Below are 72,089 nucleotides of genomic sequence, written 5' to 3'. Positions count from 1 at the left end.
TCACAGCGAACAAGTATCCTTCAATCTTAAGCTAGCACTGTAACCTTGATGCCATAGGAGGATCGTTCTCGGATATAGAGTATTCGACTAAGATTGTGGTGATGACAACAGTTGTCTTGAGGATATAGCTAGACTAATTTTGGTGGATCGTGAGACCCTTATAAAGGTAAGTAAACTTGGTGGAACGAGTTGATACAGTAGTATAATCTTCATAATCTGGAGTAAGATTGGATTTAGTAGGATGATTATGATCGCGAACATTATTCTTGGTGGTATACATGACTTTAGCTAGTAGTTGGCATGATTGAGGCCTTTACCATAACAACTCGGAGTATCAAGTAGACTTCTTATTGGATTTGAGTCTTGGATTTAAATAGGTAATCTTAATAGAGTATTGAGGATGACAAAGACCACATGGTTCGGAGTAAATTGGATTTAGCTCGTTAATCTCGATCATGATACCATGTTTCTCGGTGGATATAGAGTACGTATACTTGGAGTTGTCAAATAGATTTACATCCTATGTAGTTGGCCTTGGAGATTAGATGGCCATGATTATTGAAGTTGGTGGATATACTATGACGTAATTCTTGCAGTAATATGTGAGTTATGAGGACTCTAAGAGATTATGTAGAACCCCATCCGTGTTGGATTTGTAAGAGTGATAGGTCTAGTAATGATTGATCAGATTGATGGATCACTTGATCGGATTCATAGGAAGGAATAAAAATATTGGATTGGTCTACTACGTGTTTCCTTAATATAGTAGTGTAGTACCCTATCCATTGGATGACTTAGGTGGACAATTGGATTTGTTGTGCCTCAGATTCAATCGTGGCAGCTGTATGTCTCCCCAAGGTCCTTGCATAGTAATGCAGGTACAGTTGGGGCTACGCCATACTTGTAAGTGTTTGGGTTTAGTTCTTCCCTCAACCCGGAGTTGACTAGCTTGAGCGGTGTGGAGTTGACCCACGTAGGATGATATCCTTGATGAGATGAGGTGATGTTGTCTCAAGTTAGCGGTCGAACTATTGGCATCTAAGGAATGTGCTTAGAGATAAGATGATAACTGTTCGCCACATCCTAAGTTCCTTGAGACCCTAAAGCTTCGCTTAGCCACAAGATGGATGGGCTATGACCATAGAAAACGACACTAAGTCGTTAAAATGTGGCCAGTACCCGCCCATAGCAAGTCCCGTCCTCCTCACCTGACTTTTGAGCACTGTGCTTATGTCGTGTTTGGGAAGGTAGGTTGTCATCCTCACTGATGACATACTTACTCACCCAGTAAGAGGAAGAACACCTTAGTCGTGTTTGGTCGAGCCCAGGAACGCTGATTGTTATGCCTCTCGAAGGTACAGTGATATCTCGAGAAGATGGACTTGTTGAAGCAGTCCCAAGACGATTGACGTCGATCCTCGCGAATCAAGATGAAGGACCGCCGTGACGAGGAAGCCCCGACAACGACAATGAAGCAACAAGAAGTCAACCACCGACCACGCACCGACCACATCAACAACGTCAAGAAGCCTCGACGATTCAAGATGACGAAGCCCTTGGACAAGCGAAAGAATCAGACGACCTCTCCTTGGTCCAAATCAAGGACGAGAGTACTAGTGAGTCGTGGTGGAAACCTGCTAAAGGTGATCCCCGCTTGCCGAGTCGCAGACCTTGGGAACGGATGACTGGTCTATACTCTTGGGTAGCCAGCTTATCCAGAAACCCTCGCAAACTCCCAAGATGGCAGGACCTGTTCGGGACCTGAGCCTCCGAGCTTAGACTCATAGGTGAGACCGAGCCCGGACCCTTTCTAGAGAAGCATTCAAATACTAATTGCGACCATAGCTTGATTGCCGAAAGGAAGTTAAGGACTTCCCCGTAAGAAGGAAGCCATGCGAAGACTTGGGCAGTGTGTTCTAACACGAGACATCTTGATGTCACTAACCGGCATGCGAAGCCCAAGACCAGATCCCAGATACACTATCTTGCCACGTATTCTGACTTTGGAATACACCCGCAAGCCAAAACCTTGCATGGACTTAGCTTACCAAGCCCTTGACCTCGGTCAAGCCTAACTTATTGCCAGATCCCGCTCACGATCAGTCATGGACGTGCGGACAATCGAAGTTGTATCATCAAGCACCTCAAGACCACCACAGCAACATGGGGACATGAAGACTACCTCCGACTCAAGATTTTGTATCTCACCAACCCCTAGCCTAGAAATCTCGGGGACGAGATTTTCTTAAGAGGGTAAGGTCTGTAACACCCCAGTTTTTGGCTTTCCTGACTAACTAACTAATTTCAAAATTTAGGACCAATTAAATTTTTTGTGAATGCTTGTGATGCTTGGAGTGACTATTGTCTGTCTCTTTGTTTTGCATGTGATTGATCCCCATTAATTCTTGCCATTCTCCTAATCACATCCTCATTCCATGATCTCCTGCCTAATGATCATGCCATGTGTTTAGAACAAATATCTATTTTTTACCAAATATTATTTTCACCAAAAAGCATTTTCTTTGGGTTAAACTTTCAAACCCCTGAGATGAGGTTTGTACTACAAGCCCTCAAATTAGGGAATTTCTTTTGCATCAATTATTTTATTTAAAACCCATTAGTAAAGTGTCTTCCAAAAACCACCATATTATTATTTTAAAAGTTATTTTATTATTTTATTTGAAAGCCCTTCTGTGAGGCCAGAAATGGTCTCCTATGAAGGAAAGTTATTTTTGTTGCCTTCAAAATATTTCAGAAAATTTAGGGAAACTCAGTGGATATATTTATTACATATGTATGAGTTTGAACACATGGTCATGTTCAAAATATTGGGCAAACCCCTCCAAAACCATTCCTGCCTATTTCAAGCTTTTGGAATATTTCTATAAGAAATATTCTCAATAAATTCCAGTAAAATTCTAGCATGTCATCTATGATATTATTGATGATCTTGCCAAGTTTCATTGCAATCCAAGTTGATTTGACTCCCCTAATCACTCTAAAACCCTATCTGTCCACAATCAAATTTGAGCAACTCTACATTGTGAAGTGTCTCCAAATGTGCTAAAATTTGGTGGACATATTCCAGTACTCCAATGAGGCATCCACACCAAGTGGTACACCAAGGAGAATATAGGAACTTGTCCTAAGACCATCAAAACCCTCTTTGTTGATTTCTGACTTTGGTAAACTTTACATTATAAAGTTTCTCCAATTATCCTCAAACTTTTTGTGCATGCCTTAATGCTCAAATAATGCCCCTACACCAAATATTGGATTTGTCGGAATTCATTTGCTTAGGGTTCTAAGCAGAAACCCATTTCTGCCCATTTCTAGGGTTTTTCAAGTCTACATTGGAAAACTTCTCCAGCAAATCCCAAATTTGGTGTGCAAGCCTATTTTCATATATTATTTGACCCTGTTAAGTTTCATAGCCATTGGAATTCATCTGGTTGCCCAACCACAGATCAAACACCTTGTGTGCACTCACTAATTTGGTTTCTTTTGCCCCTTCCACTTTTACCCTTGAGCTCAACTTTCTACCACAGCCTCACATAGTTACATTTCACCTCCAGTAACTTTCCCATGACCACTGGTCAATTATTTGGGAAGGACCCTTTGTAAGTTTCTCTCATTTTCACCCTTGGCAGCACTGTTTTACCCTTCTTTCCATTATTCTGCTTAAGCTATCACCCCAACTCTTTCCAGAGCATCCATTATATTCCAAGTCTTCATTTAGAACCAAGATATGGCGTGCTCATGTGGAGAAAATGAGCACCACCTTCTCAAGTTCATTTCTGGCTGAATCATGGCTTTGAACAACAAGTAGTATCTACCCTCATTTGTTTGAACTGAACCTTTGAAGTATTAAAGTCCTTCCATGCCTAGCACCGCCAGGCATAATTTCTCTCCAAGGATCCCCACCTAAGACCCCCTGTTGTCAGCTCTAAGTTTGCTGTTAGGAAATTTGCAGCAGTCAAGGCTAGTTCAAATCGACTCCACTAGTTGCCAAACTCCAGCGTTACCTTTCTGCATGTATGCCTTGCATGCTGGACAGGTTTTGCTGGCCATTGCAAACCTGTGGGCATGGGTGGCCGTGGTGACCACCACCTTGACCTGCAAACCGGGTGCTCTGCACCTAGTTTCTCCCCTCCCGACCGTTTCTTGGCGAGGCAGGTTGTCTCAGCGTGTCTCAGACCATTCTTTGACCGTTCCCAGCCACTCCCAATCACTAGCTACCCTCCAAACCCCTCACGCATGCGTGGCATCCATGCACCAGAGAGCTCCAACGGCTCCTGGGCTTTCTCTCCTTTCCCCCCTCCCCATATGGCTCCCTTCCGAGCTCCATAAGCCTCCAGAACCCCCCTGTCTTTGGAACCACCCTAGAGCCATGCTCTCTCTCCAAGCCTCCTCCTCCCTGTGCCTATCCATGGACGAAGCCACGAGAGACCGTCGCGCGAGCATGGCTAACCAGGGGGGTCACCCCTCGCCCCCTAGGCCCTCCGGAGAACCACCTCGTCGTCGGGCCTCCTCCCCAACTCCTCTTCCTCCCTTCCTTCGCCCCTGGTACTGGCACCAGAGGAGGCCGGCGGTCTCCCTGCAACCACGGTGTCGGCACCCTTGCGGCCCTCCCCTGTAGGCGCCGGGCAGGGGAACGGAGGCGGCTAACTCCCCCGAGCACGTCGATGGCCGGCACACTACCGGGGGGTGGCCACAGCCGCCCGGGGAAGCTCCTCCCGTGGCTGGTCTACCCCCTGCCTCCCCTGCGTGCGAGCAGGAGGAAGGAGAAGACCTGGCAGGCGGGGCCCCCTGTCAGCGAGCCAAGGCCAGGCCCACGCGGAATAAGTGGAGGCGCCCCTCTCAGATTCCGCTTCCACGTGGGGAAAGCGCCCCCGAGAAAGGCACCTTCGGCGTGGCCACCTTGTGCCTCCAGGCCAAGCCGCCGGGCCGGCCCACCTCTTTCTCTAGCGCCCAGTGCGCATGATAGCTAAGTCTGCAGGCCCATTTTTCCCTTTTTCATTTATCTGCAATCTTCTAAATTCCACCATAAAATCATTCTAACTCCAAATCACTTGGTTCAAATTTCTGCAGGATCCTAAAAATGAGGCCTATCCAAATAAGTGCTTTGCACATTTCCCCCTCCCAACTTTCTATGGTGTTTTATTTAAAATCCCAATCTAGATATAAAATATCCCACCTTTCAAAATTCCTAGCAGATTCAAATCAACTCCAAATGGAGTGATTCAAACTCCCAGAGCCTTCTAAAATCCTTCTCTATTTTTAGAACCATGGTCAACATTTTTGTGTGACTTACTTCTGTTGCAATAAATAAATAGCTCCTATTGCTATTTATTTCTCATTGTAAAATCTCTAGAATATTCATACCATCTCCAAATCCAGTGAAACCACTTCCTAAATATTTCTAAAATCATTCTCTATTAAATGGGTGCCTCCACTCATCTTTAACAGGATGATTTCTGTTGGCTTATTCAATGGACACCTATTGCTCCTTTCACCTATTCAAAAATCCTTGATGATTCAAATCTCCAGTGAGAAGCTTCAGGTATTTTTCTTATGACCAGAGAGGTCCAAGAAAAATAAAACTTCTATTTATAGAACACTTTTATTCTGCTGGATGTGTGGCTTACTATGGTTATTTCCGACGTTAGTTGATGGTAGACGGAGTATTCGGGGACGGAGCGGAAGACCTCGAAGACCCCGAGGACTTACGTGAGCAAGGCAAGCAGCCCTTTGACCATGACTTGAGCACATACATTGATGCATGCTAGAATAGCAAGTACTTTTCCGTTGCATGTGATCACAGTGTCGGTTGATCATTGGTGTGATGGTACCGAAGGCTTCTTCGAAGCACTTGCGTGATAGTGATGTTATACATATGGATCCTCGGAGCACAAGCATGATGAGCTTGACCCTACCATCTATGAGGATCATGCTACTGTCATGTTGACTAGTAGAGTAAGATCATTGCATTGAGCTTGACCCTACCCCTTGAGGGTCATGTTAATACTATGTTGACAAGTAAAGTAAAAGCATTTTACCGTGAGCATGATGATGAGTTAAATCAAAGAGTTTTTGAAAACCCCGTCGGGTGCCACTAATGCCCGAGGGTGATGATGAGTTGGTGATCACTTTTGGTGAAGTGATGCACTGGTGTTTTTGTGTGACTATGGTTTCGGAAATGGGATTAGATTTATGATGTGTCGACCGTCCCAACCTTACCTGTACGACCACGTTACCCCTTTATGGGACGGGGATTTGTTGATTACTCTGGTCGGTACTAGCAAAGAGCCATATTACTAGTGGCGGGAGTGATCGGTGTCACTCTCGTGATGGGGTTGTGCCAGGTAGGACGACTATGCCATTATTATGAGTTCTAGGCACACCGTTGGTCCCCGCGTGGTTGATACTGTCCAGAGTCGGTGCTCGTAAGATGTACAACATGTGGGCTGGGTACCAATCGAGTGGACCTCTTTGTCTAGTATCGTCAGGGGAAAGATGATGATCGGGTACTTACCTCGGGTATATGTGATATACCGCGAGTCGTGGATGACACGGAAGTTTCCCGTTTCTCGTGGGTCCAGCGTACTACCTCTGCAGAGTGTCAAACTATTCGAATAGCCGTGTCCACAGTCAAGGACAGTTGGGTGGTGCTGCTTAAACTACGTCCAGCGTTTCCGCATAAACCAAGTGTGTGTGTGTGGTGTTAAAAAGGTGTTGTTATGAGAGTAATAATATGACCAAGTTCGGTGACTTGGCATATAGGGTAAACCCGGATGGTTTAGCCCTCAGCTGAAGCATTGACGTTATGACGAGTCCGATGACTTGGCATATAGGGTAAACCCGGATGGTTTAGCCCTCAGCTGAAGCATTGACGTTATGACGAGTCCGATGACTTGGCATATAGGGTGAACCCGAATGGTTCAACCCTTAGCAGATATGTTGATATCTGTAACCTGTTCTTCAAAAGTAATTCTTTAGCTTGATGCATATACATGATCATTCCACCCAGATGTGTTACACTAAATATGCATGATACTGTTATCCTTCACTTTCATTGTTCGTATCATGGGCTGTTTGCGAGTACATTCAAAGTACTCATTGGCTTGCCACTGGTTATTTCATTGACCAGGTGTGAAAGACAGGATATGGTGAAGATTAACTCGGTGACGCTCTTGCGAGCTAGGACGCTTCCCAGTCAGAATGCCTGTAGGTTAAGGCTGATGGCATGGGTTCACGCTTTCAACCAATAATTCCGCTATTGGTCTAGTTTGGTGCTTTGGCCTTTAAGGCCCTATGTATGTAAGACTCGACCGAAGTGGTCATTTATTGTATCAAACGGTATGTATGGATGTAAGACTCTATTATTCAGTATCCGTGTTCAGTGAGCATTGATCCTTGGGAGCACTGGGCACGGCGATCTCGACTTACCAGTCGGGGTCCCCACACCAGTCCATACCAAGGATCAAATCAATGTCGGAATTGCCCAAGACATACAGAGAAGCCAGAAAAGCATAATCGCCCATCTTGACGGAGACATCAGGAACTATAGAATTTGACCTCATCTGCGCTCCCGGAGACACAACACCCAAAGGTCTATCCAAAATTGTCGAGGGGAAATCATGCTTGATGAAAAATTACTTTGACATAAAGCAATGCTGAGCATCAGAATCAAACAAGACTTTAGCAGGAAAATCATTGACTGAAAGGTTACCCATAATCACGTCTGAGGAGTTGTCTGCTTCAGCTGCGTTCACCATGTTGACTCTAGCAGATCTGGGGTTGAACTTCACGATAGCATTGCTTGGAGGTTTGCGTGGAGGAGGAGGCGGAAGACGGAGCTGAGAAGTGCACTTGTTGGCATAGCGACCCTTCTGCCCACACTTGTGACAAGTAACATCTGCCGGCTGACGGTACTATGTCTGAGGAGGCCCTTGCTTCTACTGCTGAAACCTCTGATGGAAAGCTGGGTTGGGTGGGTGGGAAGAACCACGACCACCTGATTGCTTGAACTGCTGCGTGTGCCAAGGAGGAGGAGGAGACACCCAATATTTCTGTTGCTTCTGAACCACCTGAGTTGAGGAAGACGAGCTGGAATCTCTGAAGCGCTTCTTTGAATTCTCCACCCTGAGCAAAGCTACCTCAGCCCTGAGAGCCAAGTTGTAAAACTTATCGAACTCCTCAGGATTGTGCAAAGCGAGGGCTAGCTGTGAATCCTCTTTCGAACCACCTGTGAACTGATAAATCTTGATCTTCTGATCAGGAATGTCCTACAAGGCATATCGTGTTAGCTCATGGAACTCGACGTTTTACTTGTACACGGAGTTACCACCTTGCTTCAAGCGCCTGAACTTCTCACGCATCTCCACAAAGCTAGACGGAATGTAGTGGGACCTGAAGTCTCTGTAGAACTCATCCCAAGAGATCACTCTGGCACCCCTGGAATCCTTCAACTGCTGCCACCAGATCGATGCTTGCCCCTTCAGCTGGAATGTTGCAAACTTGACGAAATCCTCTGGACGAACATTGCTACACTCAAAGTGCTTGTTCATGTCGCGAATCCAATCCTCAGCATCAAACGGCTGGTCACACGACGTGAAGGTCTTCGGCTGATTTGACAAGAACTGACTCAGATTAGCAAACTGATTGCCACCATGGCCGAAGTTGCCTTGCTGCTGATTAGTCCTCTCTTGCAACAACTGTATCAGCATATGCGTGTTTGCATTTGTAGCAGCCATCACCGCTTGCCAAGCCTCTGCAGGAGGAGGCGACGGCAGAGGAGGATTCTGTGGAGCAGGGGGTGGTGGCGGCATCTCAACACCCTCATGACCTGGATTCTAACGAGTTGGTGGAGCCATCCTGAAGACGGACAAGACATTAGCCCACAGAATAAAATTGAAGGTAAGGCTGAATCAAAAAGGCAGGAATATCTGAACAGGAATATAGCATTTGCACTCGAACAAAATAGTAAGAATGCTTCCTCAAAGTGACTGTCGACTAAATTCTGATTAAGACCACTTGCAAACAAGTATGAGCTAGAACTGCTCGGAACAAACGTATGATCAAGATTCCATCCGATATCTTCGAGGATAAGATCGCACGGGCTCGAATTTACAGTAGCCATCCTATGCAAGGTAGTGCACACGACTTACGAAGCATCCCCGAGTCGTAGCAAGCTACAAGGACTCTTTAAGACACAACGAGAACCGCTGTAAGACGACCGCGAACAAACATACCCACTGAATGCCGTATCCCAACCTCACATCATGCATCTGTAGGAAGATTGTCCTATAAGTCACTACTTGATATCCCACCTATGAATTCCCGAAATATCTGGTCATGCAATCTGGTACACGGATACAAGGAGTAATAATCACACAACTCCTATACTAACCCGTCCAATGTATCACATCCGTCAACACATAACCAGAATCTCGGACCTTCATCTACTACAGACCCTCGTGATCACAACAATACTAAGTATGGTAGTACTCCCGAACAATCTGCACCAGTACTGGGGACATCGGGGTTATCTCGCCACTACTAGTATTGAAGAAATTACGAACATCCTTCGTTCTGAGATACTCAGAAATCTGAATGATGGCGATGTGCACAAGAATTCCCTGGAGCTCAACTCCCCGGAAGAAATCAAGGCAGACAGGAGGCACCAAGACAGAACTCCGTCACATCAATATCATATAGATTTCAAAATACCCGCGTGATCCTAAATTTTTTTTAGCGAGAAGAGGAGTAGAATTAAGATTTCCTAAGACGAGAACCTCACGAGAGCATGGAAGAGGAGAAAAATGAAACCTACTCTCCGATATAACTAAGACTCAAAACATTTTACTAGACTCGACTCGGCCAAGTACGATCACACAAAGGCTCCTATGGTCGTAAGGCTCTGATTACCAACTTGTAACGACTAAGATGCGGTCCTTTCCTATTTAGGGAACGAGGCACCAAAATGGAGAGAAGCGCATCTTTGCATTTCGCAAGCAAAATAAACATAGCACATACATAATTTAAGAATGACAAATAGGGAATCATTTGCCATCTCACATAGATAATATCAGAGTTTGCATCCACACACTTATTAAGACAAGGTAGTTCCGCTACAGACTACATAACATAAGAAAAGGCTATGCTATCCTGCATGCTTGCCCACGATCACGACCACGCCTCAGTCTTCTGGATAGTTCACGTACATGCTGTCGTTCTCCTCATCATACTGCCACGCCAGCTGCGTGCCATCTGGATCACCTGTGTCGGGTGTACCTGTACCTGTTGGGCTGTTGAAGTAATCTGTGAGCCACGGGGACTCAGTAATCTATGACCTTGGTACCGAAACTAGTCAAGTTATTAGGTGAGGAAGGTTCAGTGTTTAGGTTGCAGCATCCTAAGCTTTATGGTGGCTAACTTACGTAGAACAGAGTTATAAATGTGGTGGTCTATGCGACCGGTCGAAGACTAGATGATCACTAAGTGATCCTAAACACCTACTTACGTCAAACATAACCCCACTGTGTTCCCGATCGAAGAGAGGTCTTCGAAGGGGACAGTCACGGTTAAGCACACGGTTGGCAGTTTTATTAGTATTAGTTCAAGTTATCTAGAACCGGATGTTAACAAATATTCCAAGTTGCCACATAACCGCGGGCACGGCTTTCTGAAAGATTAAACCCTGCAGGGGTGCTCCAACTAGTCCATCACAAACGGTCACGGGCCGCAAAGTAATCCTCTATCATGAATCTCATGATCTCGTCGGATTCCTTAGAGGAAAACCTCAACTCTGGGGAGAACCAAAGCTTCACCGCGATTCCTATACGCAAGATATATCGCTAAGGTAAGACAAGACAAGCAGGACCTCCCGACGTGTCGACGACCCCGATAAGAGCCGCGTATCTCAGTCTCAAGACACGCCGGATAAGCGAAGCGTACGATGGCGAGAGAAATCTCCCGAGTTGCCCCGGGATGGCCCCGCACGGTGCTCTAGTTTGGACCAATACTCATGAGGAGCACTGGCCCGGGTTGTTGATTAATTCCTCGGGGTAGCTATTTCCTATGCAAATTATTATTAAGTGATTAAAAAATTAAAACCAATGTTGGGTCCTGCCGGACAAGTCTTAACACTACACGATTTATCAAGGGGGTCCCCATAACAATCCCGAACGTGTTAGGAGCGATTAGTTATGGAATCAAACATCGGTAGCCGGAAACTAAGGCGGCAATAACAGAACAAAACACCCGGCAAAAGGCTAGGCCTCCCGTCATTTACCAAGTATATAGGTGCATTAATTAAATAACAGAATTTAAACATAATGATATCAAAACTCATGTTATCACATGAGACAATTGGCACCTGCAACTAGCAACGCTAAACATTAGAAGCTGAGCAAGCCTACTTAGCCATTCAATATTAGCTAGGAGGGGAAAGTGTTTGGGTTTCATGCCAATATCAGGAGGCAATTATTTCAGTGGTAGGAAGCGAGTATATGACGAAGGAAACGTGAATCTAAGCACAACAAAGCTAGAGACGGTATCAAGGTCATGGTCATCTTGCATGTGATGTCTTCAGCTTGGAACTGCTCTTGTTCATCCTGCACGTACTCTCCCGAATCCACGTACTCGCTCTCCAATATCGCTGCTACCCAATATAAAAACAACAGACAATGCAGAACAACCCAACGTGATGCAACAAACACACGATGCATGAGATGAGAATGTAGCATGCATCTCTATTCTAGTCACTTGCATGTGCATGAGAAGAAAAGACAAACTTCTGGACATAACTTCACTCTAAGCTATCTTGACATGCATGAAGATGACATGAACAGATGCATCATGAGAAAACGATGCAAAAACATATAAAGAACGTTGAGAACGGAGCTATGGATCAATCGGAAACTACGAAACAAGAAATGGAGTCCTACGGATAAAATTTACCACAAGCACTCTCCAATGGCATACTTCTGGTATTCCCAGGTTGCCACATGATCAAACAAACAAGTATAGGTGGGGTGGTGCAAAGAAACTCACTACACCACCAACTATGCACTCACAAGCTTCAAAACAACAAAACTATGCAATCTGTCATGAACAACATCATAGCAGTTTGAGAGCAACATGCAAAGCACCTACAGCCACCCAAATGTGCCAAACAAGATGTGTGCCAAAAGCTATTCAAATAAGTTACACACAAAAAGATCTACATGTGCTAACTTGGACAAAAATAACAGATTTCAGGGACTTAGTGAAAATCTCAGATTCTCACCAGCTGTTTATGCTGTGAAGCATTTTGACAGTCTCCAAAACAATATCTACAGGAAGTGAAAGTGCACGAAAATTTACAGAGATCTAGACAAACACAAAATCTCCAACTCTCTAGTTGATTGCAAGGGCTGATTCCCAACACATGAACTTTTGCAACCACAACTACAAGGGAAGAAAATAACAACAGTTTCTCAGACTTAGTGAAAATCACAGATTTTCACCAAGCTGACAATTTCAGCCACATGCCTACTTTGACAAGGCACAACTTGCACATACAAACTCCTAAGCATGAAACAAAGCCACCATGCTTTAGAGGGGTTCACCCACTACTGCCACATCAAGGAATCATCCTCTTAGGCTCTTCACATCACATGGCACCAAGCTCTAAACATAGATCAAAAAAGAAAAATGACATCTCCAGAAAGTGTTCCAAAAGGGAAAACTGATTTCACCAATGGATTCCTGGGATGATTCTACCCCAAAAACATATATAATACCTAGGTACTTGCATAGAACATGTAGGCACAAAGTTGAAAGGAAAAACAACATGGAATCACAAAGATGCAAATAGTGCCATATCATATGTGTTTCTCACTAGATCATCACCTACACATGCACTTGCACACACTCACAACTCCAATGGTGACATGAGGGTTTAGACATCATGTGTGTGTGCCATAGCACATCACCATACACCAAGCATACACACACTAGCACCTACACATGCTAGTTTCTAGCACACACACATACTTACACTCACATCCACTACCACTAACACCCACACATGCATACATGCTTGCACACAAGTGCTCACTAAGGCAAAACCATGCCTTGGGCATGTGTGTGTCATGCTCACACATGCACCACATGGATACATACACACTCACACAACACATGGGTGCTTGCACACTCACAACCACACACCTCATGCACATGCACTAGTGCACATATGCACAAGCACACACACACACACAAACACACACACACACACCCCTACACAAGCTCTTGGGTGCTTGCACCACACAAGAACACATACACATGGAAGCTTGCACACACATATATATCCTACACACATACACTAGCACCTCAAATCCCTACACATGCTCACTAACTAAAACAAGGGAAAAACTATTGGTTTGAGATCCTAGGCAACAAAATAGAGATGCCCAAGCAAGCTACAACAACCAATCTATAAATCAGCAAAAGGAAAAAAACAAACAAAAAGGGGGGTAGCTTGGGGATCGAACCCCAAACCTACTGTCACCACACACACATGCACAACCACTCGGCTATCACCTCTAGCTCGACAGACACAGGGAGTATACAGGATATGCCTTCCCCCTATTGCTACTATGCCAGACAATAAAATCAACAAAAAGGGGGTGCGCTGTGGGGGCTCAACCCACGACCTGCGCTAAGGTAAAACACACCACTGCCACTACGCTGCGGTATCGAATGTTAACACAGAGGGGGGCTTTGCCCTTTTGAGCAACCCCCTCTAGATCTACTACTGCCCGGCGGTGGCCGGAACAGGGGAGGCTCACCACCGGCGCTACACTACGAATTGGCCAACAGATCGTTGCTGGAAGGGAGAAGGACCTCCCACAGTTCCATTTCATACCTAATCGCGGCGCGAGACACTCTACAACTACACAACAACGTGCACGGCGACGCCGGCGATAGAGAGAACCTACGGCGGCGATGCTACGGCCCAACGCGAGATCTTGCTATTGGGGAAGGGGGATGAGTGCATCTGCTCACCCACTGGTCGAGGAGGACACGCCTGCGGAGAGGAAGAAGGGGACGTCGTGGAAGAAGCCGATGCGGAGGTGGTCGTCGGAGCAGAAGGGGTCGACGAGGAAGTAGTGGAAGCACGGGCGTTCGTCGATGGTTAGCTGCGGGAACTGGCTCCCTTGGGATCCTGTGTGCTCTCTGAAGGCTTGGAGAGGAAGCAGGGGTACGACAACGACGGCGACAAGCTCTTCAAGGTTCGGCCATGGCGGAGGAAGATCTCGGCCCGCCTACTGTCGATCTGGGGAGAGGGAGGAGGAAGAGGAAGGAGGTGGCGGCGGCTTGGAGGAATCCTAGCCAGGGCACGCACGCCAAGGGTTAAATAGAGGGCGAGGGAGGCCGCCTCGACGTCCGTGAGCGACGGCGTCGCTCTTTGTCTCACGCTCTCTCTGACGAACTGACGGAAAAGGAGGGAGGAGGGAGACGACGTCTACAAGAGAGGGCTGCCGCGCGAGGAGGTTAGTTGGGCCAGCGAGGAGGAGGAGGCCCACTCGAAGGCGCCATGTAAGAAAAGAAAAACCCATTGGGGTTTTTCTATTTAAAACAAAACAGAGACAAATAAAAATACACAGGCAACAATGTTGACCCTAAAATAAAACAAAAATGCCCCTGGTCATAAGGGAATTATGACCTAATAAAATAAAATGAAAGGAGGATTTTTGGAGCATTTAAATATTTACAAAACAGAAATAAATGGCCTGTTTTGTGAATATCTACCCCTCTCAAACATAGATTCAAATCACACTAAACCTAGCACCACATCCACCACAAATCACTCTAAATGATCTACATTTTTGAACCAGGGTTAGAGCAAATAAAACTTGAGCTTGAGAAATAGAGAAGGGGGGGGGGGTTGAAATCTATTTGAAAACTAGCATAGTTGCACCCCACTTTCAAACACCACTCCACATCACATAGCACATCAACATCACAACCACATTCATGGACCCACAATAACAACAAACACAATGAAGGCATGGATGAATGGATACATGAATGCAAAGGGGAGACAAGGTAATATCACAAGAAATAACACATGCATATCTCACAAGGCACTGACATCATGGACCCACATACATAAAGGTTCCAACTATGGCAAGTTACACTCTGGGGCATTACAATTAGACTACTTGACAAGATAAAAACTTAGCCTTTGCCCAATTTTTAATGTGGGTCAGTTGTAGCAATTATGACTAGTCAAGTACGCCCTACACATGTGCATCTAAGAGTATATAGCATCAAAAAGTAAAACATGCAAGTGTAAAGTAAGGAAGGGTAGGGAGATCAAACACATGAGGTTGACACGACGATTTTTGCCATGGTTCTGATAGGTGGCGCTATCGTACGTCCATGTTAGTGGAGACTTCAACCCACTGAGGGTAACGACTGCGAGAGTCCACGGAGGGCTCCACCCACAAGGGGTCCACGAAGAAGCGGCTTTGTGTATTCCACCCCGGCTTCCGCCCACACAAGACTAGCCTCACTCACGGTATATCTTCACGGAGTAGGAGATCTCCTTGCCCTTACAAACATCTTGGTTAAAATCCACAACACGAAGTAGGAGGCTCCCAAGCGACACCTAAACAATCTAGGAGGCACCACCCTCCAAAAGGTAATAGATGTGGTAGAACGATGAACTCCTTGCTCTTGTGCTTCTAAAGATAGTCTCCTCAACACTCAATCACTCTCTCTCAGATTTGGCATGGGTAGGAGAGATTGATTTGGTGGAAAGCAACTTGGGGAGCCTAGAAATCAAGGTTCAAATGGTTGGAATGGAATCTCTTGACCTCTACACATGAGTAGGTGGCTCTCTAAAAAAAAACCTGGCAATGAAGTGTGTGTTATGAGTGATTCCTTTATGAATGAGAGGTGTGTGGAGGGGTATATATAGGCAGCACCCTATATCCAACCATTACACCTAAAGTGCCAACTCGGTGACATCGAAGTTACAAACTCGGTGGTACCGACTTGCTCAAAAGGGGCAACTTTTGAATCTCAGTCGAATCGATATACACAATGCGGTAGAACCAAAAAGGTGGCTAACACTCAGTGACCCAACTCGGTGACACCGATACTCAAACAGAGAAATTCTGATTTTGTGTATCGAGGCAACAGAAGGTTGGTCACCTAAACTCGGTAGCACCAATGCAGAATCGATTGTGCCGAAATGGTAGGTTTGGCTAGGGTTTTCTCTCGGATGAAAATCGGTAGGGCCGAATATGGAAACTTTGTGGCACCAATTTTGGCTTGGGATAAAAGTATTATGTGGGAGAATGCCTGAGTATTTTTGGTGGATGTCTCTCAGCACTAGAGCAACCAATTCATTTTAATACCTCATCCCCTTTTAATAGTATTGGCTTTCGTGTGGACTCAAATGTGATTTCTCACAAAGTGTAAAATGTAGAGTCTTCTTGCTTGAAGCTTGAGCCAATCTTATTCCTTCCTTGCATCAAGGGGCATCTCCACATAAACCTTTAGCCAATGCATCTTTTGAACTTTTCTGAAATATACTTGGAAAAACTCATTAGTCCAATGATGCATATGTTGTGATCAATTATCAAAACCACCTTAGGGAGCAATTGTTCGTTCAAAAGTGTACTTCTGTATCTCCAAAAATTCTGAAAATTTAGGACGTGATAAATAATTTGTATGAAAGTACTATGTAATTTTTTAGAAACTTTCCATGTTTGAGTAACATATGATAATTCGAATACTACAACATAAGTTTCTGTTTTTGTACAAAACACATAACACATGCAATTAAAGCATTCTAAAGGCAATTCTTGGAAATTTTTATTGGAAAACAAGATTATACATAACATATAACAGAGAAAAAACAAAATAAAATGATTCTCCAAGCAAAACACGTATCATGTGATGAATAAAAATATCACTCCAAGTAAGATATATCGATAATGTTGGAGATGAAAGAGGGGATGCCTACCGGGGCATCCCCAAGCTTAGACGCTTTAATCTTCCTTGTATATTACCTTGGGTGTGCCTTGGGCATCCCCAAGATTAGGTTCTTGCTGCCCCTTATTCTCCTCATATTGGTATCTCACCCAAAACTTGAAAACTTTAATTACAGAAAACTTAATGGGACTTCGTGAGATGGGTTAGTATGATAAATATAGATCATTCACTTAGGTACTAGCAAGACAAGATACATAATTATTATCACATAATACCTACTGTATTACATCATTCCCATAATTTATATCACTCAATATAAGTTATGGAAACTCTAAAAAAAGGCAAACTATGCACGCAAAACAGAATCTGTCAAAAACAGAACAATCTGTGAAGATCTGCATTAAAACCATACTTCCATTACTCTAAAAAAATCTGAAAAATTAGGACAACACAGTGAATTTGCATAACAATTTTTAAAAAGTTCATAATCATTTGACTCTCCAGTAAAATCACATAATTCATTTTCTGGGCGCAAAACTTTGTGTTTTTGCACAAAATCAAACAAAATAGTATCCACACTGTCCCAAAGGCTTTACTTGGCACTTTATTGAAATAAAAGACAAAAACTTGATTACTACAGTAGCTTAATTATGTGAACACATAATACGAGAAAGTAAAAGTACTGAGTTGTCTCCAAACAAGCGCTTTTCTTTAATGCCTTTTAGCTAGGCATGATGATTCCATTGGTGCTCACATAAAGGTTGTAGATGAAACATACAAAAGAGCATCATGAACATTATTTTATGGTTCAGTGGTATTTACAAGGAGATAATTATTTTTATGAGAAACTTCCATGAATTTTTTACGTTGTTTCCATGAGCATGAACACAAGGGTTCAAGGTTCACCCTCACTTCTCCAATGCATGATTTTCCAATCGCTTCTCTTATAAAAGGCAAGGATTATTTTTGTGTTTTTATTTTTTTCAATTTTATTTGTTTGTTTCACCCACAATTAAAGAAATGAAACAAGAAAATACAAACAAAACAAAAACAAAATCTACTTAGTGATAGAAGCAAACAAGCATACACGAAAATATTAACTCCACGCTATTGCTCCCCGCCAACGACGCCAAAAAAGAGCTTGATATTCCCAAGTGCAAGGAAATCATCGTAGCACTTTTCAAAGATGGATAGGGTAAGTATGGAATGTCAAACCCACAAGGAGCTAAAGGTAAGTTCAATATTCTCTCAAGTCATATCTGCCATAGATACGACTCTACGTACACCAAGTGTTTGCTTCTATCTAGTAACGAGAAATAAAATTGCATTGTGGGCATAAAGAGGATAGCTTTGGATGATATTGGAGAATTAAAATATGAAAATAGTGGATGAATTAAATAGAGTTAGAATATATTAAAATATATTACAAATAGCGAGTGTGCAATAATGATGGTATGGTGTGCGGAGTCATCTTAGGGAATTGATGACGAGATCGGTAATCATTCTTATAATTTTATATGAGGGAGAGGCATGAGCTGACATACTTTCCATACTTGGGTCATATGAACTGATGATTGGACCTCTAGCAAGCATCTGCAACTACTAGAAATCATTAAGGTAAAACCCAACCATAGCCCTAAGTATCAAGTCCTCTTTACTCCCATACGCACACAACTCTCTTACTCGGGTGTAAGTTTCCGTTACTCTTGCCACCCACTATAAGAGATTCATGAACATATTGGAACACCCTATAGTGTGGATATTTCATGTGTGCGCCTCATGGAAAGCACCTTAGGGCAACACCAAAATAAAACATACACTCAAACCGATCAAGATCATCAATGAATCCAACGGACAACATCAATGCACTCAAACATCATAACATAGAAATCAATCATTGATTAATACTATGTGGCATGAAACACCATGTTCGAGTAGGGGATTACGGCAGGCTGCGGGAGAGTGTACCGTTGAAAATACATGAGGAAGGCGATGAAGACGGTGATGTTGATGAAGACGATCACCACGGCGATGGCTCCCCCGCCGACACTCCGGCGCCACCGGATGAGAGGGGGAGATAGTCTCCCCCCTTAGGCCTCCTCCTTCACGGCCTCTCCCAAGATGGGGAGAGGTTCTCCCCTCTAGTCCCCGGCCTCCATGGCTCCCGGAGGGGCGAGAGCCCCTCCGGGATTGGATCCCTCTCTCTGTTTCTCTCCTGTTTTCGCTACTGTTTTCTGTCCTTCTTGTTTTTTCGTTGATAAAGAGAGCTGCGACGGAGGAGCTTATGATCTAGGGTAATTTCTGGAGGTTTCTATATTTATAAGATTTTTGGGCATTGAAATCATGCCAATATTGGCCATGAGGTGCCCGCTAGACATCAACCCACGAGAGGGGGGGGGGGGGGGCTGGCGCGGCCTGGTGTCTAGTGGGCACCAGGGCCCCCCTTCTGATGGTTCTTTACTCCAATACTTCTCTTTACCTCCAAAAAAATCATCAAAAAGTTTCGTCCAATTCCGAGAGCTTCTATTTCTGCACAAAAAACAACACCATGATAGTCTTGCTGGAAACAACATCAGTTCGGGTTAGTTCTAAATACATCATATAAAGTGCAAAAACCATATATAAGTATTGTAAACATAGGCAAACATGGCATGAATATTTCATAAATTATTGATACCTTGGAGACATATCGATGGTCCAGAACCATTTTGTTGATAAGTTCAATGAAGTCATTAACACTCTTAATATGAGGGAGATTCATCTTATTAGGGGGGATATACGTGGTCCAATCATCAGAATCACCCGACGCTTGAGAAACTTGACAGAGTTCTCATGAGATTTGATTGGGAAGATCTTTTTCCCATGGTGCGAGTACATAAGCTTGTCAGAGATATTTTGGACCATAATCCTCTTCTTCTCTCCTCTGACCTGGATAGTCCTAAACCTCCTAAGAAAAAGGAATTTAGCTTGAGCTTAGCTGGCTCAATAATGATGATTTCCTCCCTCTCGCTAACACTGTTTGGGAAAAACATGTTACTTTTGGGGACCCCATATACATCACGAACATCAAACTAAAAATATTTAAGAAGTATTTTAAGGGATGGGGATCCAATATATTTGGTCATATGAAGAAGAGGAAAAATGAAATTTAGACGGACTTGGATTAAATTGAAAAAATGAAGGAAGCTCGGCCTATCGTGGTAGAGTTGTGCTGCCATAGAGCAACTCTTTTGGCTGAGCTTAGAGATATCTTATCTTGTGAAGAATTGTTTTGGATCCAACAATACAGCGAGTGTTGGTTGCTTAAGAGGGGGGGGGGGGTTAAAACACTGCCTACTACCATCGGATTGCAAATAGTAGGAAGTGGAAAAATACTATTCATTCCTTTATTTATGGGGGAACAACGGTTGAAGGGAGTGATAACCTTTTGAAACATGCAACTTCATATTACAAAGATTTATTCGGCCCGGCTCCTGGCAACCTGTTTCATCTTGCTCCACAAACTTGGGGGAGGGCAAGATAAATTCAATGATTATGACAATGAATTCCGTACACGTCCCTTCACGGAAGAGGAAGTGAAAAAGGCATTGTTTGAGATGGATAGTAACCGAGCTCCTGAACCAAATAACATTCTAGTAGAGTTTTATAAATGCTTCTGGGAGTTTGTCAAACCTCGTATTATGAGGCTGTTTGTGGCTTTCTATGTTGGCACCTTGGATGTAGCCCAGTTGAATTATAGTGTGATTACCTTGATTCCCAAACTATCGGGGGCAAAAAAGATACAACAACTTCGTCATATTTGCCTCCTTCGTTGTCCTTACAAACTAATCACAAAAGTTCTCGACAACAGGGTTCCATGTTCATTGATAAACTTATTAGTCGTCGTCAAAATGCTTTTATCAAAAATAGAAACATTATGGATGGGATCCTATCTCTTCATGAGATTCTTCACAAAACTCATATAAAGAAAAAATATGGGGTGGTTTTAAAACTCGACTTTGAAAAAACTTATGATAAGATAAACTGGGATTTCCTCTTAGAATGCCATAAGCTCAGAGGTTTCAATAACACCTCGTGCGAACAGATTTTGAAAATCCTACACAATGGTTTGATTAGTATTAAACTGAATGATGAAGTGGGTCCATATTTTCAGAGTCATGAAGGGATTCGTCAAGGCGATCCCCACTCCCCTTTTCTATTTAACTTGTATGTTGAAGGACTTTCCAAATGTTCCTTAATGCCCAAAAGGAAAAACTGGTCACTGGCTTGGCCCCCGACCTGATTAAAGAGGGGTAGCTGCCCTTCAATATGATGATGAAACTATAGTGTGTTTCGAACATGATCGTGAGGCTGTACACTATAGGAATCAAACACTTTGACGTCTGCCATAACAGATAGCAAAGAGGTGTCCCACCGACGACAAAGACCTTTGCCGTCTGCCTCCTGTCGGCAAAGTTTCTACATCAACTTTTGACGGCATAGTAGCTTCTTTGCCGTCTGCCTTCCCGAAGCGGACGACAAAGTGCTTTGGTGTTAGTCTCTGGCACCGGGCAGTCAACAAAAGTCTTTAGAAGGCAGCCGACAGGCAACGGCTCCGTTAGGGCTAACAGAGCCTTTGCCGTCTGCTTCCCCCTTCCCTTTGTCGTCAGCTTCCCCCCTTCTCTTTGCCATCTGCGTCCCCCCTTCTCTTTGCCGTCAGCTTCCCCCTTCTCTTTACCGTCTGCGTCCCCCCTTCTCTTTGCCGTTCGCTGATAAGGGCTAACCCATAACTGCCCCAGCCGGCTCTTCGCTCTACCGTCAGCCTACCCAGGCAGCTGACGGCAAAGAGGCTATATGGGCCAGCTGCTGCTGCCCCCAGAGTGCACAGCTGGGTGCCACGTGGCCCCTTTAGCGTCTGTCAGCTAATCGCATAGACCTTTGCCATCAGCTGGCAGACGACAAAGTGCCCATATAGTAACTGTTTTATTTGTTTTATATTATTTCACAACACACACATATATATATTTGACAGAACATATATGATATATATTTGACAACACATATATAGTTCAAAACACATATATGATATACATATAAAGTTCATCAATGTACATCCCATATATCGAAAGAACCAACATACAAAGTTTTACACTGTTCATCCATAGATACATATACATATAGTTCGACATTGTTCATCAACTCAAATGAAAACTAGAACTAAAGCACTCCATGAATGAGAGCTTCCACGCATGTAGTACATCCAATATACAAAAATGTGAATAAGAAAGTCAGAAGAAGAAGAACAACAACATATGCTGTTTTTGAGCTAATTATGTCATTTTAGAGGAAAACAAGCTAAGTATATAATATTCGTGAGCTAAATGGGCTAATTATGTCATTTTGGAGCTAAATTAGCTAAGTATATAATATTCATAAGCTAACCAAGGTTCTTATGCCATTTTGAGCTTATTATGTCATTTTGGAGCGAAATGGGCTAATTATGCCATTGTTTGGGAAAATAAGGTAAGGAGAATATGAAAGAGGAGAATAAACAGGAGGAGGAGAATAATAATAAGAAATCAAGAAGAAGGAGAAGAAGAAGGAGAAGGAGGAGGAGGAGGAGAAGGTCTTCTCCTCCTTCTTCTCCTCCTCCTTCTCTTCTTCTTCTTCTTCTTCTTCTTCTTCCTTCTTTTCATTTTTAATATTTCTTCTCCTCTTCTCCTATTCTTGGAGCTAAATTTTCTAATTATGTCTTTTTGGAGCTAAATGGGCTAATTATGTAATTTTGGAGCTAAATTAGCTAAGTATATAATATTCATGAGCTAACCAAGGTTCTTATGCCATTTTTAGCTTATTTTGTCATTTTGGAGCTAAATGGGCTAATTATGTCATCGTTGGGGAAAATAAGGTAAGGAGAATATGAAGGAGGACAATAAAGAGGAGGAGGAGGAGGAGAAGAAGAAGAAATCAAGAAGAAGGAGAAGAAGAAGAAGAAGGAGGAGGAGGAAGAAAAGGAGGAGAAGAAGGAGAAGGTCTTCTCCTCCTCCTTCTTCTCCTCCTCCTCCTTCTCCTTCTCTTCTTCTTCTCATTTTCTTCTTCTTCTTCCTTCTTTCAATTTTTCCTATTTCTTCTCATCTTCTCCTATTCTTGGAGCTAAATTATCTAATTATGTCTTTTTGGAGCTAAATGGACTAATTATGTCATTTTGGAGCTAAATTAGCTAAGTATATAATATTCATGAGCTAACCAAGGTTCTTATGCCATTTTGAGCTCATTAAGTCACTTTGGAGCTAAATGGGCTAATTATGTCATTGTTGGGGAAAATAAGGTAAGTATAATATGAAAGAGGAGAATAAAGAGGAGGAGGAGGAGAAGAATAAGAAATCAAGAAGAAGGATGAGGAGGAGGAGAAGAAGAAGGAGAAGGTCTTCTCCTCCTTCTCCTTCTTATCCTCCTCCTATCCTCCTCCTTCTCCTCCTCCCCTTCTATTTCTCTTCTTCTTCTCTTCTTCTTCTTCTTCCTTCTTTTCATTTTTCCTATTTCTTCTCCTCTTCTCCTATTCTTGGAGCTAAATTTTATAATTATGTCTTTTTGGAGCTAAATGGGCTAATTATGTCATTTTGGAGCTAAATTAGCTAAGTATATAATATTCATGAGCTAACTAAGGTTCTTATGCCATTTTGAGCTTATTTTGTCATTTTGGAGCTAAATGGGCTAATTATGTCATTTTTGGGGAAAATAAGGTAAGGAGAATATGGAAGAGGAGAATAAAGAGGAGGATAAGAAGAAGAAGAAGAAATCAAGAAGAAGGAGAAGAAGAAGGACAAGGAGGAGGAGCAGGAGAAGGAGGAGAACAAGGAGAAGGTCTTCTCCTCCTTCTCCTTCTTCTTCTCCTCCTCTCCTCCTCCTTCTTATCCTTCTCCTCCTCCTCCTTCTCTTCTTCTTCTTCTCTTCTTCTTCTACTCTTCTTCTTCTTCTTCCTTCTTTTCATTTTTCCTATTTCTTCTCCTCTTCTCGTATTCTTGGAGCTAAATTTTCTAACTATGTCTTTTTGGAGCTAAGTGGGCTAATTATGTCATTTTGGAGCTAAATTAGCTAAGTATATAATATTCATGAGATAACCAAGGTTCTTATGCCATATTGAGCTTATTATGTCATTTTGGAGCTAAATGGGATAATTATGTCATTGTTGGGGAAAAACGTAAGGAGAATATGAAAGAGGAAAATAAAGAGGAGGAGGAGAAGAAGAGAAGAAATCAAGAAGAAGGCGAAGAAGAAGGAGAAGGAGGAGGAGAAGGAGGAGAAGAAGGAGAAGGTCTTCTCCTCCTTCACCTTCTTCTCCTCCTCCTATCCTCCTCCTTCTCCTCCTCCTCCTCCTTCTCTTCTTCTTCTCCTCTTCTTCTTCCTTCTTTTCATTCTTCCTATTTCTTCTCCTCTTCTCCTATTCTTGGAGCTAAATTTTCTAATTACGTCTTTTTGGAGCTAAATGGGATAATTATGTCACTTTGGAGCTAAATTAGCTAAGTACATAATATTCATGAGCTAACCAAGGTTCTTATGCCATTTTGAGCTTATTATGTCATTTTGGAGCTAAATGGGCTAATTATGTCATTGTTGGGGAAAATAAGGTAAGGAGAATATGAAAGAGGAGAATAAAGAGAAGGATGAGAAGAAGAAGAAGAAATCAAGAAGAAGGAGAAGAAGAAGGAGAAGGAGAAGGAGGAGGAGGAGGAGAAGGAGGAGAAGGAGGAGAAGAAGGAGAAGGAGGAGCAGACCTTCTCCTTCTTCTCCTCCTCCTCCTTCTCCTTCTCTTCTTCTTCTCTTATTCTGTTTCTTCTTCTTCCTTCTTTTAATTTTTCCTATTTCTTCTCTTCTTCTCCTATTCTTGGAGCTAAATTTTATAATTATGTCTTTTTGGAGCTAAATGGGCTAATTATGCCATTTTGGAGCTAAATTAGCTAAGTATATAATATTCATGAGCTAACCAAGGTTCTTAGGCCATTTTGAGCTTATTATGTCATTTTGGAGCTAAATTGGCTAATTATTTCATTGTTGGGGAAAATAAGGTAAGGAGAATATGAAATAGGAGAATAAAGATGAGCAGGAGGAGAAGAAGAAGAAATCAAGAAGAAGGAGAATAAGAAGGAGAAGGAGGAGAAGGAGGAGGAGAAGGAGAAGGTCTTCTCCTCCTTCTCCTTCTTCTCCTCCTCCTCTTCTCCTCCTCCTTCTCCTTCTCTTCTTATTCTCTTCTTCTTCTTCTTCTTCTTCTTCTTCCTTCTTTTCATTTTTCCTATTTCTTCTCCTCTTCTCCTATTCTTGGAGCTAAATTTTCTAATTATGTCTTTTTGGAGCTAAATGGGCTAATTATGTCATTTTGGAGCTAAATTGGCTAGGTATATAATATTCATGAGCTAACCAAGGTTCTTATGCCATTTTGAGCTTATTATGTCAGTTTGGAGCTAAATGTGCTAATTATGTCATTGTTGGGGAAAATAAGGTAAGGAGAATATGAAAGAGTAGAATAAAGAGGAGGAGGAGGAGGAGAAGAAGAAATCAAGAAGAAGGGGAAGAAGAAGGAGAAGGAGGAGGAGGAGGAGGAGGAGGAGGAGAAGGTCTTCTCATCCTTCTCCTCCTCCTCCTTCTCCTTCTCTTCTTCTTCTCTTCTTCTTCTTCTTCCTTCTTTTCATTTTTCCTATTTCTTCTCCTCTTCTCCTATTCTTGGAGCTAAATTTTCTAATTATTTCTTTTTGGAGCTAAATGGGCTAATTATGTCATTTTGGAGCTAAATTAGCTAAGATGTGAGCTAACCAAGGTTCTTACGATGTTTTTACCTAACTAAGATAAACTAGCTAATTATGTCAAAAATGAACTAGAGAAAACTTACCACAGTGGTCATCAAGGAGGAGAAACACCAGGGTTGCTCGCGTCGGCTTCGTTTGGAGAAGGTTGCCCTGGAGAAGGGTCGTGCGATGCCGCTCGGGAGTTATTCTGCAGAAAAGATATTTTGCAATGTCTCAGTTAGCATGATGACCATTGAAATTAAACTCACCGTGCCAATCGAAGAGAAGACGAGCATCGCCGGAGGGGCTTGACTGGTCTTCTGGTACATAGACTGCACATTCGGTTTTGAAGAGTCAGTCGTATTAGTTAGTAATGAAATAGATATTACACACATGATTTGGTTAATGTGAAAAAGAAACTTACCACAATAAGCTCGTACATGGCCAGGTGAGCCGCCTCATTCCGGCCCCTCTCCTCCTCAATCAACCGAGCCGTGGTCCGGTCCCTCTCCTCGAGAGCAGCATGAAGAGTAGCCTGGCTTGCCGCTCTCTCTTTCTCTAGAGCAGCCTCGGTTGCCGCTCTCTCTTTCTCAAGAGCAGCCTCGTTTGCCGCTCTCTCTTTCTTAAGAGCAAGCTGCAACACCATTCCTCATTACCACAGTAATGATCGATGGACACACACACAATGAAATGGATGAAAGTTTTCTGAGTCCGTACAACTAACCTCGATGGCAAGACCGACTGGCCGTGGACGAAGCATTATATCAGGACAGGAGCTCGACCGACACGCCTTGATCTCCGGGAGAGTGAGTGGTCAACGTATTATCCCATCTCCAATGGCTATCGAGCCATATGGACTCCCGCTACCAGATATCATCACCAACTCTGGATCCAAAGGTTCCTGGCTCGGGTTAAAGTCCTCCCCTTTCCAAGCCTTCCCCGCGTCCCTGTATTTTACGAGCTTGTGGTGGGATGAGATGTTGGTGAAGTTATTTGGATCATCCAAGTCAAACTCAGAGAATGCCTTTGCGTTCTTGTACGAGGCGGTATGGGCCATGCCATAAAGGTCGTACAACTCTGGCATCTCCGTCTTATTGTGATGCGCCTAAAAGAGAAACAACAAAGTATTAGTAAGGGGCTCAAGCTAGCATGAAGAATGAATTGCATGAATCATGAAGCAAACCACATACCCAGTTTCGTCCGAACTGAAGTAAGTTGGCGCTGCCTTGATGGTGTGGCACACCAACCATTTGGCTACACCGATCCTTCGCATTGTCGTGGACGGCTCGCCAGTTGCCTGTGCACCACTCATCCACCAACGCCTCCCAACAATCCATCTTAGCCGCACACCATCTCGGGGGCACCTATAAGTTATTGGAAATAATTTTGAGCGCTACGCTTATGAATCAAATCAATAAAACTACGTACAAGGCCTTAAGAATAAGGTAATTACCTTCATGTACTGCTCCTTCTTCAGATACTTTCCGTGACACTCCTTCTTCTGCTTCTTAATACCACGCGTGGCGTAGTAGCCTCGAATGTCCTGCGGCCAAGCCTCGTGGTGTAAGTTTTGTAATAACCGCCTACACTCGGCCTCGATAACCTTGTCCGCCTCCTCCTCATATCTATAGAAGGTCTGCAATCAAACAAGACAACACCGATTAGTAAAATAATTAGCTATATTGTTAATTTTAGATTGTGTACACGGATAATTTATCCAAAATCTGTTGATCACCATCTCGGCCCTCGTGTGGCACAAGACACCATCTATAATCTCCTCCGGCGGGGCCTGCACAGCCTGGTAGTGCTCCCAGGTAAATCCTAGTGTAGGAACCCGACCCTCACTAGGGAACATGACAAACCCCGGGAAATTTGTCTGGCAAAGCACACCAAGGACGCTGTTCGGCTTGCAGACTCTACCAGGGTGTTTCCATCCCCTGCAGTATGATAAGGTCAATGATACGTCTCCAACGTATCTATAATTTTTGATGGTTCCATGCTATTATCTTGTCAAACTTTGGATGTTTTGTATGCCTTTTATATCTTTTCTGGGACTAACTTATTAACTCAGTGCCAAGTGCCAGTTCCTGTTTTTCCATGGTTTTGACCCTTTTTAGAGGATGATTTCAAAAGGTGTCCAAACGGAATAAAACTTCCGAAAAGATTTTTTTTCGGAACAGAAGATACGCGCCAGACTTGAGAACCAAGGCACGGGCCAGCAGGGGACCCCACAAGGCCCCTAGGCGCAGCCAGGGGGGCCGCGCCTAGCAGGCTTGTGGCCCCCCATGTGGCTCGTCTGCCCTACCTCTTCCGCCTATAAATTCAGAAAAATTCCAAAACTGCGCAAGAGATCCACGAAAATACTTTTCCGACGCCGCAAGCTTCTGTCTCCGCAAGATCCCATTTGAGGCACGTTTTGGTGCCCTGCCGGAGGGGGGATTTGGATACGGAGGGCTTCTTCATTAACACCATGACCTCCCCGATGATGTGTGAGTAGTTCACCATAGACCTTCGGGTCCATAGCTAGTAGCTAGATGGCTTGTTCTCTCTCTTGGATCTTCAGTACAAAGTTCTCCATGATCTTCATGGAGATCTATCCGATGTAATCTTCTTTTGTGGTGTGTTCGTCGAGATCCGATGAATTGTGGATTTATGATCAGATTATCTACGAATCTTATTTGAGTTTCTTCTGATCTCTCTTATGCATGATTTCATATCCTTGTAATTCTCTTCGAGTTGTGGGTTTTGTTTGGCCAACTTGATCTATGATTCTTGCAATGGGATAAGTGCTTGGTTTTGGGTTCATACCGTGTGGTGACCTCACCAAGTGACAGAAGGGGTAGCGAGGCACACATCGTGTTGTTGCCATCAAGGGTAAAAAGATGGGGTTTTCATCATTGGTTTGAGTTTATCCCTCTACATCATGTCATCTTGTTTAAAGCGTTACTCTGTTCGTCATGAACTCAATACACTAGATGCATGCTGGATAGCAGTCGATGCGTGGAGTAATAGTAGTAGATGCATAAAGTATCGGTCTACTTGTCTCGGACGTGATGCCTATATGTATGATCATTGCCTTAGATATCGTCATGACTTTGCGCGGTTCTATCAATTGCTCGAGAGTAATTTGTTCACCCACCATATTATTTGCTATTTTGAGAGAAGCCTCTAGTGAACACTATGCCCCCCGGGTCTACTTCACACCATATTTTCAGCCTTACAATTTTATTTCGTTGCACTTTCTGCCTTCAGATCTGACTTTGCAGTCAATCTTGAATGGATTGACAACCCCTTTATAGCGTTGGGTGCAAGCTCTTTTATGTTTGCGCAGGTACTCCGGACTTGACGCGATTCTCCTACTCGAGTGATACCTTGGTTCTCAAACTGAGGGAAATACTAACTGCTCCTGTGCTGCATCACCCTTTCCACTTCAAGGGAAAAACCAACGCAAGTTCAAGAGACGTTAGAAGGATTTCTGTCGCCGTAGCAGAAGAATTTCTGGCGCCGTTGCCGGGGAGGATCAAGTCAAGAACTCATCCAAATAAGTGTCGCAAACTCCTCTCTTGCATTTTTTGCCTCTCGTTTTCCTCTCCCCCACTTCTAAAAAACAAAAATTTACAAAAATATTTGCCTTTTTTCGTTTGCCTTTTTCGTTCGCCCTTTTCTCTCGCTTGCTTTCTGTTCGTTTGTGTGGGATAGTCTACCTGTCCTCATGGCTAGACCCACCGTTTCGAACAATACTCCCGAGAACGAAGTTCTCAATTTCAAACAAAATGAGGAAGAAAACTTATAGGACGCTTGGTATAGGATTTGTAATGCTCACAATAGATCTACTCATAAGCAATCTACTACCGTCCTGCTTTGCAGATTTTATGTGGGTATTTCTCCTTGGAATAGGTATATTCTGACACTATCGTAGGCGGAAATTTCTTGGGTAGCCATACCCTTGATTCTTACGGAGCTGTGATAAATTTGGTAGGCTCACCCCCACTCATGGTTAATGGAACTACCTTAACTCTGGAACATGTGATGCATAGGCTGGACGTCATTGAAATAAAGTTGCTACGATCGAACTCATTGAGAATTTGGATAAAAAGATTCACAATCAAATCACTCAGTACGGATCCAAGGTGGGAATGGTTCTGAAAAATTTAAAGGATAAGGAACCCACAGTTAACGAAAAACTAGGTCATGATTCCGCTAGGATTGGCAAACTAGAGGATGTTATAACCAACTTGGGTTCCGCTTTTGCCGCTCTGTAGAATACTCCAAATTTTGCCCACAATAAGGCCACCAAGTCTGTTTTTGTTCCTAAAAATAGTGGTGAATCATCTAGTAAGAAATATTAAGACCTTAAGATGATGAGTGATCACGCTACTTATGGTTTGAGCACCAAAGACGACGATACGTGATTCTATCGCCTTATGCCTAGCTAAGGGCGTTAAACAATAGCGCTTGTTGGGAGGCAACCCAATGAATTTATCCTTTTCTTTCTGTTTTGTTGCATCCACACCATCATAACTCTGTTATGATTGTGTCTTTTGTGTTTCTTTTTGTGTTTGAGCCAAGCAAAACCTTTATGACTAGTCTTGGTGATGGTTATTTGATCCTGCTGGAAAAAGATAGAAACTTTTCGCTCACGAGATTATTTTTCATTTTTATTCAGAAAGAGCTTTTGAGTTGATTCTTTTTGCTTCTGGTTGATATGACTTTTTCCCAGGCATTCGTAATTGTTCAAAAGTTTTGAGGTACCATAAGTATACGAAGTATACAGATTGCTACAGTCTGGTCTGTTTTTGTTGAGTTGGTTGCTTGTTTTGATGAAACTATGGATAGTATCGGGGGGGGGGGGGTTACTAGACATGGAAAAGTGAGAATACAGTAATCTAACACCAATATGAATAGAAATCAAGTTTGATACAGTACCTAAAGAGGTGGTAGTTTGTTTTCTTGTGCTAATGATATCACGAGTTTCTGTTTAAGTTTTGTGTTGTGAAGTTTTCAAGTTTTGGATGATGTTCTCATGGACAAAGAGATAAAGAGTGGAAAGAGCTCAAGCTTGGGGATGCCCAAGGCATCCCAAGCCAAATTCAAGGACACCAAAAACCTAAGCTTGGGGATGCCCCGGGAAGGCATCCCCTCTTTCGTCTTCAATCCATCGGTAACATTACTTGGAGCTATATTTTTATACACCACATGATATGTGTTTTGCTTGGAGCGTCTTGTATCATAGGAGTCTTTTCTTTTTGTTGTGTGACAATCATCCTTGCTGCACACCTTTTCAGAGAGACACGCACTCATCTTGAATTTGCTAGAATGCTCATCATGCTTCACTTATATCTTTTGAGCTAGATAATTTTGGTCTATGTGCTTCACTTAGATCTTTTAGAGCACGGCGGTGCGTGACTTGGTAGTTGGTTTGTGCTATGAAAGTAGTCCCAAAGGTGATAGGTACCCAAAGAGGATACAAAAACTTCCATCTTCATGTGCATTGAGTAGAAAGAGAAGTCTGATTCCTCTCAATTAGTCTTGAGACATGGATTTGGTAATATTAAGAGTTATGTTAGTAGGGTGTTGTGGATCTAGAAATACTTGTGTTGAAGTTAGTGATTCCCGTAACATGCACATATGGTGAACCGCGATGTTAGGAAGTCGGAGCATAATTAATCTATTGATTTTCATCCTTTGTGTTGCGGTCGGGATCGCGCGATGGTTAACACCTACCAACCCTTCCCCTAGGAATATGTGTTTAGCACTTTGTTTCGATTACTAATAAAAACTTTCACAACAAGTATGTGAGTTCTTCATGACTAATGTGAGTCCATGGTATAGATGCACTTTCACCTTCCACCATTGCTAGCCTCTCTAGTACCGCGCAATTTTCGCCGGTGCACAAACTCACCATATGCCTTCCTTAAAACAGCCACCATACCTATCTACTATGGCATTTTCATAGCCATTCCGAGATATATTGCCATGCAACTTCCACCGTTCCGTCTCATGACTTGTGCCGTCACTCTCATATTGCCATTGCATGATTGTAAGATAGCTAGCGAGATGTTTCAACGTCATACGCCAAGCTAGATCGTTGCACATCCCGGTACACTGCCGGAGGCATTTCCTATGGAGTCATCATCGTTCTAAGATTTGAGCTGTGAGTAAATAAAAGTGTGATGATCATCATTATTAGAGCATTGTCCCATGTCAGGAAATAAAAAAATAGGCCAAAGTTGCCCACATAAAAAAAGAGAGAAAAAGAGGCCAAAAGAGCCCAAATAAAAAAAAGAGAAAAAGAGAGAAGGGACAATGCTACTATCTTTTTACACACTTGTGCTTCATAATAGCACCATGTTCTTCATGATTGAGAGCCTCTTGTTTTGTCACCACCATATGCTAGTGGGAATTTTCATTATATAACTTGTATTTTATATTCCAATGATGGGCTTCCTCAAAATTTCCCTAGGTCTTCGTGAGCAAGCAAGTTGGATGCACACCCACTAGTTCTCCTTTTGAGCTTTCACATACTTATAGCTCTAGTGCATCCTTTGTTTGGCAATCCCTACTCATTCACATTGATATCTATTAATGGGCATCTGCATAGCCCTTTAATACGCCGAGTCAATGTGACCATCTCCTCCTTTTTGTCTCACAACCACCACCACACTCTATTCCACCTATAGTGCTATATCCATGGCTCACGCTCATGTATTGCGTGAGAGTTGAAAAAGGTTTGAGAAAGTAAGAGTGCGAAAACAATTACTTGGCCAATACCGGGGTTGTGCATGATTTAAGTTAGTTGTATGAGGATCATGGAGCATAGCCAGACTATATGATTTTGTAGGGATAACTTTCTTTGGCCTTGTTATTTCGAAAGTTCATGATTACCTTGCTAGTTTGCTTGAAGTATTATTGTTTTCATGTCAATAGAAAACTATTGTTTTGAATCTTATGGATCTGAACATTCATGTCAGATGAAAGAATTTACAAAGGACAACTATGCTAGGTAGCATTCCACATCAAAAATTCAGTCTTTATCACTTCCCTACTCGAGGACGAGTAGGAGTTAAGCTTGGGGATGCTTGATACGTCTCCAACGTATCTATAATTTTTGATGGTTCCATGCTATTATCTTGTCAAACTTTGGATGTTTTGTATGCCTTTTATATCTTTTCTGGGACTTACTTATTTACTTAGTGCCAAGTGCCAGTTCCTGTTTTTTCCGTGTTTTTGACCCTTTTCAGAGGATAATTTTAAATGGTGTCCAAACGGAATAAAACTTCCGAAAAGATTTTTTCCGGAATAGAAGATACGCGCGAGACTTGAGAACCAAAGCAGGGGCCAGTAGGGGACCCCACAAGCCCCCTAGGTGCGACCAGGGGGGCGCCTAGCACGCTTGTGGGCCCCCTGTGGCTCGTCTGCCCTACCTCTTCCGCCTATAAATTCAAAAAAATTCCAAAACTGCGCAAGAGATCCACGAAAATACTTTTCCGCCATTGCAAGCTTCTATATCCGCAAGATCCCATCTGGGGCACGTTCTGGTGCCCTACTGGAGGGGGGATTCGGATATGGAGGGCTTCTTCATCAACACCATGACCTCTCCGATGATGCCTGAGTAGTTCACCATAGACCTTCGGGTCCATAGCTAGTAGCTAGATGGCTTCTTCTCTCTCTTGGATCTTCAATACAAAGTTCTCCATGATCTTCATGGAGATCTATCCAATGTAATCTTCTTTTGCGGTGTCGTTGTCCAGATGTGATGAATTGTGGATTTATGATCAGATTATCTATGAATCTTATTTGAGTTTCTTCTGATCTCTCTTATGCATGATTTCATATCCTTGTAATTCTCTTCGTGTTTGGCCAACTTGATCTATGATTCTTGCAATGGGAGAAGTACTTGGTTTTGGGTTCATACCGTGCGGTGACCTCACCCAGTGACAGAAGGGGTAGCGAGGCACACATCGTGTTGTTGCCATCAAGGGTAAAAAGATGGGGTTTTCATCATTGGTTTGAGTTTATACCTCTACATCATGTCATCTTTCTTAAACCGTTACTCTGTTCGTCATGAACTCAATACACTAGATGCATGCTGGATAGCGGTCGATGTGTGGAGTAACAGTAGTAGATGCAGAAAGTATCAGTCTACTTGTCTCGGACGTGATGCCTATATGTATGATCATTGCCTTAGATATCGTCATGACTTTGCGCGGTTCTATCAATTGCTCGACATTAATTTGTTCACCCACCGTATTATTTGCTATTTTGAGAGAAGCCTCTAGTGAACACTATGGCCCCCGGGTTTACTTCACACCATATTTTCAGCCTTACAATTTTGCTTCGTTGCACTTTTCGCCTTCAGATCTCACATTGCAATCAATCTTGAAGGGATTGAAAACCCCTTTGTAGCGTTGGGTGCAAGCTCTTTTGTGTTTGCGCAGGTACTCTGGACTTGACGCGATTCTCCTACTCTATTGATACCTTGGTTCTCAAACTTAGAGAAATACTTACTGCTCCTGTGCTGCATCGCCCTTTCCTCTTCAAGGGAAAAACCAACGCAATCTCAAGAGACGACAGAAGGATTTTTGTCGCCGTATCAGTCAACGCATTAGATATTTGAAGAAACTTGAAGGCAGAAGCTAAAAAAAGAGTAAATGTACTTACCTATCACTTCAGGCTTAATCACCGGCCTCTGCTCGCGGGTAGCCGGCGTGACCGGGAGACGTGTACTACCACGCTTGTACACGGTGGCCCCGTCCACCTGCACGTCGACCTCACTATCCGTAGACTCATCCCCGTCACCAACAGAACATCCACCCGGACTCTCGGTCCAATCCGGCACCTCGGTCTGATCCGGCCAGGCACCCCATCCAGACCTCTCCATGTCGGCCGAAGCGTGTGTGGCAGGAGTCTCTTGGGACATAGCCTCAGGAACCGGAGTCTCGTGGACCGAAGGCACCTCGACCCGAGGCTGATCCTGGATCGGAGTCTCATGGGTCGAATGCCCGTCCACCCGAGGCTCCTGGACCGGACTCCCCATAGCCTCCTCCGCAAACGGGTCCACCATAGTAGTCCTGTGCTCGGGTGAATGAGGTGGTGGTGGTGGCGAGTACGGCGCAACAGTCCGCCTACCTCTTCCGCGTCCACCACCTCTCCCTGTACCCTTTCCCTTCTTCCCTACCCGACCAACTCCTCTCCGAGTGGGCAATGCCGCCGACGAAGAAGCACCCACGGGTGGTGTCGTCAGACTGTCTGCCAAGGCTCTACAGAGAGATAGGGGTGGAATGGAAGTACCACCCCTCGTGCGGGCCGCCGAAGAAGAACCCGTCGAGCGATCTGGCCCCGCGCCCACCATCTTTCAACACCTGCTGACCTGCCATGATAAAGATTAAAAGAAATTAGTACAACATAATTTTTTTTAATAACTGACATGAATAATAATATGTACATATATAATTTAAGTTGGGAATCTTACAAACTAATAATCATCATCAACAAATGCATCATCATCATCAGTATCACGCATGTCTTCATGAATGAAGTCCTCATCGGGTTTAACGGCATGAAGTTGTGGAAGGCCTTTCTGTAATCGGTCAAGCTTTGACAGGTCATCTGCATCAGTAACCTCTTCTAGTTCCAGCTCTGCTTGTTCCAGCTCACGGGTGAAGTCGGATTCATTGTTGCTGTCTACTTCCATGTTCTGGGGTGAAGCATGGCGACTCTTGAAACATTTCTTGGAAAGACGTGTTTCTTGGAAGAATTCTCCATCATATGTGTCTGGGTTAATGTGAGGTTCATAATCCTGTTCATTTGGGAGAGGTGGTCTAACACGTGGCGGCACTTCATAAACAACATACCAACCTTCCAGATTCTTATCAGTTTGGCATGCCGACGGTAGATAGAAAACTTGGGTCACCTGTTGAGCCATAATATAGACATCAGGAACATCTAAATGGGTGTTTGGATTGATTTCCACTAGTCCTATATGTTCATGAGTCCTTCTAGTCTCCTTCGGCTGGAACCAATAACATTTGAAGACTATGTCGTTCGGTGGGTTTTCACCATAGAATTGAAGTTCATAACTTGCTTCAACTCTTCCATAATACTCGATAACACCTTCACCGATAGCAGAGACACCACAATTTGTAGATTTCCGGTCGGGCATAGATAGCTCTTTGCCAAAGGTACGAAAGAGATACCCGTTGATGTTGTATTTCTCAAATGAACGGACCTTATAGTCAAAACCATTAGCGGCTTGTCTCAATTCGATGTCCATAGACTCCGAATTAGCCTACAAGTTTAATACGAAATGATTTTTGCATTAGCCGCAAGTTAGACCAAGAAATTAAATGGTCCATTATTGATAATTACCGTTTGTTTGAACCAAGAAGTGAAACCAGGATAGCCGCCTCCTGTCTTTGCCAGAAGCTCATACTCTTCGACGGAATCATTTTGGATCACCTCTCCATCCGAGAATTTGGCGACGTATCAGCTGTATGAAATATCTAGGAATAAGAGCAGTTCAAAGGAATTAGAAGTTACGGGAAAATGTGCCGAGAACTTACTCGATGTACGTCCGCACTTTTGTTAGGTTGTTGAAGATATACAACGAAATGTTTGGCCATTCTTTGACATCCAATGTTATTGGTTTCGAAGCACCAGCTGGTGCAAGCTTCCCTTTGAATAGGCTGAGGTTGGACGTGCTACTGCAATAAAAGACCTTCCAATGGCGCCAGAAATAGGCATGTTGACGGCACCAGGAATCCTTCTGCTACGGCTACGCCTTAAGGGACTTCCTAGGCAAATATGCAAAGGATTTCCTCCGTGGCCTTGGAGCCTTGCGTTGGTGTTCCCTCGAAGCGGAAATGGTGATGTAGCGCAGCGGTGTAAGTATTTCCCTTAGTTTGAGAACCAAGGTATCGATCTAGTGAAGGAGTATCTCAAGTGCCTGCACAAACACAAAAAGCTTGCTCCCAACGCTATGAAGGGGTTGTCAATCCCTTATAGATTGTTCGCCAAGTGAGAACTGAAAGCAACAAATAACAAAGCAAAGTAAAAGCAAAAGTGGAAACGATAGGTGTGAATAGACCCGGGGGCCGTAGTGTTTACTAGTGGCTTCTCTCATGAAAGCAAGTAGATGGTGGGTGAACAAATTACTGTCGAGCAATTGATAGAACCGCGCAAAGTCGTGACATCATCTATGGCAATGATTATATCTATAGGCATCACGTCCAAAAGAAGTAGACCGATACTTTCTGCATCTACTACTATTAATCCACACGTCGACCGCTATCCAGCATGCATCTAGTGTATTAAGTCCAAAAGAACAGAGTAACGCCTTAAGCAAGATGACATGATGTAGATGGACAATCTCATATCTACGACAGAGCCCACCTTGTTACCGTTGATGGCAACTACATGATGTGTGCCTTGCTGCCCCTACTGTCACTGGGAAAGGTCACCACACGGTAAGAACCCAAAACCAAGCACTCCTTCCATTGCAAGAATCATAGATCTAGTTGGCCAAACAAAACCCAAGACTCGGAGAGACTTACAAGGATATCAAATCATGCCTATAAGAAATAAGCAAAGACTCAAATATATATCATAGATAATCTGATCACAAATCCACAATTCATCGGATCTCGACAAACACATCGCCAAAGAGGATTACATCGGATAGATCTCCGTGAAGATCATGGAGAACTTTGTATTAAAGATCCAAGAGAGAGAAGAAACCATCTAGCTACTAACTACAGACCCGTAGGTCTAAAGTGAACTACTCACGAGTCATTGGAGGGGCGATGATGTTGATGTAGAAGCCCTCCAACTCCAAAGTCCCCTCCGGTAGGGCACCGGGAAGGGTCTCCAGATGAGATCTCGCGAAACGGAAGCTTGCGGCGGCGGAAAAGAATTTTCGTGGATCCCCTGATTTTTTTTCCTGTATTTTAGGGAATATATAGGCGATGGATCTAGACCAGGGGGCGCCAGGGAGGCCACAAGTCTGCCATCCGCCGCCCCCTGGTGGTGGATGGGGGGCTTGTGGGCTCCCTGTAGCCCTCCTGGCTTGGCCCACAAGCCCCCTGATCTTCTTCCGTTCGGGAAAAAATTAATTCGGGGATTTTATTCCGTTTGGACTCCGTCCCAAAATCAGATCAGAAAAGAGCCAAAAACACAGAAAAACAGGAACTGGCACTTGGCACTAAATTAATAAGTTAGTCCGTAAAAAGATATAAAAGGTACATGAAACATCCAAAGATGACAAGGTAACAGCATGAAACCATAACAAATAATAGATACGTTTGAGACGTGTCAAGCATCCGCAAGCTTAACTCCTGCTCGTCTTCGAGTAGGGGAGTGATAAAGAATGAATTTTTGATGCTTTGACGCTACCTAGCATATATGTCCTTTGTAACTCCTCTTATGTGACGTGAATGTTCAGATCCATTAGATTCAAAACAATAGTTTGCTATTGACATGGAAACAATAATAATTCAAGCAAACTAGCAAGGTAATCATGAACTTTCAAAATAACAAGGCCAAAAGAAAGTTATCCCTACAAAAGCATATAGTCTGGCTATGCTCTATCATCATTGCACAACGAATTTAAATCATGCACAACCCCGGTATTGGCCAAGTAATTGTTTCACACCTTTACTTTCTCAAACCTTTTCAACTCTCACGCAATACATGAGCATGAGCCATGGTTTTAGCACAATAATGGTGTGGAGTGTGGTGGAGGTTGCAAGACAAAAAGGAGACGATGATCACATTAACCAGGCATATCAATGAGCTGTGGAGATGCTCATCAATAGATATCAATGTGAATGAGTAGGGATTGCCATACAAATGATGCACTAGAGCAAAGAGTATGTGAAAGCTCTTAAAGAAAACTAGTGGGTGTGCATCCAACTTGCTTGCTCACGAAGACCTAAGGCAATTTTGAGGAAGCCTATCATTGGAATATACAAGCCAAGTTATATAATGAAAATTTCCCAATAGTTATATGGCGGTGACAAAACGAGAGACTCTCAATCATGAAGATCATGGTGCTTAATATGCACAAGTGTGGAAAAGTTGTAGCATTATCCCTTCTCTCTTTTTCTCTCATTTTTTTGGTGGGCTCTTTGGCCTCTTTTTTTTATATATTTTATTTTGGTGGGCAGCTTTGGCCTATTTTATTTCCTCACATGGGACAATGCTCCATCAATGATGATCATCACACTTTTAACTCAAAACTTAGAGCAACGATGACTCTATATGGAATGCCTTCGGTAGTGTACCGTGACAATGATCTAGCATGGCATAGACATTAATGGAAACATCATGCTAGCTATCTTACGATCATGCAATGGCAATGTAGACGTGGTGGCACATGTCATGGTGGTAGTTGCATGGCAATATACCTCGGAATGACTTTGAAAAAGCCATAGTAGGTAGGTATGGTGGCTGTTTTGAGGGAGGCTAATGGTGGGTTTTGTGCACCGGCGAAAGTTGCACGGCACTAAGAAGATAGTGATGGTGGAAGGTGAAAGTGCATCTAAACCATGGACTCAACATTAGTCATGAAGAACTCATATACTTGTTGCAAAAGTTTTATTAGTAATCGAAACAAAGCATTTAACGCATACTCCTAGGGGAAGGGTTGGTAGGTATAAACCATCGAGCGATCCCGACCGCCACGCAAAGGATGACAATCAATAGACTAATCATGCTGAGATTTCATCACATAGCGGTTTACCATACGTGCATGCTACGGGAATCACTAACTTCAACACAAGTATTTCTAGATCCACAACACCTTACTAGCATGACTTCAATATTACCAAAACCACAACTCAAAACTAATTGAGATGAATCAAACTTCTCTAACTATTCAATGCACATGAAGGTGGAAGTTTTCGTATCCCTTTGGATAACTACCCCTTTTGAGACTACTATCAAAGCATAGATCAAGTACCAAGCCACACACCGCTGTGCTCTAGAAGATATAAGTGAAGCACATAGAGCAAAAGTATCTAGCTCGAAAGATATAAGTGAAGCACATGTGAGCTGAATTGTCTACCAAAAAGATATAAGTGAAGCTCGACAAAATCACGGTGAGTGCATGTCTCTCTCTCTAGGTGTGCACCAAGGATGATTGTGACGCAACCAAAATAAAAGACTCCTACGATACAAGACGCTCCAAGAAAAAACACATAACATGTGATGAATAAAATTATAGCCCCAAGTAACGTTACCGATGGATTGAAGACGAGAGAGGGGATGCCTTCCCGGGGCATCCCCAAGCTTAGGCTTTTACGACATCCTTGAATCTCTTGGGGTGCATTGGGCATCCCCAAGCTTGAGCTCTTGCCACTCTTTATCTCTTTGTCCATAAGAACTTCACCCAAAACTTGAAAACTTCACAACACGAAACTTAAACAGAAACTCGTGATAACATTAGTATGAGAAGCAAACCACCACTTCCTTAGGTACTGTAGAAAACTTAAATTCTACTTATGCTGATGTTGGGTTACTGTATTTTCAATCTTCCACGGCTAATGCCCCCGATGCTATCCATAGTTTCATCAAAATAAGCAACCAACACAACAAAAACAGAATCTGTTAACAGTAGACCAGTCTGTAGAAGTCTGTATATTTCATATAATTATGGTACTTCAAAAATTCAGAAACATTATGACAGTCTAAACAATTTGTGTAGAAATCAGCAGAAAAAATAATCAACTCAAAATCTCTTACAGAACAAAAATGAGAATTCTTTTCGTGAGCACAAAGTTTGTGTCTTTTCCAGCATGACCAAACGATCATCCCCAAGACTAATCTTAACGGTTTTGCTTGGCACAAACACAAAAAGAAACACAAAAAACACAATCATAACAGAATTATGAAAGTGTGGAAAACACAAAACATAAGGAAAGAGGATAGATTCGTTGGGTTGCCTCCCAACAAGCGCTTTTGTTTAACGCCCTTGGCTAGGCAAAAGGTGATGGAATCACGTATAGTCATCTTTGGTGCTCAAACCATAAGTAGCCCTCATCATAGATTCATAAGGCAATCTTATTTTCTTTCTAGGAAAGTGCTCCATGCCCTTCTTTAAAGGAAATTGAAATCTAATATTCCCTTCCTTCATATCGATGATAGCACCAATAGTCCTTAGGAAAGGTCTACCAAGAATAATGGGACATGAAGGATTGCAATCTATGTCAAGTACAATGAAATCCACGGGTACATAGTTCTTATTTGCAACAATAAGAACATCATCGATCCTTCCCATGGGTTTCTTGACAGTTGAATCCGCAAGATGAAAATTAAGAGAACACTCTTCAATCTCATGAAAACCAAGAATATCACATAAAGACTTTGGAATCGCGGAAACACTAGCACCCAAATCACACAAAGCATTGCACTCATAGTTTTTGATCTTGATTTTGATAGTAGGTTCCCACTCATCATGAAGTTTTCTAGGTATAGAGACTTCTAATTCGAGCTTCTCTTCAAGAGATTTCAACATAGCATCTACGATATGCGCGGTAAAGGCTTTGCTTTGGCTATAAGCATGTGGAGAGTTTGCAATGGATTGCATCAAAGAAATGCATTCAAACAAGGAGAAATTATCATAATTGAATTCCTTGAAATCCAAAGTGGGAGTTTCATTACTACCCAAAATTTTGATTTCTTCTACTCCACTCTCGACACCTTTATCATCAAGATGGGTGGACTCCGAATCATTGGGGCGTTTTTCAACCAAAGTGGAGTCATATCCAGCCCCTCCATCAATAGGTTTGACACGCGAAAACAAAGATTCAAGAGGAGACACACCAAGCACTTTAAAATCTTCGTGATTTGCATCACTAGAACGCACCCTTTTAAACCATTCATGCCTAGCGCGAATTTGGGCGGTTCTTTCTTTGCTCTCATTCATGGAGACACGCATAGCTTTCAAAGTTTCATCCAAGTTGACCATGGGAGGAGCACATCTAACTTTGAAAGCATCAATATCACAAGACATCCTATCAACGCTCTTAGCCAAATCGTCTATTTTGAGTAGTTTTTCCTCTATGGACGCATTGAAAATCTTTTGAGAGTTGATGAACTCTTTGATATTACTCTCTAAATCAGAGGGTAATTCGTTGTGATTTCCATAAGTGTTGTTGTAGGAATTGCCATAGTTGTTAGAGGAGTTACTAGGAAAATGCCTAGGAACACAGTTTCCTCTAAAAGCATTGTTGTTGCCAAAATTGTTCCTACCAACAAAATTCACATCCAAACTAGCGTTGCTACTCTCAATCAAAGAAGATAGTGGCATGTCATGAGGATCTACAGTAGCGTTTCTACTAGCAACCAAATTCATCAACTCGTCCATCTTAGCACTAAGCGAGTTAATTTCTTCTATAGCGTGCACCTTTTTGCTAGCAGGTGACCTTTCAGTGTGCCACTGAGAGTAGTTGGTCATGATATTGTCTAGGAGTTTGGTAGCGTCTCCTAACGTGATTTCCATGAATGTTCCACCTGAGGTGGAGTCCAAGATATTGCGAGAAGCAAAATTGAAGCCAACGTAAAAGATTTGTATAATCATCCACAAACTCAAGCCATGAGCGGGACAATTTCTAATCATAAGCTTCATCCTCTCCCAAGATTGTGCAACGTGTTCATGATCAAGTTGCTTGAAATTCAAGATATCGTTATGTAAGGAGATAATCTTAGCCGGCGGAAAATACTTGTATATGTAAGCATCTTTGCACTTATCCCAAGAATCGATACTATTTTTAGGCAAAGAAGAAAACCAAGTTTTTGCGCGATCTCGCAACGAGAAAGGAAAAAGTTTCAACTTAATCATCTCATTATCCACATATCTTTTCTTTTGCATATCGCAAAGCTCAATGAAGGTATTGAGATGGGATGCATCATCTGCACTAGGAAGGCCAGAGAATTGCTCTTTCATAACAAGATTCAGCAAAGCTGCTTGATTTCATACGATTCCGCACTAGTGGCGGGAGCAATCGGAGTACTAATAAAATCATTATTATTGGTACTCGAAAAGTCGCAAAGTTTGGTGTTTTCAGCCATGATGACTTCAACAAACAAACAAGCACACAAGCAAGAAAACCGGCAAAGAAAAATGACGAAAAGGCAAAAGGCAAAAGAAAACGGCAAAGGAGAAAGGCAAATGAAGACGGCAAATGTGAAGTGGGGGAGAGGAAAATGAGAGGCAACTGGCAAAAAAGTAAATGCAAGAGATGATTTGTGAGACCTACTTAGATAGATGTCTCCTTCCCCGGCAACGGCGCCAGAAATGCTTCTGCTACTGCAACAAAAGACCTTCCAATGGCGCCAGAAATAGGCGTATTGACGGCACGAGGAATCCTTTTGCTACGGCTACGCCTTAAGGGACTTCCTAGGAAAATATGCAAAGGATTTCCCCCGTGGCCTTGGAGCCTTGCGTTGGTGTTCCCTCGAAGTGGAAAGGGTGATGTAGAGCAGCGGTGGTAAGTATTTCCCTCAGTTTGAGAACCAAGGTATCGATCCAGTGAAGGAGTATCTCAAGTGCCTGCACCAACACAAAAAGCTTGCTCCCAACGCTATGAATGGGTTGTCAATCCCTTATAGATTGTTCGCCAAGTGAGAAATGAAAGCAACAAATAACAAAGCAAAGTAAAAGTGAAAGTGGAAACGATAGGTGTGAATAGACCCTGGGGCCGTAGTGTTTACTAGTGGCTTCTCTCATGGAAGCAAGTAGACGGTGGGTGAACAAATTACTGTCGAGCAATTGATAGAACTACGCAAAGTCGTGACGTCATCTATTGTAATGATTATATCTATAGGCATCACGTCCAAAACAAGTAGACCGATACTTTCTGCATCTACTACTATTACTCCACATGTCGACCGCTATCCAGCATGCATCTAGTGTATTAAGTCCAAAAGAACAGAGTAACGCCTTAAGCAAGATGACATGATGTAGATGGACAATCTCATATCTACGACAGAGCCCACCTTGTTACCCTTGATGGCAACTACACGATGTGTGCCTTGCTGCCCCTACTATCACTGGGAAAGGTCACCACACGGTAAGAACCCAAAACCAAGCACTCCTCCAATTGCAAGAATCATAGATCTAGTTGGCCAAACAAAACCCAAGACTCGGAGAGACTTACAAGGATATCAAATCATGCATATAAGAAATCAGCAAAGACTCAAATATATATCATAGATAATCTAATCACAAATCCACAATTCATCGTATCTCAACAAACACATCACCAAAGAGGATTACATCGGATAGATCTCCATGAAGATCATGGAGAACTTTGTATTGAAGATCCAAGAGAGAGAAGAAGCCATCTAGCTACTAACTACGGACCCGTAGGTCTGAAGTGAACTACTCACGAGTCATTGGAGGGGCGATGATGTTGATGTAGAAGCCCTCCAACTCCAAAGTCCCCTCCGGCAGGGCACCGGGAAGGGTCTCCAGATGAGATCTCGCGGAAACGGAAGCTTGCGGCGGCGAAAAAGTATTTTTGTGGATCCCCTGATTTTTTTCCTGTATTTTAGGGAATATATAGGCGAAGGATCTAGGTCAGGGGGGCGCCAGGGAGGCCACTAGCCTGCCATCCGCCGCCCCTAGTGGCTGATGGGGGGCTTGTGGGCTCCCTGTAGCCCTCCTGGCTTGGCCCACAAGCCCCCTGATCTTCTTCCGTTCGGGAAAAAATTAATTCGGGGATTTTATTCCGTTTGGACTCCGTCCCAAAATCAGATCAGAAAAGAGCCAAAAACACAGAAAAACAGGAACTGACACTTGGCACTGAATTAATAAGTTAGTCCGTAAAAAGATATAAAAGGTACATGAAACATCCAAAGATGACAAGGTAACAGCATGAAACCATCAAAAATTATAGATACGTTTGAGACGTATCAGGACCCACCTTTTTTAGGGTCTGCATCATTGTGCCGAGGCGTCGGATTATGCAAATGATGATTTTTGGCTTCGTAGTGCGCTGTCACAAAGTTTGCCACCTCCTCAGTAATGAATGCCTCAGCCATCGATGCTTCAATTGTACGCTTATTTTTACATTTAGATCGAAGCGTCTTCTGCATCCTCTCAGTTGCATAACACCAACGATTTTGCACGGCCGCACCCAATCTTGCCTCGGTCGGTAGATGTAAAATCAAATGCTGCATTGGATTAATGAAGCCCGGCGGAATGATCTTCTCTAACTTGCACAACAACTCCGATGCAAACTCCTCCATGTCATCTACCACGCCAGGGGACAATTATTTCGCACAAAGAACACGGAAGAAATAGCTCAGCTCCGCCAGTACTAGCCATTCATCCTCAGGAATAAAGCCAGGTAACATCACCGGCATTACCCGCTCTAGCCGTATGTGCCAATCACGACTCTTGAGACCAAAGATTTTTATTTTTTCAAGACTCGCTCCCCTCTTTAGATTCGCTGCATACCCATCGGGGAACATCAAGTGCATTTTGACCCACAAGATAATTTCCCTCATAGCTGGGCTTCCAAGATTGAACCATTCCTTTGGCTTCGACCACTTCTGCTTTCCTTTGCCTTCTCGCATGTTTTGTAACGGTCTGTGACATAGTGTCTCTTGATCGACTCTAGCCTTAGTATTATCGTTTGTCTTCCCATATATGTCGAACAATGTACCAAAAATAGCATCTCCGATATTCTTTTCAGTGTGCATCATGTCGATATTGTGTGGAAGAAGGAGGTCTTTGAAGTAAGGCAGATCCTAGAAGCATGGCTTGTCAGTCCAGGCGTGTTTTGAATTATACCCCTTGAAATACCCTGGACGCTCTGGATCAGGCTCATGGGCGTTTAACTGATCCATGATCTGTTGGCCTGTGAATGCAGGTGGTGCCAAGTTTTTGACAACTTTACCTTTGGTAAAGTTCTTCTTGTCTTTTTCTGAACTGATGGTCAGGATCTAGGAACTGTCTATGCAAGTCAAAGAAAGAATACTTCTGACCCTCCTACAACCAATGAAACTGAAGAGCTGCCTTGCATTGGGGACATGGGAACCTTCCATGCACACACCATCCAGAGAATAGCGCATACGCCGACAAGTCATGCATAGAGTACATGTACCACACATGCATTTTGAACTTTTCTTTTCTAGAGACATCGTTTGTCTTGACCCCATTATCCCAAGATTCTTCCAATTCATCCTTAAGCGGATGCAGGTACACATTCATATTCTTCCACGGATAATTGGGCCATTGAATTATCAACGCCGGAAATATGTTCTTTCTTTGCATAATCTGCCTGGGGGGGGGGAGATTGAGTGGAATGACAAATACAGGCCAAGAACTGTATTGGGTTGCCGTCATGCCGAAGGGGTTAAAACCATCCGTGGCGGCGGATACTCGAGGATTCCTTGGATCTGCCGCTTTATCCTCATGCAATCCATCGAAATGTTTCCACGCTTCCCCATCCGATGTGTGTACCGCCATCTTATTCCCATTCGCATCTAGTTCGGTTCTTTTGCCCAATTTGTGCCATGTCATGTGTCTGGCTGTCTCTTCGACCATGAAAATACGTTCAAGCCTTGGTACGATTGGCATATACCGAAGAACACTAACTGCGATTTTGGTCTGCCACTTCTCACCCATACCGTTGTCTACCACAAGATACCCGCAAGACTCCCAATTGGGACAATAGTCCAAGTGTGCATACTCCTTCCTAAATAAGACACATCCTTTCTCACATGCATCTATCTTCTCATAGGGCATCTTAAGTACATGAAGTATTTTTTCCGACTGGTACAGGTTTGCAGGCATGACATGGCCTTTGGGTAGGAAGCGTCCAAATAATGTCATCATCGCGTCATAGCATTCTCTTCCCAAGTTGAACTGAGCCTTCAGAGCCGTTACTTGTGCATCCAACTGACAAAGCTCACTGTGCTCATGGAGAAAACATTTTGAAGACTCCAACATTTCATAGAAGGCCTTTGCAGATTCCTCCATCTCATCTTCCGAATCCCGAGCATCATCAAAGTCTTGCACCATGTCTTCGATGCCGGTACCATGCTCGTCGGTGCGACGACGGACCACCTCAGCTCTGGTGCATTATATAGACTCACCATGAAATGTCCACACCGTATAATTAGGGTTAAAACCCCTCCTCTGCAGGTGTTTAATCATTACAGCCTCCGTCATCTTTTTATAGTTGTCGCATCCAGGGCAGGGGAAATAGTTTCTTTCCTGGCCATTTGCAAATGCGGCTTTCACAAATTCCTTGGTTTTTAAAAACCATTCTTTCGTCATCTATTTTTGACTAGGGTGACCGGTGTACATCCACGCACGATCACTCATCTTGCCTAGCTACTAAACACACAAGAAATATATTTATATATAATTTAGCATATATATTCATCAGTTAAACAATTTTGCCATTTTTATTACGTCCATGCAACCTACACGCTAATAGGTAAAGATAGGTCCTAATCCCACCCGAGTATGTGTAGATTGGGTTCGTTTTCCCATGCTCTCCTTCGGATCCAACAAAAAGTTTCGGCAGCACCTCCCCACTGTTCTCCTGATACATGTCTCCGCAATAAACAGAGAGGATGTGTATCCGAAGAACAACAAGGAGGCACTGCCGAAATTATGCATCGGATCCGGAACAAAGCATATGGGAAAACGAACCCAATCTACACATACTCGGGCTGTCCATGGATAACGTTGGACAATTCGAAAGAATCACATTTATAAATATAAGCAAATGCACGCATATTTATAATTGTAACCCTTTCAAACGGGAGACGCATACTGGTCACGCATACTTATAAATTAATTTAATTACCTACATCTAGTAAGTTTCATCCGAAAACCGACCCACAGTAAATGAAGGGGTGAGGAGGAAATGACATTTGTACTGACCCATGAATGCAGGGGCGGAGCTCGTAGAATGCATGGGGAGGGCTTCGCATAGCAGACCTCACAGCGACGAGACAACTGTCACATGTAAATCCACCCGATCAACACAAAATTTTTGTGTTCATTAAAAAAATGGAAAAATATATGACCTAACACAAATATACGTCGTATTAACAGTTGCGTGGAGTTTCGTGCTGGGGTGTTAGGATGTTGTGTCGGGGCGTCGTGTCGGGGTGTCGGGGCATCGTGTCAGGGCGTCATTTTCTTCTTATTCCTCTTCTTTTTTCCTCTTCTTCCTTTTCTTCTTCTTCTTCTTCTTCTTCTTCTCTTCTTCTTTTGCCGGCAGGAGGAGAGAAGAAGGAGAAGAAGAAGGAGGGCTCCTTCTCCTCCTCCTCCTTCTCCTTCTTCTTCTCTTTTTTTTTTCATTTTTCCTATTTTTTCTCCTCTTCTCCTCCTCCTCTTCTTCTTCTTATTCTCCTCCTCCTCCTCATCTTCTCCTCTTCTTCCTCCTCTTCTTCTTCTTCTTCCTCTTATTTTTATTTCTGTTTTTCTTTATCCTCTTCTTCTACTTATTCTTATTTTCTTCTTTTTTCTCTTCTTCTCCTTCTTATTTTTTTCTTCTTCTCTTCTTCTTTTCTTCTTCTCCTTCTTATTCTTTTCTTCTCTTCTTCTTCTTCTTCTTCTTCTTCTTCTTCTTCTTCTTCTTCTTCTTCTCCTCCTCCTCCTCCTCCTCCTCTTCTCCTCTTCTCCTCCTCCTCTTCTTCTTCTTCTTCCTCTTCTTTCTATTAAGCTAACTAACTAACTAACCTAACTAACCAAGCTAACTAACTAACCTAACTAATTTAACAAGCTAACTAACTACCTAAACCTCATAAACTAAAAAACTAGCCTAACTAATTTAAAATAAATAAAAATAAGGAAAAACTAACCAAACCATACAAATTGCGGGGGTTGGGGGCTCACCGGCGGGGGCAGCTGGCGCGTCGTGGGCGCGGCGGGGCGCCGGGGCGTTTGGGGCTATTGGGCGCCGGGGCAGCGGCGCCGGGGGCAGTGGGGCAGCGGCGCCGGGGCTATATATGGGGCACCGGGGGCGGTGGGGCGGCGGCGCAACAGGGCCGGTGGGGCGGCAATGGTGGTGGCGGTGGTGGGCGTCGGGGAGAGGAGTGGAAGTGGGTGGAGCGATGCTACTTCTCAAACAACGGCGCCAGAAATCCTTCTGCTACTTCTCAAACAACAGCGCCAGAAATTGGCACGTTGACGGAGACTTGGCTTGCGTTGGTTTTTCCCTTGAAGAGTAAATGGTTATGCAGCACAGGAGCAGTAAGTATTTCGCTCAGTTTGAGAACCAAGGTATCAATCCAGTAGGAGAATCTCGTCAAGTCCAGAGTACCTGCGCAAACACAAAAGAGCTTGCACCCAACGCTATAAAGGGGTTGTCAATCCCTTCAAGATTGATTGCAAAGTGAGATCTGAAGGCGGAAAGTGCAATGAAGTAAAAGAGTAAGGCTGAAAATATGGTGTGAAGTAGACCCGGGGGCCATAGTGTTCACTAGAGGCTTCTCTCAAAATAGCAAATATTACGGTGGGTGAACAAATTACCGTCGAGCAATTGATAGAACCGCGCAAAGTCATGACGATATCTAAGGCAATGATCATACATATAGGCATCACGTCCGAGACAAGTAGACTGATACTTTCTGCATCTACTACTATTACTCCACACATCGACTGCTATCCAGCATGCATCTAGTGTATTGAGTTCATGACGAACAGAGTAATGCTTTAAGCAAGATGACATGATGTAGAGGGATAAACTCAAACCAATGATGAAAACCCCATCTTTTTCCCATTGATGGCAACAACACGATGCATGCCTCGCTACCCCTTCCATCACTGGGTGAGATCACCACACGGTATGAACCCAAAACCAAGCAATTCTCCCATTGCAAGAATCATAGATCAAGTTGACCAAACAAAACCCACAACTCGAAGAGAATTACAAGGATATGAAATCTTGCATAAGAGAGATCAGAAGAAACTCAAATAAGATTAATAGATAATCAGATGATAAATCCACAATTCATCGGATCTCGACAAACACACCGCAAAAGAAGATTACATCGGATAGATCTTCATGAAGATCATGGAGAACTTTGTATTGAAGATCCAAGAGAGAGAAGAAGCCATCTAGCTACTAGCTTTGGACCCGTAGGTCTATGGTGAACTACTCACGCATCATTGGAGAGGTCCTGATGTTTATGAAAAAGCCCTCCGTATCCGAATCTCGCCTCTGGCAGGGCACCAGAACGTGCCCCAGATGGGATCTTGCGGAGACAGAAGCTTGCGGCGGCCGAAAAGTATTTTCATGGATTCCCTGATTTATTTTGGGATTTTAGGGAATTTATAGGCGAAGGAGCTAGGGCAATGGAGGCCCAGGGAGCCCACAAGCCTGGGAGGCGCGGCCCCCCTGGCCGCGCCATGGGGGCTTGTGGCCTCCCCCGGGACTCCCTGCCATGGTTCCCAAGCTTTCTGCGTATCTTCTGTTCCGGAAAAAAATCTTTTCGGAAGTTTTATTCCGTTTGGACTCCGTTTAAAATCCTCCTCTGAAAAGAGTCAAAAACACGGAAAAAATAGGAACTGGCACTTGGCACCGAGTTAATAAGTTAGTCCCAAAAAAGATATAAAAGGCATACAAAACATCCAAAGTTTGACAAGATAATAGCATGAAACCATAAAAAATTATAGATACGTTGGAGACGTATCAAGCACCCCCAAGCTTAACTTCTGCTCGTCCTCGAGTAGGGAATTGATAAAGACTGAATTTTAGATGTGGAATGCTACCTAGCATATTTGTCCTTTGTAAATTTTTCATGTGACATGAATGTTCAGATCCGTAAGATTCAAAACAATAGTTTGCTATTGACATCAAAACAATAATACTTCAAGCAAACTAGGAAGGTAATCATGAACTTTCGAAATAACAAGGCCAAAGAGAGTTATCCCACAAAATCATATAGTTTGGCTATGCTCCATCATCCCCACACAACTAATTTAAATCATGCACAACCCCGGTATTGGCCAAGTAATTGTTTTCACACTCTTACTTTCTCAAACCTTTTTTCAACTTTCACGCAATACATTAGCGTGAGTCATGGATATAGCACTATAGATGGAATAGAGTGTGGTGGTGGTTGTGAGACAAAAAAGGAGGAGATGGTCACATTGACTCGGCGTATCAAAGGGTTATGGAGATGCCCATTAATAGATATCAATGTGATTGAGTAGGGATCGCCATACAAAGGATGCACTAGAGCTATAAGTATGTGAAAGCTCAAAAGGAGAACAAGTGGGTGTGCATCCAACTTGCTTGCTCACGAAGACCTAGGGCAATTTTAGGAAGCCCATCCTTGGAATATACAAGGCAAGTTATATAATAAAGATTCCCACTAGTATATGGTGGTGACAAAGCAAGAAGCTCTCAATCATGAAGAATATGGTGCTATTATGAAGCACAAGTGTGGTAAAAGATAGTAGCATTGTCCCTTCTCTCTTTTTTTATTTTTTTTATTTGGGCTCTTTGGCCTCTTTTTTTATGTGGGCAACTTTGGCCTCTTCTTTTTATTTCCTCACATGGTACAATGCTCTAATAATGATGATCATCACACTTTTATTTACTCACAGCTCAAAGCTTAGAACGATGATGACTCTATAGGAAATGCCACCGGCAGTGTACCAGGATGTGCAACGATCTATCTTGGCGTATGACGTTGAAACATCTCGCTAGCTATCTTATGATCATGCCATGGCAATATGAGAGTGACGGCACAAGTCATGAGACGGAACGGTGGGAGTTGCATGGCAATATATCTCGGAATGGCTATGAAAATGCCATAGTAGGTAGGTATGGTGGCTATTTTGAGGAAGGCATATGGTGGGTTTGTGCACCGGCGAAAGTTGCGCGGCACTAGAGAGGCTAACAATGGTGGAAGGTGAAAGTGCATCTATACCATGGACTCACATTAGTCATGAGGAACTCACATACTTATTGCAAAGTTTTTATTAGTAATCGAAACAAAGTGCTAAACGCATACTCCTAGGGGAAGGGTTGGTAGGTGTAAACCATCGCGCGATCCCGACCACAACACAAAGGATGACAATCAATAGATAAATTATGCTCCGACTTCCTAACATAGCGGTTCACCATACGTGCATGTTACGGGAATCACTAACCTCAACACAAGTATTTCTAGATTCACAACACGCTACTAACAAAACTCTTAATATTACCAAATCCATGTCTCAAAACTAATTGAGAGGAATCAAAACTTCTCTTTCTACTCAATGCACATGAAGATGGAGGTTTTTGTATCCTCTTTGGGTACCTATCACCTTTGGGACTACTTTCATAGCACAAACCAACTACCTAGTCACGCACCGCCATGCTCTAAAAGATCTAAGTGAAGCACATAGAGCAAAATTATCTAGGCTCAAAAGAAATAAGTGAAGCACAATGAGCATTCTAGCAAATTCACGATGAGTGCATGTCTCTCTCAAAAGGTGTGCAACAAGGATGATTGTGACACAAAAAAATAAAATACTCCTATGATACAAGACGCTCAAAGCAAAACACATATCATGTGGTGAATAAAAATATAGCTCCAAGTAATGTTACCGATGGATTGAAGACGAAAGAGGGGATGCCTTCCCGGGGCATCCCCAAGCTTGGATTTTTGGTGTCCTTGAATTTTTCTTGGGATTCCTTGGGCATCCCAAAGCATTAGCTCTTTCCACTCTTTATCCCTTTGTCCATGAGCACATCACCCAAAACTTGAAAACTTCACAACACAAAACTTAAACAGAAACTCGTGATATTATTAGCACAAGAAAACAAACTACCACCTATTTAGGTACTGTAGCAATCTTGATTTATATTTATATTGGTGTTAGATTACTGTATTCTCACTTTTCCATGGCTAGTACCCCCCGATACTATCCATAGTTTCATCAAAACAAGCAACCAACTCAACAAAAACAGAATCTATCAAAAACAGACCAGTCTGTAGCAATATGTATACTTCGTATACTTCTTGTACCTCAAAAATTCTGAAAAACTACTATTGCCTCGGAAAACGGCATATCAACCAGCAGCAAAAAGAATCAACTCAAAATATCTTTCTGAATAAAAATGAAAAATAATCTCGTGAGCGAAAAGTTTCTGTCTTTTTTCGGCACGGTCAAACAACCATCACCAAGACTACTCATAAAGGTTTTGATTGGCTCAAACACAAAAAGAAACACAAAAGACACTATCATAATAGAATTATGATAGTGTGGATGCAAAAAAACAGAAAGAAAAATATAAATTCATTGGGTTGCCTCCCAACAAGCGCTATTGTTTAACGCCCTTTGCTAGGCATAAAGCGATAGAATCACGTATCGTCGTCTTTGGTGCTCAAACCATAAGTAGCGTCATCACTCATCATCTTAAGGTCTTCATCTTTCTTCCTAGATGATTCACCACTATTTTTAGGAACAAAAATAGACTTGGTGGCCTTATTGTGGGCAAAGTTTGGAGAATTCTGCACAGCGGCAAAAGCGGAACCCAAGTTGGTTATAACATCCTCTAGTTTGCCAATCCTAGCGGAATCATGACCTAGTTTTTCGTTAACTGTGGGTTCCTTCTCCTTTAAATTTTTCAAAACCATTCCCACCTTGGATCCGTACTGATGATTTGATTGTGGATCTTTTTATCCAAATTCTCAATGAGTTCGATCGTAGCAACTTTATTTTCAATGCCGTCCAGCCTACGCATCACATGTTCGAGAGTTAAGGTAGTTCCATTAACCATGAGTGGGGGTGAGCCTACCAAATTTATTACAGCTCCGTAAGAATCAACGGTATGGCTACCCAAGAAATTTCCACCTATGATGGTGTCAAGAGTATACCTATTCCAAGGAGAAATACCCACATAAAAACTGCGAAGCAGGACGGTAGTAGATTGCTTACGAGTAGATCTACTCTGAGAATTGCAAATCATATACCAAGCGTCCTTTAAGTTTCTTCCTCATTTTGCTTGAAATTGAGAACTTCGTTCTCGGGAGTATCATTCGGAGTGGTGGGTCTAGACATGAGGACAGGTAGACTATTCCACACAAGCGAACAGGAAGTAAGCGAGAAAAAGGGCGAACGAAAAAGGCAAAAGAAAAAAAGCAAATTATTTTTGTAAATTTTTGTTTTTCAGAAGTGGGGGAGAGAAAAACGAGAGGCAAAAAAGTAAATGCAAGAGATGAGTTTGCGACACTTACTTGGATGAGTTGTTGACTTGATCCTGCCCGGCAACGGCTCCGGAAATCCTTCTGCTACTTCTCAAACAACGGCGCCAGAAATCCTTCTGCTACTTCTCAAACAACAGCGCCAGAAATTGGCACGTTGACGGAGACTTGGCTTGCGTTGGTTTTTCCCATGAAGAGGAAAGGGTGATGCAGCACAGGAGCAGTAAGTATTTCCCTCAGTTTGAGAACCAAGGTATCAATCCAGTAGGAGAATCTCATCAAGTCCAGAGTACCTGCGCAAACACAAAAGAGCTTGCACCCAACGCTATAAAGGGGTTGTCAATCCCTTCAAGATTGATTGCAAAGTGAGATCTGAAGGCGGAAAGTCCAACAAAGTAAAAGAGTAAGGCTGAAAATATGGTGTGAAGTAGACCCGGGGGCCATAGTGTTCACTAGAGGCTTCTCTCAAAATAGCAAATATTACGGTGGGTGAACAAATTACTGTCGAGCAATTGATAGAACCGCGCAAAGTCATGACGATATCTAAGGCAATGATCATACATATAGGCATCACGTCTGAGACAAGTAGAACAATACTTTCTACATCTACTACAATTACTCCACACATCGACCGCTATCCAGCATGCATCTAGTGTATTGAGTTCATGACGAATAGAGTAACGCTTTAAGCAAGATGACATGATGTAGAGGGATAAACTCAAACCAATGATGAAAACCCCATCTTTTTACCCTTGATGGAAACAACATGATGTGTGTCTCGCTACCCTTTCTCTCACTGGGTGAGGTCATCGCACGGTATGAACCCAAAACCAAGCACTTCTCCCATTGCAAGAATCATAGATCAAGTTGGCCAAACAAAACCCTCAACTCGAAGAGAATTACAAGGATATGAAATCATGCATAAGAGAGATCAGAAGAAACTCAAATAAGATTCATAGATAATTTGATCATAAATCCACAATTCATCGGATCTCGACAAACACACCACAAAAGAAGATTACATCGGATAGATTTCCGTGAAGATCATGGAGAACTTTATATTGAAGATCCAAGAGAGAGAAGAAGCCATCTAGCTACTAGCTATGGACCCGTAGGTCTATGGTGAACTACTCGCGCATCATCGGAGAGGTAGAAGCCCTCCGTATCCGAATCTCCCCTCCGGCAGGGCACGAGAACGTGCCCCAGATGGGATTTGCGCAGATAGAAGCTTGCTGCGGCGGAAAAGTATTTTCGTGGATCCCCTGATTTGTTTAGGGATTTTAGGGAAATTATAGGCGAAGGAGCTATGGAAGGGGAGGCCCAGGGAGCCCACAAGCCTGGGAGGCGCGGGCCCCCTGGCCGCGCCATGGGGGCTTGTGGCCTCCCCCGGGACTCCGTGCCTTGGTTCCCAAGCTTTCTGCGTATCTTCTGTTCTGGAAAAAAATCTTTTCGGAAGTTTTATTCCGTTTGGACTCCATTTAAAATCCTCCTCTAAAAAGGGTCAAAAGCACGGAAAAAACAGGAACTGGCACTTGGCACTGATTTAATAAGTTAGTCCCAAAAAAAGATATAAAAGGCATACAAAACATCCAAAGTTTGACAAGATAATATCATGAAACCATAAAAAATTATAGATACGTTGGAGACATATCAAGCGACTGGGGTGAGTGAGTGAGAGAGAGGGGCCGGGGTGGGGGCGGAGAGCCGTTACAGACGTTAGCTCTCTGTCGTCAGCTGTTGCTTTGCCGTCTGCTGTGCGGCTCTTTGTCGTCTGCGGCCGACGGCAAAGAAGTGACTCGAGTTTGACCTAACGTCCCCGCAGTCAGGTGGGCCCCACTTTTAGCTTTGCCGTGTGTTGTGCGGCTCTTTGTCGTCTATGGATGACGACAAAGATGTGGCTGATGGCAAAGACGTTCAATGCCATCAGCCAGTTCTTTGCCGTCCGTTTTGTGGCAGCTGACGACAAAGAAACTCTTTGCCATCAGTCAGAAGACGGCAAAGATCTGGCAGACGACAAATAACTGAATACCAGTAGTGGTAGTCAATCTTAAATTGCTTTTATATATGTTTGAGATCATGTTTGGGATAAAGATCAATTATCTTAAGAGTAAATTCCTGTGTGTGTGGGGGGGGATAGCATTATCAGTTTTTATGCTTATCTCTTTAATTGCCAAATTGGCCACTTCCCTATGCACTATCTTGGTGTTCCTGTCAGCTTCTCTACACTTAGATTCCTAGAATACGTCTTTGTGGATGATAAGTTTATGAAAAAATGCGAGTCCTGGATTGTCTATGCCGCTTCTTCTGGAGGTCGCTTAACTCTGTTAAATTCATCCTTGTAGAGTATTGTTTATTACTATATGGCCATGTTCCTTCTGCATAAATTGTTTATTGAAAATATGGACAAACATAGACGTCCTTTTTTGGCCAAGCATGGGGGGTGATAACCCTCAAGTATAGGGGATTGCAACAGTTTTCGAGGATAGAGTATTCAACCCAAATTTATTGATTTGACTCAAGGGGAAGCGAAAGAATATTCTCAAGTATTAGCATCTGAGTTGTCAATTCAACCACACCTGAAAGATTAGTGTCTGCAAGCAAAGTATCAGTAGCAAAGTGGTATGATAGCAACGGTGCTAGAAAAAGGTCTGTTGACGGCACGCTATTCCTGACTTGTTGTATCAATGGCGCCAGAAAATAGTCTTGCAGCAGGTAACAGCAAAGTAACATGTAACAACAGTAGTGATAGCAGTAGCAAGTAATAGTAGTAATGACAGCAGTAGCGGCAAAGTAACATAGCAAGGACCAGTAGTAAAAGACTCATAGGCATTGGAACGGTGATGGATGATTATGCCGGATGTGATTCATCACGTAACAGATATAACATAGAGAGATAAGTAATTAGCTCCCGTTCGTCAATCTAATGTAGGCATGTACTCCGTATGTAGTCATACGTGCTTAGGGAAAAGAACTTGCATGACATCTATTGTCCATCCCTCCCGTGGCAGCGGGGTCCTAATGGAAACTACAGGATATTAAGGTTCGCCTTTTAATAAAGAACCGGACCAACGCATTAACACTTGGTGAATACATGAACTCCTCATACTATGGTCATCTCCGGGAGTGGTTCCGGCTATTGTCACTCCGGGGTTGCCGGGTCATAACACATAGTAGGTGACTACAACTTGCAAGATATGATCTAAAACACACATATATTGGCGACAACATAATAGGTTCAGATCTGAAATCATGGCACTTGGGCCCTAGTGACAAGAATTAAGCATGGCAAAGTAGTAGCAACATCAATCTCACAACATAGTGGATACTAGGGATCAATCCCCGTCAAAACTAACTCGATTACGTGATAGATCTCATCCAACTCATCACCATCCAGCAAGCCTACGATGAGATTACTCACGAACGGTGAAGAGCATCATGGAATTGGCGATGGAGGAAGGTTGATGATGACGATGGCGAAGATTTCCCCTCTCGGGAGCCCAGAATGGACTCCAGATCTGCCCTCCACATGAAAAATAGGAGGTGGCGGTGCCTCCGTATCGTAAAACGCGATGAATCCTTCTTCCTGATTTTTTTTCGGGCGGAAGGGAATATATAGAGCTGAGATTGGAGGCGGTGGAGCCTTGTGGGCCCCACAAGCCCTCACGACACGGCCAGGGGGGTGGCCGCACCCCCTGGGCTTGTGGCCCACTTGCTCACCCCCTGAGGTGGATCTTTGTGCAGGTATTTTTCATTAAATCCAGAAAAATTCTCCGTAAATTTTCAGGTCATTCCGAGAACTTTTATTTATGCACAAAAATAACACCATGGCAATTCTGCTAAAAACATCGTAAGTCCGGGTTAGTTCCATTCAAATCATGCAAGTTAGAGTCCAAAACAAGGGCAAAAGAGTTCGGAAAAGTAGATACGACGGAGACGTATCAACTCCCCCAAGCTTAAAGCCTTGCTTGTCCTCAAGCAATTCAGTTGACAAACTGAAAGAGACAAAAGAAAAACTTTGACGAACTCTATTTGATCTTGTTGTTGCAACTAAGTCTAACTCATAACCAGAATTTCAGCAAGATCACAAGCAAACCACATAAGCAAATGACATATAGGTCTCACGGTAAACTCATATCAATGGCATAATCAGCTAGCGAGCAAATAATAATAAGCCTCAAATGTCAACACTTCAATCAAAACAACATGAAGAGTACGAACAGGTGGTATCTCACTAGCTCTTTCTGAGACCACAAAACATAAATGCAGAACACCTTCAAAGACCAAGGGCTGACTAAACATTGTAATTCATGGCAAAGAAGATATAGTCACAGTCATACTCAACACAGTTAAAAGCAAAGCATAAAAATGACAGAGGTGCTCTCTAATTGGTGCTTTTATAAGAGGAGGATGACTCAACAGGAACATAAATAAACATGCCCTTTGCAGAGGCAAGCATTGATTTGCAGAGGTGCCAGAGCTCAAGCTTTGAAAACAGAGATAATAATTTTGGGTGGAACGCTCTCATTGTCAAAGCAATGACTAAGAGTTCTCAACATCTTCCATGCTACACATGCTACAGGCGGTTCCCAAATAGAAAAGTAAAGTTTTGACTCCCCCACCACCAATCAATCACACTCCACGGCTAGTCGAATCCTCGGGTACCGTCTATACCAACATCAATCCTGGGGGAGTTTTGTTTGCAATTATCTTTTCGATTTGAGCATGGAACTGGGAATTCCAATTACCGGCCCCTTTCCCGTGAATGATAGTGAATAAATACATATCGAGGATAACACGCCTAGCATGGAAGATACTGATAGCCCCCTGTCACCACATGAGCGGTTCGAGCACGCAAAACATATTATTTCTTGAAGGTTTAGAGAGTGGCACATGCAAATTTACTTGGAACGGAAGGTAGATACCGCATATAGGTAGGTATGGTGGACTCATATGGAACAACTTTGGGTTTATGGAAGTGGATGCACAAACAATATTCCCGCTTAGTACAAGTGAAGGCTAGCAAAAGACTGGGAAGCGACCAACTAGAGAGCGACAACAGTCATCAAAATGTATTGAGATTAAATAATCATTGAATGCAAGCATGAGTAGGACATAAATCACCATCACCATGAATATCATAGAGGCTATGTTGATTTTGTTTCAACTACATGCGTGAACATGTGCCAAGTCAAGCCACTTGAATCATTCAAAGGAGGATACCATCCTATCATACTACATCATAGTCATCTCAAAATTCATGTTGGCATCCAAGACAAACCATTATAAGCTCCTAGCTAATTAAGCATGGCATCAGAAACTATGATCTCTAAGTTGTCATTACAAACATGTTTCTCTCACAACAAAGCTGAATCAGGCATGATGAGCTAGTCATATTTACAAAAACAAAATAGATCGAGTTCATACCAGCTTTTCCAGGCTCAGTCACTTCATCATATATCGTCATTATTGCCTTTCACTTGCACGGCCGAATGATGTGAACAATAATAAGCGTGCTCGTGCATTGGACTAAGCTGGAATCTGCAGGCAAACACAAAGGAGAAGACAAAGTAATATGGCTCTTTGATAGACAAACAGATATGCATGCGAGAGCCACTAAACATTGTAACCATTATCTTCTACCTTGACCCAAAGAAAAAGAAAACTATTTACACCGGAAAGCTCCCAACAAGCAAAAGAAGAACAAGAAAATCTTTTTGGGTTTTTCTCAAACTAGACAGACACACAAAAAGAAAACGAGAAAAAGAAAATAACTAGCATGGATGATACAGTGGCAAAGTGTGAACACCGACGAACAAATCGAAAGCATAAGCAAGAATGTAAAGTCGGTGAGAAACACGTACTCCCCCAAGCTTAGGCTTTTGGCGTAAGTTGGTCTACTCCCAAGGATGGTCCTGGCAAAACCCAAAATCATAATGGGGGTTATACAGGAGTGCTGCAGCCACTGCCTGAATAGCTGCCTCATGGAGACGAGCAGCCTTTGCCTCCCTCTCATACTCCTGTGCCTCTCCTCTGGTTATGTAATATCCCCATTTTACCTGAAAGTCAAAGAAGGCAGGAGCAGGAAGGGTAATATGGAAAACACGCTGCCGGTTAAATATCAAATGGTATAGGAGGGATTCATCATCCCTCTCAAGGAACCGGTAGCGTGTCAAAGCGACGCGGTCAAGGAAAGCTGTATGGAGCGGGGTATCTCCTCCGCGGATGGGTACTCCAAGAAAATTTGCTATGTGAGTGGCATAGATCCCACCAAAGAAATCTCCTTCATTAGCATTGTTATTCAGCCTCCTTGCTATTATAGCTCCTATGTTGAAACTTCTATCACCCGTTACTGCGCTCTTAAGGATACTAAGGTCGGGTGCGCAGAGGTGACAATGCTCAATCTTGCCATTAATGCATCTGCCTACGAAAAGGGCAAAATAACACTAACACCGGCTCCAAGGTCGCATAAAGCAGTTCTAACGTAGTTTCCTTTAATAGAGCAAGGTATAGTGGGCACACCGGGATCACCTAGTTTCTTGGGAGTTCCACCCTTGAAGGTATAGTTAGCAAACATGGTGGAAATCTCAACCTCAGGTATCCTCCTCTTATTAGTCACAATATCTTTCATGTACTTAGCATATGGAGACACTTTAAGCATATCTGTGAAACGCATTTGCAGAAAGACAGGTCTAATCATTTCAACAAACCGCTCAAAATCCTCATCATCCTTTTTCTTGGATGGTTTGGGGGGAAAGGGCATGGGTTTCTGAACCCATGGTTCCCTTTCTTTACCATGCTTCCTAGCAGTGAAGTCATTCTTATCGTATCTTCTATTCTTAGGCTGTGGGTTATCAAGATCAACAGGTTCAATCTCCACATACTTTTCATTGCTAGGCTGAGCATCTTCATAACATCACTATTGATATTATCATTAAGCTCATGTTCATCACCAGATTGTGTTTTAGCATCAGAGACAGAGGCATCGTTTGGACTCTCAGGTGTAGCAGCAACAGGGTTGCTAGCATGCAAGTTCCTATCATCTTTCTTCTTTTTCTAGGATGACTAGGTGCATCAGTGCTAACTCCTTGAGAATCTTGTTCAATTCTCTTCGGATGACCCTCAGGATACAAAGGTTCCTGGGTCATTCTACCGCCTCTAGTGACGACTCTGACATAATTGTCATTCAACTCATTGAGCAATTCATTCTGAGCTTTAAGTACTTGTTCTACTTGATTAGTAACCATAGAGGCATGTTTACTCAAAAGCTTAAGATCATTGACATTTTTGTCCACACAAGCACTTAAATGACTAAGCATACGAGCATTCTGTTCCAATTGTCTGCTAACATAATCATTGAGACTCTATTGTTTGGCAACAAAGTTATCAAATTCATCCAGGCATAGGCTAGCAGGTTTATCAAAAGGAATATCACTCTCATCAAACCTATGCAGAGAATTTACTTCTAGTACTTGTATCGGGTTATCAAGACCATGGATCTCTTCGATAAGTGTTAGATTTTTGACATCTTCAGATTTAATGCCTTTCTCTCGCATAGATTTCTTAGATTCTTGCATATCTTCGGGAGTGAGGAATAGAATAGCTCTTTTCTTTGGAGTTGGCTTAGGAGGTGGTTCGTGAATAGTCCAAGCATTCTCATTGCACAAGATGTTATTCAATAGGATCTTAGCTTGTTCTATGGTTCGTTCCCTAAAAACACAACCAGCACAACTATCTAGGTGGTCTTTGGAAGCATCGGTAAGTCCATTATAGAATACATCAAGTATTTCATTCTTCTCAATAGGGTGATCAGGCAAAGCATTCAGTAGCTGGACGAGCCTCCCCAAGCTTGTGGGAGACTCTCTTCTTCAGCTTGAACAAAGTTGTATATTTCCTGCAAGGCAGCTTGCTTCTTATGGGGAGGGAAATATTTTTCAGAGAAGTAGTAGACCATATCCTGGGGGCTACGCACACAACCAGGAGCAAGAGAAGTGAACCAAGTCTTAGCATCATCCTTTAGCGGGAAAGGAAACAGCTTGAGGATATAGTAGTGGCGGATCTTTTCCTCACTAGTGAATAGGGTGGCTATATCGTGCAGTTTGGTAAGATGGGCTACAACCGTTTTAGACCCATAACCGTGAAAAGGATCAGATTCGACCAGAGTGATTAACTCAGGGTCGACAGAGAATTCATAATCCTTATCGGTCACAAAGATAGGCGAAGTAGCAAACTTTGGGTCGTATTTCATCCTAGCGTTCAAAGATTTTTCTTTCCACTTGAGCAGTAATTTCTCAACATCATAGCTATCCTTACACGCAAGAAAATCCTCAGCTATCTCTCCCTCCAGAACATAACGTTCAGGCATATCAGGCAATTCATGTCTAGGAGAGCTAGTTCTAGCAGGCAAAATAGCAGGTTCTACTTCAATAGTATCAGCAGTTTCAGAAGTATCATCACATCTAGCAGCAACTCTAGCAATTTGTGCATCAAGGAATGCACCTAGTGGCAAAGCAGTATCAAGCATAGCATCATCAGGCAAAGAAGTATCAAGCATAGCATCATCATAAGCATCATGGGCAGCAGAAGTAGCATCATCAAGCACAGGCGACATATCAAGATTTCTAGCAGGAGGTGGTGTCGCAAACTTATTCACAACTGAAGGTGAATCAAGTGCAGAGCTAGATGGCAGTTCCTTACCTGTCCTCGCAGTTGTAGGCAAGACTTTAGTTCTTGGATCTATCGGATTCCTCATAGTGACCAGCAGACGTAAATCCCAAGTGACTCAGAGAATATAGTTGTGCTTCCCCGGCAACGGCGCTAGAAAAATGTCTTGATAACCCTCAAGTATAGGGGATCACAATAGTTTTCGAGGGTAGAGTATTCAACCCAAATTTATTGATTTGACTCAAGGGGAAGCGAAAGAATATTCTCAAGTTTTAGCACCTGAGTTGTCAATTCAACCACACCTGAAAGATTAGTGTCTGCAAGCAAAGTATCAGTAGCAAAGTGGTACGATAGCAACGGTGCCAGAAAAAGGTCTGTTGACGGCAGGCTATTCCTGACTTGTTGTATCAATGGCGCATAAAATAGTCTTGCAGCAGGTAACAACAAAGTAACAAGTAACCGCACTAGTGACAGCAGTAGCAAGTAACAACAGTAATGACAGCAGTAGCGGCAAAGTAACGTAGCAAGGACCAGTAATAAAACACTCGAAGGCATTGGATTGATGATGGATGATTATGCCGGATGTGATTCATCATGTAACAGCTATAACACAGAGAGATAAGTAACTAGCTCCCGTTCGTCAATCTAATGTAGGCATGTATTCCGTTTGTAGTCATACGTGCTTAGGGAAAAGAACTTGTATGACATCTACTGTCCATCCCTCCCGTGGCAGCGGGGTCCTAATGGAAACTACGGGATATTAAGGTTCTCCTTTTAATAAAGAACCGGACCAATGCATTAACACTTGGTGAATACATGAACTCCTCATACCATGGTCATCTCCGGGAGTGGTTCCGGCTATTGTCACTCCGGGGTTGCCGAGTCATAACACATAGTAGGTGACTACAACTTGCAAGATAGGATCTAAAACACACATATATTGGCGACAACATAATAGGTGCAGATCTGAAATCATGGCACCCGGGCCCTAGTGACAAGCATTAAGCATGGCAAAATAGTAGCAACATCAATCTCAGAACATAGTGGATACTAGGGATCAATCCCCGTCAAAACTAACTCGATTACATGATAGATCTCATCCAACTCATCACCATCCAGCAAGCCTACGATGAGATTACTCACGAACGGTGAAGAGCATCATGGAATTGGCGATGGAGGAAGGTTGATGATGACGATGGCGACGATTTCCCCTCTCCGGAGCCCAGAACGGACTCCAGATCTGCCCTCCAGATGAAGAACAGGAGGTGGCGGCGCCTCTGTATCGTAAAACGCGATGAATCCTTCTCCCCAATATTTTTTCTGTGCGAAACGGAATATATAGAGCTGAGATTGTAGGCGGTGGAGCCTCGTGGGCCCCAGAAGCCCTCACGGCGCGGCTAGGGGGTGGCCGCGACCCCTGGGCTTGTGGCCCACTGGCTCACCCCCTTCGGTGGATCTTTGCGCTAGTATTTTCATTAAATCCAGAAAAATTCTCCGTAAATTTTCAGGTCATTCCGAGAACTTTTATTTATGCACAAAAATAACACCATGGCAATTCTGCTGAAAACATCGTTAGTCCGGGTTAGTTCCGTTCAAATCATGCAAGTTAGAGTCCAAAACAAGGGCAAAAGAGTTCGGAAAAGTAGATACAACAGAGACGTATCAGGGGGTAAGAAAGGATATCACTTGGTGTGTTGGGACCGTGTTTGTAGATCAAAAAATAAGGGTGGCCAAGGTGTAAAAGATCTACGCAAGCAAAATATTAGCGTGTTAGCTAAATGTGGTGGAAACTTGACACGTGATATGTCTCCAACGTATCTATTATTTTTGCCTGTTCCATGCTATGATATTATTATTCTTGGACGTTTTTATTGTCATTTTATACCTTTTATATCATTTTTGGGGACTAATCTATTAACTTAGTGCCAAGTGCAAGTTCCTGTTTTCTGCCCTATTTTTGTTTCATAGGAAATCAATATCTGATAAGATCAAATCGTCCCAATTTTTTTGAGGATTTTATATTGAAGATAAGGATCACGTGGAACTCGGAGGCCAAGGAAGATCTTGTTGGAGGGCCCCACATAGCACCAGGGCACGCCCTAGGCGGGGGGCGTCATGATGTTGTGTGGGCTCCTCCACGCTCCATTTGCCCTACCTCCTCCACTATAAATTCAGCAATATTCCAAAACCCTCAAGGGAGTCCACAGAATACTTTTTCCATCGCTGCAAGCGTGTGTTTTCGCTAGATCCCATCTGGAGGCCTTCTCCGGTACTCTGTCGGAGGGGGAACTTATCACGGAGGGGCTCTACACCAACCTTGCCGCCTCTCCCATGATGCGTGAGTAGTTCACCACAGATCTACGGGCCCATAGGTAGTATCTAGATGGCTCTTTCTATCTCTTTGTATCTCAATACAATGGTGTCCATGATCTTCATGGAGATCAAATCTATGTAATGACTTTGTGCGGTGTGTTTGTTGGGATCCAATGAACTGTGAGTTTATAATCAGATCTATCCTTGTTTTATTTGAGTTCTTTGCTGATCTATTTTATGCATGATTTAATATAGCCTTGTATTTCTTCTCCAAAGTTTTTCTTTGGTTTGGCCAACTAGATTAGATCTTCTTGCAACTGGAAGAGGTGCTCGGTAACGGGTTTGATCTTGCGGTGTTCAGTCCTAGTGACAGAAGGGGAGTTGATATGCATGTGTTGCTGCCATTAAGTATAACAAGTTGGGATGAATTCTTATATGCTTTTGTCTTGACTACATTATGTCATCGTACTTAATGCATTACTTCGTTCTTATGAACTTAATACACTAGATGCATGATGGATAGCGGTCGATGTGTGAAGTAATAGTAGTAGATGCAGGAGGAGTCAGTCTACTTGATTTGGATGTGATGCCTATATCATGATCATTGCCTTGTATAGGGTGATAATTATTTGCTTTTCTATCAATTTCCCAACAATAATTTGTTTACCCACCGTATGCTATTTTCTTGAGAGAGATGCCACTAGTGAATCCTACGACCCTCGTGTCTACTTTTATTATAAAATCAATTTCCTTTACTTATACAAAAATACCAAAAATACTTGCTGCACTATTTTGTATTTTACTTATTTATCAATCTATCGATCTATCATATATCATTTAATCTTGCTTCTTGACCGCCGAGAGATTGACAACCTCTCGTGTGCGTTGGGTGCGAAGGTTTGCGTTGTGTGTGCAGGTGTCAGTGTTGCTTGGTTCTCCTACTGGATTGATAACCTTGATTTCTTAACCGAGGGAAATACTTACTCTATTGTGTTGCATCATCCTCTCCTCTCCGGGGATAAAAATCCAACACAGTTTACAAATAGAAGGAAGAATTCCTGGCGCCGTTGTCGGGGAGGATCAAGCCAACATCATCAACTTGCCAATCTGTGGCGCCACTACCAAGTACCTACACTGTAAAATCATATCTTTGCATTTACTTTAATTGCCATTAGCACTCCCATTTTCATCTCCCCCACTTCTAAAACATTTTTGCGAAAAGCACAAAAATATTTGCCTTCTTTCCGCTTGCCTTTTTCGCTTCCCCTTATGTCTTACTTGGTTTCTTTGCTTGGTTATTTGGCATCTTTGTGTGTTTATTGTAAATCATAAAACAAAAAGCTTATGTATCCTCATCCACTTGCTAATCTTTTTAAAATATCCAATTATGATGAACCAATTGCTAGTGAACTGAGTTCACTAGATTATCTTTATGAAGTTTTGCTTGAGATTCGTGAATGTGAAATTGTCATGAAGAATTTTGTAAAGTGATCCATGATAGCTCTTTGAATGAAAAGCATGATTGCAATGATGTTATTATAAATTCTATTAATGTCAATTGTTCTAATAATATGCAAAACCCCAAGCTTGGGGATGCTAATTTTGGTATGTCCACTAATTGCAATGATCATGATTGGGGTGATTCTTATTATGATGTGGAAATTTTATTTTAGCCTCATGATGAATGTGATCTCGATAATAGTGTTTTCAATAATAATGAAAGTGGGTTTGGAAGAGTGTCAACTTTAGATCTCACATATTTGGAGAATGTTCAATCTTATGAAATTTTTGATAAAAGTGGCTTTGGAGAGGTCATGACTTTATTTGATGATAATCCCACTATTTTCGAAGAGTGTCAACTTTGCATGCATGTAGATCATCAAGAGAAAATTTTACATGATGGCTATATTGTTAAATTTGAGTATGATATTACATGCAATTATTACGAGAGAGGAAAATATGGTCCTAGGAATTTTCATATTACTAATTTACCTCTCGTTATGTTGAGATTGCCAATGATTTATTCTTCTCCCTTGCATATGCTAGTTTTTGCTTGCCTTGATAATTTGTTTGCTTATAAAATGACTATTCATAGGAAGTATGTTAGAATTAAATGTGATTTTGAAATGCTATATGATGCTCTCTTTGTGCTTCAATTCTCGTCTTTCGTGGGAGCATCATTAAAATTATCAATGCCTAGCTAAAAGGCTTTAAAGAAAAGCGCTTGTTGGGAGGCAACCCAATGAATAAATTTATTTTGGCTTTTTTGCTTTCTGTTTTTGAGTGTTTGCACAATTATGCTTCTGTTATGATTGTGTTTTTATATTCTATTTAGTGTTTGTGCCAAGTAAGACCTTTAGGATGATTCATAATATGAGTAGAAACAATGTTGAATCCGAAACAGAAACTTTGTATTTAGTGCACGAATTTTCATATTTTACTGGAGCATGGTAATGAGCTGTAATTTTGACACAATATTTTTCTACAAATTCTTTGTGTTTTCCTAATTGTTCAAAATTGTTAGATTTACAGAAGTATGGTTATAGTACAAATTACTACATATTGTTCTATGTAAGACAAATTCTATTTTCGTTACATTGTGTGCTTGTTTCGATGAAGCTATGACTTGTATTTGGTGGTATAAGCCATGGTAAAGTTGGAATACAATATATATAATGCAATATTAAAATATGAATGGGTTTGCAACACTACCTTAAGGTAGTAATTTTTGCTTTATTATACTAACGGATCTCACGAAGGTTTTGTTGAGTTTTGTGTGATTGAAGTTTTCAAGTTAGGGATGTGGCATCGATGGATGAAGGAATGAAGAGATTCAAAAGCCAAAGATTTGAGATGTCCAAGGCACCCCAAGGTAATATCTAAGGATACTCAAGCGTCTAATCTTGGGGATGCCCCGGAAGGCATCCCCTCTTTCTTCTAACGACTATCGGTGACACACTTGAGGATATATTTTTATTCGTCACATGATATGTGTTTTTCTTCGAGCGTCTTGTATGATATTAGTCTTTGCTTATTACTTTTTCAAAATCATCACCTCTGAACACATTTGCTTTAGATGGCCTCACGTCATCATAATTTGTTAGACTTGCTTCTTGTGCTTCACTTAAATTTGTTAAGTTAGGCGGTTGCTCTAGTGCTTCACATATATCTTTTTGAGTATGGTGGTGCGAATGTTTTAAAGAAACTTGTTCTCATGCTTCACTTATATTTTTTTGAGAATGCTATATGTTTTGAATAAACTTGTTCTCTTGCTTCACTTATACCATTTTTAGAATGTTAGAAAATTTTGAAGAAATTCACTCTCTTGATTCACTTATATCTTTTTGGGAGTGTAAAAATAGTCTTGGTAATTGATACAAGATATGATGTCTGGTACCTTTGTGATGAATATTCAAGTAGAACAATGAAAACTAGCATAAAAAAATCTATGTGACATGAAAAACTTGACTCTTTGAAATAGTTTTGAGATATGTAGGTGATGATATGTGAGTTATGTTAGTGAGTCAACTATTCTGTAGTATGAATATTGATATTAAGGTTTATGGTACCCCGTGAAAGCACGAGAAGTCCATAGTTATGCACTGAAGTTATATCCTACTTGTGGTGTATTGTTCGATGTTGGTTATGTTTTATGTATGCATGTGCATCGTTATGATTTTCTAGTTGGGCGCTTCTGAATCTTTTTGCTAGCCTTCATTTGTACTAAACGGAATACTGCTTGTGCATCCATTATCCTTAAACCTTCTTTTGCCACTTGTGTCCACCATACCTACCTATATGCGGTATTTCAGTTCCGTTCCAAGTAAATTTGCATGTTCCATCTCTAAAAAACCTCAAAAATATTTTCTCTTTTGTATGCCCGTATCGCTCATGAAGCGGTGAGGGGTGGCCAATATTTTTTTTGTGTTGGATATGTCATTCTCACGATGAGCGTTTATTCACTTGTCATTGCATGAGAGTGTGACGGTAAAAGGGATGCCCAGTCCCCAAAATAAATGGAATGTGATGGTATGGAAGGCACCCGTGAATTCGGTTAGCATGGATTGTGAAAAGTAATGGTGGAAAGAAAATAAAATCTCTTGGATGTGACAGTAGAAACACCAAAGTCTTGATGACACTGAAACGATGATGGGGGAATAGAGATACAAAAAAATTACTTTCTATTTGGGAACCGCCTATGATGTATCCATTGTGATAAGTGTTGGGAACCTTAAGTCGTTCTCGTTGACGAGAAAAGCATGCTACCCAAAAGAATATTTTCATCTCTTTTAAAACTTGAGCTCTAGCACCTTTGTAAATCAATGCTTCCCTCTACGAAGGGCCTTTATATTTATTTTTTATGTTGAGTCTCATACTTCTCTTTAAAAGCACCAACTAGGGGGTCATGTGGTCATGTATGTGCATGGAGTATGATTGATATTCAAGTGTGCATCATGAATGGATCAATGATTGAGCATAATGGACTAGGTATAATTTACTTTAGCATTGTTATTTTGAAAGGAAAGGTTTCTTGTTAGCATCACTTGAGTATCTATGTCTTCATGTCAAATATGAACTATTGCTTTGAATAATCTAAGTCCTCATGTCTATGCTATGAAAATAACTTGAAGTATGTTGGGTAGCATTCCACAATCAAAAATGTGTTTTATCACTTTCCTACTCGAGGATGAGCAGGAGTTAAGCTTGGGGATGCTTGATACGTCTCCAACGTATCTATTATTTTTGCACTTTCCATGCTATGATATTATTATTCTTGGATGTTTTATTATCATTTTATACTTTTTATATCATTTTTGGGGACTAACCTATTAACCTAGTGCCAAGTGCCAGTTCATGTTTTCTGCCTTGTTTTGTTTCGTAGGAAATCAATATCAGATAAGATCAAATCATCCCAAAACTTTTTGAGGATTTTTTTGTTGAAGATAAGGATCACCTAGAACTTGGAGTCCAAGGAAGATGTTTCCGGAGGGCCCCACACAGCACCAAGGCACGCCCGAGGGGGGGGGGGCTGATGTTGTGTGGGCTCCTCCACTCTCCATTTGCCCTACCTCCTCCACTATAAATTCAGCAATATTCCAAAACCCTCAAGGGATTCCACGAAATTCTTTTCCCAGTATTGCAAGCCTATGTTCTCACCAGATCCCATCCGGAGACCCTCTCTGTTACTCCACCGGAGGGGGAACTCATCACGGAGGGTCTCTACATCAACCTTGCCGCCTCTCCGATGATGCGTGAGTAGTTCACCACAGACCTACGGGTCCGTAGGTAGTAGCTGGATCTCTCTCTCTCTCTATCTCTATCTCTCTCTCTCTCTCTCTCTCTCTCTCTCTCTCTCTTTGTATCTCAATACAACAGTCTCCATGATCTTCATGGAGATCCATTAGATGTAATGACTTTGTGCGCTGTGTTTTTTGGGATCCGATGAATTGTGGATTTATGATCAGATCAATCCTTGTTTTATTTGAGTTACTTGCTGATCTCTTTTATGCATGATTTAGTATAGCCTTGTATTTGTTCTCCAAGGTTTTGGTTTGGTTTGGCCAACTATATTAGATCTTCGTGCAATGGGAAGAGGTGTTCGGTAGTGGGTTCGATCTTGCGGTGTTCAATCCTAGTGACAGAAGGGGAGTTTATACGCATGTGTCGTTGCCATTAAGGATAACAAGTTGGGATGAATTCTTATATGATTTTGTCTTGACTAGATCATGTCATCGTTCTTAATGCATTACTTCGTTCTTATGAACTTAATACACTAGATGCATGCTAGATAGCGGTCGATGTGTGAAGTAATAGTAGTAGATGCAGGCAGGAGTCGGTCTACTTGATTTGGATGTGATGCCTATATCATGATTATTGCCGTGGATAACGTCTTAATTATTTGCTTTTCTACCAATTGCCCAACAGTAATTTGTTTACCCATCGTATGGTATTTTCTTGAGAGAGATACCACTAGTGAATCCTACGGCTCCGGGGTCTACTTTTATTATAAGATCAATCTCATTTACTTATACAAAAATACCAAAAATACTTGCTGCACTTTTTTGTCTTTTATTTATTTATCAATCTATCATATATCATTTAATCTCGCTTCTTGACTGCCGAGAGAGTGACAACCTCTCATGTGAGTTGGGTGCGAAGGTTTGCGTTGTGTGTGCAGGTGCTGGGTTGCTTGGTTCTCCTACTAGATTGATAACCTTGGTTTCTTAACTGAGGAAAATACTTACTCTATTGTGCTGCATCATCCTCTCCTCTCCGGGGATAAAAATCCAACACAGTTTACAAGTAGCAGCATGCAATAGGGGCTTTGGCAAGATATTGTCAAAGCCAAGTATCTCAAAAAATATACAGTTGCCACTGTTAAGAGAAAAAACAATGATTCCCCTATTTGGAAATCGAGCATGAAAGTGAAGGACCATTATATGGGTGGCAAGGTTAGTCAGATTAGATCAGGAGACATTGCCCGGATATGGTTGGATCACCTAAATGGGCCGCCTCCTTTATATATTCAATTCCCACGGTTGTTCGAGATCTCCAAATTTCCTGAGATGACTGTTAGCAGTTGGGCTAGTGTTGGTGTGGTCGATGTGTTTCGCAGGCAACTACACTCCTCACTTGATGGAATTTTGGCCAATATGCAAGAAACTATCAATAATATACCTCTTTTTGCAAGGGGGATCAGGTTCAGTGAGCTCATAGCGCCCCTCGGATGTTCTCTATCAAGTCTATGTATAAACATCTAGAAAAGAACATAGCGGGTTGTGATTTTCCTTGGGTTTGGAAAACTGGGACTCCTTTGAAAATTATAATTTTCCTGTGGCGGCTCTTCCAAGATGTTGTTTTGACAAGAGATGTCATGAGCAGGACAAAATGGCCTAGAAACAACAAATGCTCTTTTTATGCTGAGCGTGAGACTTCAAAACACTTATTCCTCCTGTGCCCTATGGCGAGGGTGGTGTGGAGGGTAGTTGGGGCAGTTCTGGGAATTGACTCTTGCACCAATAATATCTCGCAATATTATTCCTGGTGCTATGTTTTCCTTCCTGATGGAGCCAAATTTTTTACCTTTGGTTTAGCGGCTGTTTGTTGGGCCATATGGAACCGTCGCAATCGTGCTACCTTTTGAGATAGTTTACTCTGCTTGTGTATTTCTTAACTACTGGGCAGATCTTC

This window comes from Hordeum vulgare, chromosome 5H, assembly GCF_904849725.1.
Source record: "Hordeum vulgare subsp. vulgare chromosome 5H, MorexV3_pseudomolecules_assembly, whole genome shotgun sequence".
In the NCBI taxonomy this organism is placed as follows: Eukaryota; Viridiplantae; Streptophyta; class Magnoliopsida; order Poales; family Poaceae; genus Hordeum; species Hordeum vulgare.
This window is presented reverse-complemented; position numbering follows the sequence as displayed.